Genomic DNA, 72,089 nt, shown 5'->3' on the forward strand with positions numbered 1-72,089 from the left:
GTATTTGAGTATCTTGAGGCGAGACATTCGGGAGTTCGTGGCGAACTCCTCGTACCAGGCATTTTCTGAGCTTCAGGCAAATGCCCGGAAGAGGGAGATCGAGCTAGAGACTCAGGCTAGAGAGGAGGCTGAGTCTCAGGGGAGGGATCGGCGACCGGCACAGTCCCAGCCGGCAGCCAAGCAGGCTAAGCCCCCTGATCCCAAATCTGGGAGCCAGAAGGGTCGCACTTGTGGAAAATGTGGCAAGGGTCATGATGGAGTTTGTAGAGCTGGATCTTGCTACAAGTGTGGCAAGGAGGGGCATATGGCCAAGGACTTCCCCAAGGGGTTTGCAGTGTGTTTTCACTGCAACCAGACCGGACACCGAAAGGCGGAGTGTCCGCAGTTGCGGGGATCAGCTTAGGCGCCGAGGGCACGAGGGAGAGCCTTTCAGTTGACCGCGGAGGAGGTCCGCGCAGCGTCCGATGTCGTGGCTGGTATGTATTCTTTCGTGTATTTATTTTGATGTTAAGATATTATGCTTATATTATGTTATGCGTAGGTACTTTTCTTGTGAATTCTGTACCTGCCTTGGTATTATTTGACTCGGGTGCGAGTCGGTCTTTTGTATGTTTGGCTTTTAGTCAACATATCAGTATTAGTCGTGAGGCGCTGAGTCGGCCTCTGAGAGTTTCCATAGCTGACGAGAGGGTGATATATGCCACGGAGGTGATCCGCGGGTGCGTATTCGAGATTTTCGATGTTGAGTTCCCGATTGATTTGATTCCTATTGCGATGGGTGATGTTTGTGTCATTGTGGCCATGGAGTAGTTGAGCAGATTCGGTGCGGTTATCGACTGCAAGTGACAGCTGGTGACCATACGAGACCCTACTGGGGGAGTTATTACGGTGTACGATGAGGGTACATGATCTGGATCAGCGTTTTGTTCGGCCGCTAGGGTGAGGCAGTGTCTACAGCAGGGCTGTAAGGGTTTTGTGGCGTATGTGTCGGATACGCGGGTTGATTGCGAGAGGCCGAGGTCAATGGAGGAGGTCCCGATAGTGCGTGAATTCCCGAATGTATTTCTGGAGGAGTTTCCGGGTGTGCCTCTGTAACAACCCGAAATTTCGTTTCATTGCTGGTACCCCTATTCACGACTCGTTTCGATCGTCCAATCGCCGTTTCCGATTTCCGTCAATTAATTAAGTCATTAATGTGGATTTTATTTTATGACTTAATGAGTGTCCTAATACCCTTAGAACTCATTCTAACACCTCGTATTAGTGAACGGAATATTTCTAGAATCAACCATATCGGGTAACGGCAACTTAATCGGGTGCGACCAAAAGCCCCGTTTAAGGTCAGTATCGGGTAGAATTCCACCATGTCCTGAACTTAGGACCTATTTAAACATGTTCAAGCTATCATTTGAAGCTTTTTCTTCCTCTCACTACTCTCTCTCTAATCTCTCTCCTAAAATCCAAGTTTAAGGGTCCAAATCATCAACTTTAGGCTCCAAATCTTTGAGGTACCTTCCTAAACTCATTGTATAGCATCTTTGACCTTCAAATTCGAGATTTAATCATGATTTAAGACCTTGTATATGATTTTACGGCCCTGGAAGGAGCTTAGGCCGTAAACTCATAATAAGTGGGTTTTTATGCCTTTAAACCCCTCCTAAACAATTTTGGGACTTAGATATGGCTTAATGACTTTATGGAATGGACCTAGAATGCCTTAATCTATAATTTGGGGACTTGTATATGAGTTTACGGCCAAGGATGGTGTTTAGGCCGTAAACTCATAATTAAAGGGTTTTTAAGCCCTTAAACCCTTCCTAAACCCCAACAAGACATGGATATGACTTCTAGAATAATTGCTTTAGCCTTGGAACACTTTAAACATAATTTTTGAAGGATTTATATGAGTTTACGGCCAAGGCAAGTGCTTGGGCCGTAAACTCCTTAAAAATGGGTGTAAATTCAATTTCAAGGTGTCAGAAAGCCATCCAACACCACCAAAAGCCTTGGAATAAATCATAGGACCAACCAAAAATAATTTAAGGAACTTAAACACATCAAAACCCCACATTTGAGAGTTTACGGCCATAGAACATGCCCCATGGCCGTAAAATCCTAAAAGTGTGTCAAATGGTGCCCAAAATTCATTTCTAGGCTTGTTGGAATTTTTAGAATCACATGTGATTAATTTTAAGACCTTAAAAACACTTATTCAAGGAGATAAGAGAGTTTACGGCCATAGATAACATGCTTAGGCCTTAAACTCCCTTAAGTGTTATATTTGGTGATTTTAATTCAATCCAAGCCTTAGGTAAAATTATTCCAAGCATTTCCAAGTGTCCATACCCATTTGTGACCCATTAAACACCATAAACCACCCCACCATGAGTTTACGGTCGTAAACTCATGGGGAATGGGTGTTTTAGACCAAAAACTCTTGTATAAGTTTATTCATGGGGAGTAAACTCAAGTCCCAAGTCCCTAGTGCTATTACACGTCCTTAAACGCCACCCGGGTCCCTCCAAACACTTGTATCGGAGTGTTTTCGCGACTAGAAGTAATTGTCCCTATCAAATAATCAATCTAAGTCCTAATTAGATACAAATGTGTATCTTTACATTATACTTAGGAACCTCGTGCGTTTGCAAGCCCCAGACCAACACTTAGCATCCAAATCGTCACATTTCTCGTCCGGTGAGTTCATACCCCTACCCTTTTTCCACTGTTTTCACTGTTTTCAGGGGGGAATACAAGCAAAAGTACAAGGAAATCTTGTACTCCAACTTATCATTTTCTGTTCAATTAATTTCATTCTATATGTTCTAATATCAATAACTGTGTTTATTAAATAGTTCGAATTACGAAGTTAGCTTTCAAACTAATCATAGATTTCTTGATAAAATGTTATAATCTAAACTATGTTTCATAATCTACGAATAATTCATACTAATCATCAAACAGAACGAATAACGAAACTATAACTAGGAACAGAACGAATAACGAAACTATAACTAGGAACAGAACGAATAACGAAACTATAACTAGGAATAGAACGAATAACGAATACGACTACGAATACGAATACAAATACGAATAGTAATAGGAGTAGGATTAGGGAAACGAATACGACTACGAATACAAATACGAACACGAATAAATATAAGAATATATTAAGAATAAGAACACGAATATGTAGATATGTATCTAAGTATATCTCAAGATAATACCATTAGGATATCAGAATACCTCGTTAATACAATAGGTACGAATGGAAATCAATCAATATATCGAAATTCAATAACTAAAAATACTTTTAGGAAAGTATGGGACTTTCCTGGGATCATAGTTAAACATAATCAGAACCGTGTAACCTAAAAAGCAACCAACCTTCTCTTTTAAGAAAATATGGGATTTTCTTGGATATCAACTTTTCAGTAGGTCAAAGGAAACTTGTACATTTTCACAAAACAAACATCTTATGAACTCACCAGCTTTATGCTGATTTTTAAACTGCTTGTATTCTCAGGTCAACATTAGACAGGTACCTAGCGATCCTTTTGGAGAAGACGGAGCGTACAGAAGACTCATCTCTATTTTGTTCATATATACTATGTATTACGAATGTACAACTTTACTTTTGAACAAATGTAAACTTTGATATGTAATGTAATGGTTGTTTACTTTACTTACTATGTGCATTGGATTTGATACTCAACTTGGATTCAACCCTGGAAACGTTTCCGCCTTTGGTTTTTGGGGTGTGACAGATTGGTATCAGAGCCCTTGTTTATAGTGAATGGAGTATACCAAACCTTACATGGTATAAAACTATAAACACTAAAGGGCCTAAGTGCTCTAAACTAAAAGTATACCTCCAATATAAGTATTTTCAATAGAATACAAGTATACCCGACCGTCGATATCCGTAACTACAAGTAGAACAAAACATAAGTAAATGGGTGTTGTACGTTGCGATTAAACCTGGGCAGTTATGTAGTCGTGTCTAGGATCAATATAGCCTGGCCAACTATATTTATTCGAGACACGGCCAACATGTGCTTGGGAGTGACTGTGATGTACGGCATGCCTAAAACTTACCCAATACCCAAACAATGAGCCATCACTGCAGCGAATCATGAAATACTATGGGAGTATTTCTCGAGCCAAATCCGTTATAGAATTCCTCATCCCAACGTTGCTCCTCAATCATCCTTTTTAAGCGATAATTTATCTGTTTTGATAACTCCTTCCTACTTTATCGCTTAATAGAATTCTATGTATGTCATAAAGAGATATCCTTTGTATCATATCTCTTGATTCGATTCGGAGGACTTACCATCCTCTCTTTCCTGATCTTATTAGATCAAGATGCCTCCAAGAAAGAGACCCAGCTCAAAAACCAACAACAATCCTCCACCTTCTCTTCAAATCGACCTGGCAACCCTTCAGTCAGTTTTAACTGCAGCATTTTCAGCAGCCATGTCACAAACAAACCTCGGTAGTTCAGGAGGTGGACCCCAGCCTCAAAACCAGGGAGGTAGCCAGGGACACCGAAAGGAGTGTTCCTATAAAGACTTTATGAACGCGAAACCCACATTCTTCGATGGCACTGGAGGTGTCATTGCTCTAACACGGTGGTTAGAAAAGATCGAATCTATCTTCGAGATCTGTGCTTGTTCAGAATCCGACAAGGTGAAGTTTGCCGCCTGCACTCTCACCAATAAAGCTTTGACTTGGTGGAACGGCCGAGTCAAATCTCTAACTCTACCTGTAGCCAATGCTATGGGTTGGGAAGTCATGGAGGAACTTCTGCACGCTGAGTATTGCCCTCGAGGTGAAATTCAGAAGCTGGAACATGAACTCTGGAATCTGAAGATGAAAGGTTCTGATATCGCTGCCTACACATCCAGATTTGATGACTTGGCGCTTCTTTGTCCAAGGATGGTTACCCCGGAAAGTAAGAAGATAGAGAGGTTTATCTGGGGATTAACCCAGCCAACCAAAGGGAACGTCTTAGCTGCGAAGCCGGATACATACGACAGCACCAAATGCCTAGCGCAAATCTTGATCGACCATAGTGAGGACGTAGAGGAAGCAGATACCACTCTTGAGCCGATAGAAAGAAGTCGTGAGAAAAGAAAGTACTGGGAGGCGGGGGAGAAATGTCAGCCTTCACAGGAGTTCTCGAAGAAACAAAAGATGGTGGCGGCCAACACTGCCACTACCCCTGCTACTGTTTATGTCGTAGGTTTCCCAGCCCGAGCACCTATCACCGGATATGTCGGTGTTCTTCCATGGTGCAACCAGTGCAGTTACCAACATTACATCCCCGGTCCCTGTCGTGTAAAATTTTGCAAAAATTATGGCCAAGAGGGTCACCTTGCGCGGAGTTGCAGAACACCAACAAATCAAGCTCCCGGAGCGGGCATCAATAAGGCTTGTTATAGTTGCGGTAAAGTCGGGCATTATAAGAGGAACTGCCCCAATGTAGCAATGACTGGCAACACTGGAAGAGTCCTAGCTATAGGACAAGGGCAGACAGCCGCCGATCCCACAGTTGCCACAGGTATATTCCTTTTCGACAACCCTTCTGTTTGCAACCCTTTTTCAATTCTAATTCTAAAAGATAAACTGTTAACTATCCATTTGAATCTCTTCATAAACATAGTCCTCAATTAGTAATCGAAATATCAATCATCAAGGTAGCCAACAAAGAGAGAGATGGCGTGTTACATTCTGAAACACGTATCCCAAGGAACATAGAACTTTTCGAAATCCTCACTAGGATTGACTCCATAGCCTACAAACCTCGATAACCCTCGAAACTTAGTAACATTCCTCTGGTACTTCACATCTCGGTCTTTAAGAAGTATCTACCCAACGAAACCTAGACGCTTCCCGATAGTGAGGATTTACTGGAACGTCAAGTGGAGACTCGATTCCACATGGAAGCGTGAAGACCCGAAGCAGTAGATTCATCCTCAAATCTCTTTTCACTTAGCAATTTGTGTTCAAATCTTTGAATTTTGGGACGAAATTCCCTCTAACGGGGAGATAATGTCACAACCCGAAATTTCGTTTCATTGCTGGTACCCCTTTTCACGACTCGTTTCGATCGTCCAATCGTCGTTTCCGATTTCCGTCAATTAATTAAGTCATTAATGTGGATTTTATTTTATGACTTAATGAGTGTCCTAATACCCTTAGAACTCATTCTAACACCTCGTATTAGTGAACAAAATATTTCTAGAATCAACCATATCGGGTAACGGCAACTTAATCGGGTGCGACCAAAAGCCCCATTTAAGGTCGGTATCGGGTAGAATTCCACCATGTCCCGAACTTAGGACCTATTTAAACATGTTCAAGCTATCATTTGAAGCTTTTTCTTTCTCTCACTACTCTCTCTCTAACCTCTCTCCTAAAATCCAAGTTTAAGGGTCCAAATCATCAACTTTAGGCTCCAAATCTTTGAGGTACCTTCCTAAAATCATTGTATAGCATCTTTGACCTTCAAATTCGAGATTTAATCATGATTTAAGACCTTGTATATGAGTTTACGGCCCTGGAAGGAGCTTAGGCCGTAAACTCATAATAAGTGGGTTTTTATGCCTTTAAACCCCTCCTAAACAATTTTGGGACTTAGATATGGCTTAATGACTTTATGGAATGGACCTAGAATGCCTTAATCTATAATTTGGGGACTTGTATATGAGTTTACGGCCAAGGATGGTGTTTAGGCCGTAAACTCATAATTAAAGGGTTTTTAAGCCCTTAAACCCTTCCTAAACCCCAACAAGACATGGATATGACTTCTAGAATAATTGCTTTAGCCTTGGAACACTTTAAACATAATTTTTGAAGGATTTATATGAGTTTACGGCCAAGGCAAGTGCTTGGGCCGTAAACTCCTTAAAAATGGGTGTAAATTCAATTTCAAGGTGTTGGAAAGCCATCCAACACCACCAAAAGCCTTGGAATAAATCATAGGACCAACCAAAAATAGTTTAAGGACCTTAAACACATCAAAACCCCACATTTGAGAGTTTACGGCCATAGAACATGCCCCATGGCCGTAAAATCCTAAAAGTGTGTCAAATGGTGCCCAAAATTCATTTCTAGGCTTGTTGGAATTTTTAGAATCACATGTGATTAATTTAAGACCTTAAAAACACTTATTCAAGGAGATAAGAGAGTTTACGGCCATAGACCACATGCTTAGGCCTTAAACTCCATTAAGTGTTATATTTGGTGATTTTAATTCAATCCAAGCCTTAGGTAAAATTATTCCAAGCATTTCCAAGTGTCCATACCCATTTATGACCCATTAAACACCATAAACCACCCCACCATGAGTTTACGGCCGTAAACTCATGGGGAATGGGTGTTTTAGACCAAAAACTCTTGTATAAGTTTATTCATGGGGAGTAAACTCAAGTCCCAAGTCCCTAGTGCTATTACACGTCCTTAAACGCCACCCGGGTCCCTCCAAACACTTGTATCGGAGTGTTTTCACGACTAGAAGTAATTGTCCCTATCAAATAATCAATCTAAGTCCTAATTAGATACAAATGTGTATCTTTACATTATACTTAGGAACCTCGTGCGTTTGCAATCCCCGGACCAACACTTAGCATCCAAATCGTCACATTTCTCATCCGGTGAGTTCATACCCCTACCTTTTTTCAACTGTTTTCACTGTTTTCAGGGGGGAATACAAGCAAAAGTACAAGGAAATCTTGTACTCCAACTTATCATTTTCTGTTCAATTGATTTCATTCTATATGTTCTAATATCAATAACTGTGTTTATTAAATAGTTCGAATTACGAAGTTAGCTTTCAAACTAATCATAGATTTCTTGATAAAATGTTATAATCTAAACTATGTTTCATAATATACGAATAATTCATACTAATCATCAAACAGAACGAATAACGAAACTATAACTAGGAACAGAACGAATAATGAAACTATAACTAGGAACAGAACGAATAACGAAACTATAACTAGGAACAGAACGAATAACAAAACTATAACTAGGAATAGAACAAATAACGAATACGACTACGAATACGAATACGAATACGAATACGAATACGAATAGTAATAGGAGTAGGATTAGGGAAACGAATACGACTACAAATACGAATACGAACACGAATAAGTATAAGAATATATTAAGAATAAGAACACGAATATGTAGATATGTATCTAAGTATATCTCAAGATAATACCATTAGGATATCAGAATACCTAGTTAATACAATAGGTACGAATGGAAATCAATCAGTATATCGAAATTCAATAACTAAAAATACTTTTAGGAAAGTATGGGACTTTCCTGGGATCATAGTTAAACATAATCAGAACCGTGTAACCTAAAAATCAACCAACCTTCTCTTTTAAGAAAATATGGGATTTTCTTGGATATCAAATTTTCGGTAGGTCAAAGGAAACTCGTACATTTTCACAAAACAAACATCTTATGAACTCACCAGCTTTATGCTGATTTTTAAACTGCTTGTATTCTCAGGTCAACATTAGACAGGTACCTAGCGATCCTTTTGGAGAAGACGGAGCGTACAGAAGACTCGTCTCTATTTTGTTCATATATGCTATGTATTATGAATGTACAACTTTACTTTTGAACAAATGTAAACTTTGATATGTAATGTAATGGTTGTTTACTTTACTTACTATGTGCATTGGATTTGATACTCAACTTGGAGTCAACCCCGGAAACGTTTCCGTCTTTGGTTTTCGGGGTGTGATAGCCTCCCGTGAGGCAAGTGGAGTTCAGTATCGATTTGGTTCCGGGGGCCGCGCCTATCGCCAAGGTGCCTTATCGCCTTGCACCTCCAGAGATGCAAGAGTTATCCTTGCAGCTTCAGGAGCTGCTGGGAAAAGGATTTATTCGGCCGAGTAGCTCGCCGTGGGGAGCGCCTATCCTATTTGTCAAGAAGAAATACGGTTCACACCAGATGTGCATTGATTACCAGGAATTGAACAAGCTGACGGTCAAGAACCGTTACCCGTTGCCGAGGATCGACGATTTGTTCGATCAGTTGCAGGGAGCATCTTGGTTCTCCAAGATCGATTTGAGGTCTGGATACCATCAGGTGAGGGTGCGAGATGAGGACATTCAGAAGACAGCGTTTGGAACGCGTTATGGGCATTATGAGTTCGTATTGATGCCTTTCGGGCTCACCAATGCCCCGGTAGTGTTCATGGATCTCATGAACCAGGTGTGCAGGCCGATGTTGGATCGGTCGGTGATTGTATTCATCGACGACATTTTGGTATATTCGAGATCTAGAGAGCAGCATGAGGAGCATTTGAGGGAGATCCTCGGAGTTCTGAGATCGGAGAGGCTTTATGCCAAATTCTCCAAGTGTGATTTCTGGTTGCAAGAGGTCCAGTTCCTAGGGCATCTCGTTAACCAGAATGGGATATTGGTCGACCCGGCCAAAGTTGAGGTAGTGATGAGTTGGGAGGTGCCGAGGTCACCCTCCGAGATCAGAAGTTTCTTAGGGTTGGCAGGTTATTATCAGAGATTTATCAAGGATTTATCTAAGATCGCAATGCCACTCACCAGCTTGACCCGGAAGGGTGTCGCTTTTTCATGGGGCCCCGAGCAGTAGGCCTCCTTTGAGACGCTTTGCCAAAGGTTATGCGAGGCCCCGGTGTTAGCCCTCCCGGAGGGAATGGAGGACTTTGTTGGTATACTGTGATGCATCGATCTTGGGGTTGGGAGCGGTGCTGATGCAGAGAGGGCATGTGATATCATATGCATCGAGGCAACTAAAGCCACATTAGTCGAGGTATCCCACCCATGATCTAGAGTTGGGGGTAGTGGTGTTCGCCCTCAAGATTTGGCGTCACTATCTATATGGGGTTCGGTGTACGATATACACGGACCATAAGAGCCTAAAGTATTTGATGGATCAGCCCAACCTAAATATGCGGAAGAGGAGGTGGTTGGATGTGGTTAAGGATTATGATTGTGAGATCCTGTACCATCCGGGCAAGGCTAATGTGGTAGCCGACGCCCTGAGTCGCAGGGCGGAGAGCGTCCCGTTGCGAGGTGTATGTTTGAGTTTGACCGTGATGGCTCCGGTGTTGGACACCATTCGTGGAGCACAGGCTGAGGCCATGAAGTCGGAGAACTAGAAGAGGGAGCAAGTTGTAGGGTTGATATCGGAGTTCGTTACCGATGGTCGGGGGCTTATGACATTTCAGGGGCGGATTTGGGTACCGTTTATGGGAGGGACGCATACCATTTTGCCGGAAGAGGCTCATCGGTCGAAATTCTCGATCCATCCTGGGGCCACTAAGATGTATTTGGATCTGAGGAGGGAGTATTGGTGGCCCTGTATGAAGAGGGGTGTTGCGTGGTTTGTTGAGAGGTGCTTAACCTGTCGTAGGGTTAAGGCCGAGCACCAGAGGCCGCATGGTATGTTGCAACCGTTAGAGATTCCCAAATGGAAGTGGGAACAGATTACCATGGATTTTATCACCAAATTGCCAAGGACTGCTAGGGGAGTCGATGCAATTTGGGTAATTGTGGACAGGTTGACGAAGAGTGCCCACTTCCTTGCTATTAGTGAGAGCTCCTCTGTAGAGAAGTTAGCAGAGATGTACGTGAGGGAAGTGGTATCTCGGCATGGGGTGCCGATCTCGATTGTCTCAGACCGGGATGTACGTTTCACTTCCAGATTCTGGAAGAAGTTTCATGAGGAGCTGGGTACTAGGCTGCATTTTAGTACCGCATATCACCCTCAGACGGACGGACAGAGTGAGCGGACGATTCAGACGCTCGAGGACATGCTCCGTGCATGTGTGTTGGATTTCGGGGGGAGTTGGGATACGTACTTGCCCTTGGCAGAGTTTTCTTATAACAACAGACATCATTCGAGCATTGGTATGCCACCCTTTGAGCTGTTGTATGGGAGGAGGTGTCGGACCCCCATTTGCTGGGGAGAGGTCAGACAGCGTGTTATGGGCAGTACTAAGATCGTACTTCAGACGACAGAGCAGATCCAACAGGTTAGACAGAGGTTGTTGACCGCTCAGAGTCGTCAGAAGAGTTATGCGGACAGACGACGGTCCGAGCTTGAGTTTCAGGTCGGCGACTTTGTGCTCCAGAAGGTCTCTCCTTGGAAAGGAGTGATTCGATTCAGGAAGAGGGGCAAGTTGGGGCCCCGATATATTGGTCCATTTCGGGTGGTCGCGAGGGTAGGCAGGGTAGCCTATCGTTTGGAGTTGCCAGTAGAATTGGGGCAGATTCACGACACTTTGCATGTGTCGCAATTGCGGAAGTGTATAGCCGATGAGTTGGCAGTGGTTCCATTAGAGGATATTTAGGTGGATGCGAGCCTGAATTATGCTGAGAGACCAGTAGCAATCAGAGATCGGAAAATCAAGGTTCTGAGGAACAAGGAGGTACCCTTGGTTTTGGTTTAGTGGCAGCATCGGAAGGGGTCCGAGATGACTTGGCAGCCGGAACGTGAGATGCGCGATCAGCATCCTGAGCTATTTGCAGAGCGAGACTTCGAAGGCGAAGTCTAGTTCTAGTGGGGGAGAATTGTAACAGCTCGGATTCCCAGGTATTATTCATTTCTATATTTTTGGTATTTGCGAGGAGACTCGGCGAGTTGGAGCTCAAACTCGCCGAGTAGGATTGCGGTTTGGACGCGGGTTCGCATCTGGACTCGGCGAGTCCACACTGTTTAATGAAACCCTAATTCCCCGGGTTTGGAGCCTATTTAAGGGCACTTATAGCCTCCCATTGCGGCTACCAGTCCCTTGAGAGAATCCTAAGAGAGCAAATTCGTTTTGGGAGAGAGGAAGTCACTTTTGAGCCTTTATATTCCTTATTTAGCAAGAAGAAGGTGGCAAGAGCAAGGAGGAGGTGAGATTCCAGCAGATCCAGAGTCAAGAGGCTTCATTTTGAGGTAATGGTTCGAATCTCCTTCAGTTTTAGGGTTTATCTTTAGAGTTAGGGTTTTATAACCCTTTTTGAGAGTGATTCTGTGAAGCAAATGGTCCCTCTTTGAATTTGTGCCTTGGATCTGGACTCAAAGAGGTCCAGAGACCTTAACCCTTGGAGCTTTTGGGGTATTATGGAGTCATTGGACCTAGGTGGTTATTTGTGGGACCAAATCTCCTTTTGATGCCTTGTGGGGGTCATACAAGCATCAAGCCTCGAACTTTACGTGACATTCATGTTTAGGAAGGCCAGATCTATGGTTTGGGAAAGCAGATCTGACCTCAGGAGGTCAATAGGGTTTGTGCATGGCATGAACTCGTCGAGTTGTTCTTAAGACTCGGCGAGTAGGGCTGGTGTTTCACGTAAAGTGTTCAGCGAGTAGAATCATCGGGTTGGGGGATGACCCAGTGAGTCAAGGAGAGTCATTATGGGGCTGAGTCAAACCGGAACTCGCCGAGTTGTTCTTGAGACTCGGCGAGTTGAGTCGTGGTTGCCCCGCGATTCATGCCAGGTGGAACTCGTCGAGCTAGGGAGGTACTCGACGTGCCAAGAGAGGATCTGAGGGAGTCAGTGAACGCGTATAGACTCGTCGAGTCCGGTCAAAGTTGACCGTTGACCAGAGTTGACCAGTGTTGACTTGATAGGGTTAGTCAACCTTAGTTGTAAAAGTGTTAATTAGAGATATATTGTATTATAGGAGGATTATAGCTCGGGGGATCGAGCACGAGTGATTTCAGGGATTAGCGAGTTCTCGAGATTCGCGAGGTGAGTCTTCTCACTATACTTTGCCTTGAGTGGGTAACTAGAGTTATGTGATTCAGTGTTTGTATGCTATATATGTGTTATGTGTTGCACTGCATTATTCTATGTGATTTATGTTGTGCATGTTATAGAGTTAGAACCTGAGGGTTCACAGAGTTTGGGTGCACGGACCCACAGAGTTATAGCCTCGAGTGGCTAATATGTGTTATATGTGGTATTTTGGGGAACTCACTAAGCTTTGTGCTTACAGTGTTTGGTGTTATTTGTTTCACGTACTAGTGACGACCGTGGGAAGGCGCCGGCTTGATCAGTACACACTCACGGGATTTTATGTTTATGAGATCTTGGGATTTTTGTATGACTTGGATTGAATTTCAAACATGGGTGTTTTTACGAATATTAAGTGAATTGTGTTTTTATAAAATTCGAAATTTTTTTTTGAAATTTACGGTGTTACACGACGCTTCACCAACGTCGTCATAAAAAGCAAGATAAAACCAAGAAGTTGTCATCCATTTTGTCTCGTCAAATGATGGTTCTAGCTAGCAACCATAGAAGAGGGTGTCAACCCATATAGATCTATACACATTCTTTTCTCACAAAGGATTAACGGTTATTACAGAGGAATTCACTAAGTTGGTGTTCTTAGTTTTTGATGAACGGGAAAAACTCCCACAACAATCCTATGTTTAGTTACTATTCAATAATTGTTTATGTTTTGAAACTTGTTTACAAATCAATACCGTTTCCTACCAGAAGTTTGATAGTACCCCGACTATAAGTGATTTTAACCAAATCGTTTCTGATTATATAAATAACTAGACTTTATGATCATTTTGTGTATAACCCCTATTATTCATTATTACATCACTTTTATGCCCTAAACATGTAAAATGTATATAATAAGAAATCTTTGTTCACATTGCTTTAAACATGTAAAGGTGCTCATAAGTTTATATGAAATGTTTAAACTCAGAATCAAAAGTTTGTGTGACATATATATATATATATATATATATATATATATATATATATATATGAATATAATTTGGATTAAAAGTCTATATATACAAGAAATATTCATCACTACATATATGTGACATCAAATATATATTGTAACGCCTGCAGATCCGGGCTAGTCAATTTAGAGACAATAAGCATCAAAAATGAGTTTTTGATGGAAGATTATTTAGAAGGATTAATCTTAAACAAGGTTTAGTATATGTTACAAGGGCTTCGTACATATAAAGAATGCCGAAATCCGAGTTATAACGAAACCGAAGTTTTTCGGCAAAACCGGCATGGTGCCGGGAGACGTAAATAGTGAATTTATGATAGATGACTTTTTAGACTTAGTGATCTAAACAAAAGTCATAGAATATGTTAAAATGAGAGCGTCCATATAAAGAACACCCAAATCTGACTTCGCATGAGAAAGTTACGATTTTTCTAAGATTTAGCAAAACAGTGTATAGCCCAGAAATTCGAATTTTAGATCAGTCGATTTTCAACCAAAATAATCTAAACGATAAATGAAGATATCATTAATAGGAGTTAAACGATAAAAAAGAGAGTCGAAAACGGAGCTCGTATGCAAAAGATATGGACAAAGCTTAGTCTCTACTCTTCTAGCGCGGCGAATTCGATACAGTTTTGTAAGTCTGAGATAGAATGAAAATTATCCAATGGTGTCTAAATGAAGGTTGTAGTACTCATAAATACCAACACATGGATATAAATAATGTCAAAATGGAGCTCGTATGCGAAAGATATGGACGAAGCTTAGTCTCTACTTTTCGAGCACGGTGAATTCGAATACAGTTTTGTAAATCTGAGATACAATGAGAATTAGTCGACGGCGTCTAAATGAAAGTTATAGTACTCGTAAATACCAAAACGTGGATATAAATAATGTAGAAAAAGGAGGTCGTACACAGAAGATATGGACGAAGCTTAGGGGCTACTCTACGATAAAATCCCTATAAATAAAGGATGAATCCTTCATATTTTGTTTGCACCATAAGCCTCTCTTTCTCTCTCTAACTTCTCTCTAGCCTCCTTAAACCCCTCCCAAGTCTAGGGAACCTCCCTAGCACGAGAAGGAAGCCCCGGAGCGCCCGACGGCTCATAGAAGAAAAGCTTTCGGGTCGGAAATGCTGCTCCAGCGAAGCCCGTTTTTTTAATAAAAACCCGCTGTTTTGTCGAAGGAAATTGTTTTAAGAGTAAAAAAGCGTTGTCTGAGTTCAGAATCACCACCTTACCAAGTGAGTGCATAGTCCCTTTCATCTTACACATAGATATGATGTATTTTAATATAAATTGTATGCTATGTGTGCATATTGTCTGAGTACTTGATGTCTATGCTGGATGAACGATATTTTTATACATGTTTTAAATAATTTAAACTGTATATGTATTTTATATCTACAAAATATGTTGGGTAAAACATGGGTAGATGAAATAGTTGTTGTGTGATAACACGATGAAAGACATTAATGTTGACAGTGATCCAATCATCTAGTGGAGTATAGATGACGACCATAGACTATACTAGATAGTCCAGTGGAACGCTAACAGAATCGTAACCTGTATGTGTTTTTGAACTAGGTGCTCATTAGATATTTTTGAACTGAGTGTGTTCACTAGGTATTTTTGAACTGAGTATGTTCACTATGTATTTTTGAACTGAGTGTGTTCACTAGATATTTTTGAACTAAGTGTGTTCACTAGGTATTTTTGAACTGAGTGTGTTCACTAGGTATTTTGAACTGAGTGTGTTCACTAGGTATTTTTGAACTAAGTGTGTTCACTAGTTATTTTTGAACTAAGTGTTTACCAGATGTTTTGGACTATGTGTTCACCATTTGTAATCTATAAACCTTGGTAACGATGGACTTCGTGCCAATTCCTTAGGATGATCCTTAGGAATAAATGAACGATGAATAGTTGACTCTTAGGGTAGATCCTTAAGAGTAAAGAAGATAATGGGGATGGGTAATTGGGTTGATTAGTTATTTGAATATTTAAACATAATAATTATATTATTGTGGGTTGAAAACCCTATGTACTCACCAGGTTTCCTAACCTGACCCACTCATTTTATTTATATCACAGGTGTTGATATGAAATCACATTATACTGAGAGATTAAGGAGATATAAATCACTAGTGATAATGAATGTAAGTCATGTTTATGTTTATGTTTCTGTATTGACGATGACATCCCAAATGTTTTAAAATGAATAAAAATACTTTTCTTCGGAAATACCTTGATAACGTATTTATCATGATTTATTGGGAACAAATTCCACAACATTTTTATTAAAATAGTTACTCTGATTTTTATAAAGCATACTATGATTTTTATAAAGCATAAACAAAAAAAATGGTCTTTCTTGGCCGTGAAAATGGGGATGTCACACACAAACACACACACACACACACACACACACACATATATATATATATATATATATATATATATATATATATATATATAAACTTATGTAGTCATATTTTAAGTTTAGACCATTATTTCTGTGTAACCTCCCCCCATAAATGTTTAAAATACTAAGAGGGGCCGTAGAAACTCACTTTTGTCGTGCAAGGGTATTTGGTTCGAGATGGTCAAGATAGTTCCGGTTCCTCCAAGGCTTGTGATGGAATGGTCTTTTGGAACTCTTAACATGTACAATTATGGATTATTAAGTTTCGATATTACATACTTTTGTTCAAAATAACCAATGTTGGCCATTTTAATAATGAAATACATAAGTAAAAGAGATTGATCTTTTCAGGTTTATTGTTACTTGAAAATAGCTTTTTCTGGGGCTGTTGGATTCTCGAAAAATGGCAGCAAGAAATGAGATTTTTAGCTATTGTAGGTTGCTCAAAAATTAGCCACTATTTGGAGTGGTTTTGTTCTCTAAAACTCACAAAAACAAGAGGTTTTTGGGCCTTGTTTGGTAACTTAAAAACATAGGTGTATATGGATGTTGGGTTCTATAAAAAGCCAGAAAAACAAGAAGTTTTTAGGTGTAGAAAGTCACTCGAAAAATCTCTTTATTGAGTTGTTTAGATCTTGAAAATTCAGCAATAACACAAGATAAAGAAAAGTTTAGGGGCTGTTTTGGTGACTTCAAACACAGCAGCACCATGAGACATGTCCAAGGGTATAGGGTTAAAAATATGGACTAAAAGAAGAAGAAGTATGCTGAAATGAGAGATGGAAATCGAGGGGCAGCGACTCCTTCTTACTCTCAGTCCTGATGGGTTTCAAAGGGGGGTAAAAGGGGATGAAAATGGTGGTGTTTGAGAGTAATCCCATAGTATATTTTCTCCAAACTTGAAGTAAGGAAATAAGAGGAGGGTGGTATCGAGTTTGTAGGAAGGAAAGAATGAGGAAGGTGTCGCCATATCTCCTCTAGATATTACATCATTAGGTGGATTTTCTAGATCTTATCTAGTTGATGTTCAAGTGGTTTAGTTATCATCTATTTAGAATAAATAAAGATTTATGACAGAAGGAAGGGCAATGAAATGAAGGATGAGACGGCAAACATTGCATGTGCATGGAATGAGTATGTAGGTAGTAGATATTTGAAGATCTTGTAGCCACTTACCTGGGAATGTTTTTAAAATATATAACTAACTTATATTCTATATGAAATGTGACCTTATATTCCATGTGGCTTTTTCATGTTTGTAATACCCTCCATGCTTGTCATTTCTCATTTTTATACACATTTTAAAGATAAGGTTATTTGTTATAAAATAGCAACATAGATTGTTAATCTATAATACATGTATTTGTCCATTTTTTAAGGTTTATACTAGTATGTATAATTCATGAGTGTTAAAGTATTTCTAATTACTTTATATATATATATATATATATATATATATATATATATACATATCCAATTTTTATATTTTCATAAAATAATTGTTAGATATATAGCCCAATACATAATTATGTATACCTAAGTGTTTTGTAAAACTATTTCTTATATTCTATCATCTTTGTTCATAAACAACTTAATTCGATCACTTACCATTTTGTATAAACATCCGTTGATGATATCGAACATAATTTTTCTAAATAAATTCACGAGGTCAAAGTTTTCCCTTAATCGCAGTCATATAAATAAAGCAATTTGAAAAACCTTTTTTTATTCAATGTTTTCACGGAACCAGTTCTAGTTTAGGATAATTTATTATAAATATAGACTATGTTTTTAGACGAAATCTTAGATCATGACATTTTTCTCAAGTTATTATTTAAATTGAAACAACTTCTTTTAGAATTTTAAGATAATACAACATTCATTATTTATTATTAATATAGATTATCATACAAAACTCTATATTCTTGCCAATTGTTACATCAGCCACCAAAATTGTTATAGGAGATTACGCAAAGCAATAAGCAATGTTGATGTACTACAGTTGCCAAAGATAAATGAAGGTACATCTGTAAAGATTGATGTGATTTCTAAACCTATGTATGCATCCCCGAACAGACAGTTCAAAAGGATATGTGTGTATTTAGGACCTTTAAAGAAAGGGTTTAAGGCATGGTTGAGAGATTCTTTAGGGCTAGATGGATCCTTCATGTAAGGACCTTTCCTAGCTCAAATACTAACTATAGTTGGAGTTGATTCCAACAATGGAATCTACCCATTGGCAAATTATGTTGTGTGAATGAAACCACTTATATGTAAATACAATACTCTAGTTTATAACTAGAGTATAGTGAAAAGTAACCAACAATGACTCAACTTGATGTAGATGTAGTCCATAAACTGCTAAACCCTTGAGCTTTAAGTTCATAACCAATATGAACATAAAGAGCGCATGAAGATGCAAGTATTCTTGAAGAAAAGAAGAACAAAATGGAGAAAGTAACCTCCTCCAATGAGGTTACGGTTTTGAGTAGCTAGGATGAATCAACCAACTCAAGAATGGAACCCTTAAATTTATATTGACTTAAAGTGAAGTCTTTAACCATTAGGTCCTTCCACTTTAGACAAGCATGTCCCTAAAGCAACTTGTCCCCCATGGATACACCATGCTTCATTTCTTTTGATTAAACAAATTGGAAATTCATTCCTCTTTATCTCTAACTCATTTTCGGCCATTATGGAGAAAAACAGAAGAAGAAATTTATATTTTATAAACTCAAAGTTTATATGATACAAACTTTGCCTTTTGCTAAAAGACAAAAAGCTTGCCAAGTCCAAAATGTTATACATGACTTATCAAGTCATACATTATGAAATAATATGTTATATTACTTGTTAATGAAAATTATTAATTCCATGAAATAAATAATTCCCAATTTAATTATAAGAGTTTATTGAATATTTATTAAAATCAATTTGTAATAAATAATCAATTATATCAAGTTGTTGTTAGTGTGACCCATTAGTATCATATGTTAATTAGCAATATCACTTTAATATGACTCTTGAGCATACTAGGCCTTTCAATCTCCCACTTGCGCAAGACTCATATTGGACTGATATAGACAGTGGTGAACATCTAGCAACATTTCACCGCCCCCAAAAACGTACGACTTTGTGGCATTCTACCAATTCCCAATTCCCAAGAAGCTCAAAGCTATAATTGGTGTATAAGGTAAGTTTATCAGTTATCTCTTTGCTACAGACATGATGTTGAACATGAGATATGGATCGCGATCAATGTCATTAGTTTTTCAACTTTTGGTAAGGTGCCTTAGATGTCTAACTCTCAACTCATAAGAGGAAAAAATCTCATCTTGACTACGTAAGCCTCTTGCATAGTTTACACCATACCTGAAAATGGATTTTATAACTGCCCGATTAAGGAACAACATTTGACCATATCAAATCATAGTACTCCTTACACTAAAGTCCCACTATGTATCTCAGGTGTTAAGGATACAAAGATAGTACCTTTTAATCAAGTATCATTCATGATAGCGATCCATGAGATGATCTTGATGCAGTTCACTTCAATACTAGTTCTCTGACAAGTACCTATGAAACTTGGTTACAACCACTTGCCTATATTCATTCAGTGAGACTCAACCAATCCAATTCTTATTAGTCTTACTTCATAATTACTCCCATAATTATAACTGACTATGGACTTTTAGAATAATAACATTATTCATGGATTAAACATGTTAATATAGAACACAACAAGTATAAATGTGATGACTATATCCCAATATATCATAACATTATATAATAGTTGTTGTTATAATGTTCCAGTATCCAAATACTAAATCCAAATCAAAACCCATTTCTAGAATAATAAAGCCTTATAGCTGAAGTGTGACCATTCATACTAAGCTCAATAGAATGGCTTTATCAATGGATCTGACAAAATTTAATTTTTGTGAATTCTGTGAATACTATCATCTCCATACTTAACTTTACTCTAAGTATAGTTAAATATCATGGACAATATGATTGGTGTTCTTTCGTGACATAGAGTCTCTTAGCTTGATTAAGTGAACTCTCGAAGTCACAAAGATTTCTATGTGATCCTTGAAAGGCAAAAATCAACATAGTTTTTCAATGATCCCATTCATCCAAACATATTTGAATTCAACTACTAAAGTAGTGTATTCTCAATTTCGTAGTAGGTTGTGTCATTATGTTTTTCTTCGACCTCATTCCAACAAGACTTACCCTTCATTCCATAATGAAGTCAAACTCCAATTATAATTTATAATTATTTATATCTATTTAGAAATTAACATCTTGTGTAGCTTTTTCCATAAAGACCCTTTCTAAACTGATTGTCTCATATGCATTCTCTTAGTTCTTCTAAAGTACTCTTAGAATGCTCTCTTAGTCATCGAGTGACTTAACCATGTATTAAATTAGTATCCTATGTCATGTTTACTACATGATCAAATATCATGTCCTAATATGGTGTAAATGATGAATTAATTTTCCAAGCAAATAGAATATAAATAATTTCTTCTAGTTCAAGTCTATGAGCTATGTACTTTTAACATTCATTTTAGAAACACTTTCCGAGTCAAGGTGAAAACGACCTTGCTTAGTCAGAATGTGATTTCAAATTATTAAGTATGTCTCATTCATACAAGATTAGGAACTTCACTATGCTCCCACTAGTTCTTAGTAAGCACACATGTTCTATTTATTATGATACAAAAAAACACTTTGTGGTTTTACATAAAACTATGATTATAGCATTTAGATGTTTGATTTATATCCACAAGTGAATCTCAAGCTCTAAATTTTTTGTTTATGATAACATGGATTAAGAAAACCTCCAGGCTAATCTATACAGATATCTTCAAGTAGATGTCTATTAGAAAAAGCAGTCTTTCTTGAAATTTATTTTCTATATATCATATTAATAATATGAATTTATAGTAAATAATATCCTTATTGATCTAATCATAGTTTCTTATGAAAAAGGTTTGATCACAATCAATGTCACGAGTATGATGAGGATCATAGTCAATGACATGAGTATGAGAAAATCCTTTACTACAAGTCTTGACTTTTAATGTGTATGGTTATCCATGTAATTTATTCTTTCTAGAAGAATTATTTACTCCTTCTAGCCTTGCCATAGGGATAAATTTTAATCAAGCCCATACTTGGTTCTCATACACGGATTACATCTCATGTTTATGACTCTAAGTTATTTATCAGATTCGAGATCTAACATAACATCTTGGTATTTGATGGATTTTCTAGAAACCATAAAATAAAAGCTCATCAATGAGAGATTCCACATTTCTCAAGTCATAGATGATTTCTACCATTAATACGAACAATTTGTGTTTGTGAATAGCTATTATTCAAGTTTAACAATCCTTATTAAGACTAGTGTCAACTCTTACTACATAAGGTTATAGCTCTTGTACTGCTTCAAGTTCCATGTACCCCCCACTTGCTTTGTCATTAGAAGTGTGCTTTATACTAACTTAGCTTTCACAAGAATAAAAGAACCTATTCTTGGTGGGTTTGCATATAACAATCTAAGCCATATTTAGAGTATTATATATAGAAATATGTATTTGGTATATTTTGGGTTTAGAAGCTTTAGTCTAACATGGACTTCAAATCCATAAAACATTAAGTAAGATGATGATGGAGCCCTTCCATACTAAATCTTATAAAGTGTTTAATCTACTTATTAGTTGCTATTTGTATTTAAGATACAATTAATAGTGATTGAATTATTATCCCAAAAAGACTAAAGGAGGTTATTTCTACCGATTAGAAAGTAAATCATACCAAGTAAGATTTAATTCATCCTTTATTAACATTAAGGCCTTAGATGGTTCTTACCGGTTTGTATCTCAACTTTTGAAACTTTTAAAAAAGATTTCATAATTATGCTTTACCACATAAAATATAATTAAAACTACTATAGTTGTAAATAAAGTTGATTTTGTATCTTGTGCTTAATCTCAGACATTCATTAGAAAGGAAGTCATACACCAAAGTGTATAGTTCCTTAATTATTTACTCTACAGTTTAGTGAAAATATCATTAGGAATCCTTTACATATAAATAAGGTTCACATATGTCAAATAAACCACATTATTTTCCTTCAAATATACCTTTCTTGAAGTTGGAATATGTGAATGTCATTTATATAATAAAGATAACATTGTCAAAGACGAGTTTGATTTAAAACAAGTTTAAGTCAAAAGTGTTTGCATATAGAACTTAATTTAGTTATAAAATGTTGATATTTACTTTGAAATTATATTAATAGATTTAGTCTCATAAATAAAAGTTAATCATTTCAGGATATGAATATTATCGTTATGAAAAACGATTAAGTAAATTATCAAACATTTGAATAAAATAAATGAGACATAAATTTAGACATGCGAAATTAAAACATACATTGTTCCAAAACAAATATTGTTTTACATTACAAGTATTTTATGCTCTAAGCATAAATAAACTAAACTCTGAGAGTGTAGTTCCAACTTAGCTGTGCTTAGCTGGTTACTCTACAATAAATATATGCAATTCATTTACAAATATTAGATTAACATTTAAATACCAAGTACCTAAGTGTTACATGAAAAGTATGAGGCCTATCTAGAAGATACAAGAAGTACTAGTCTCTTCCAGACTTTCTTTCCAAATAAGAGGAGTAAATCCACTTCTAGTATCCAGTTTCTTCACAAAAGAAACAAGATTCATCTATGTGGGCTTTAGTAGATATCTTGGGCTTAAAGGTGTTCAGTCCATAAAACATGGGCCTCTTAGATCACACTAGGTGACTCTTTTAGACTTACATTATTCTAATGTTTAAACTAGCTTCAAATAAAATATCATTAAATTTATTGGAATATTGCTTAACCTGTTATATCATCTGATATATGTTTAAATTATCCAAGACTTCCTAGAAGTCATGAATAACTATTCCTAGTTTTATGTTAGAAGCATCTTTGGCATCACAGTGATGCCTTTACTAGGTTTCAAGTTTACTGTTTAAAGCAAATAGTTTAGGACTAGGACCTTTAAGAGTATATAATTTCATATCTCTCACAAGATTGTCTCTTAAGACATGAACCCATTCATTGAAGTTGTATCTATTGAATGTTATTGTTTCATTAAGTCATTAAAGAAAATGACAATTCATGATAATGATAGTGGATTATTTAACTACAAAATTTTAGCAAAATTCATTTAGTATTTTCAATATTAAATCTTTAATAATTAATACCCTTTTAGTTTCCAAAAACATTAGTTATGTAATTTGACGCAATTCAATCTTAATAACCGATATTAATTTTGAATGCATTTGAACCTTTTATATCTTTAATAAAACTTCACTTTATTACTTATATATTTGGAGTTTATATAAGTTACAAAAATCATCATTTTAAAACTTATAATGGAGTATTTCAAAATTTGTCGTTATTAACGATTTTATAAAACCGGGTTTTATTTTTAAAATAATAACTTGTTACATCTTATATCCAATTTTGAAAACCCAAACTCCATGTGATGTTTATTTTGTTCAAAATTATTTTAGCATGTGAAAAACTAATTTATCAACCACACATAATAATTGCATAAAATAAACAACACAGACATGCATAAAAAGATATGTGAATAAACATAGCCAACTAATGACATTTTTTGTGAGCCAACACAAAAGATGTCAAATCTATTCCTAAAGGGAGCTTTAAGGGGACCAAAAATCTTCTTGTAATGATGTTGTAGAAGCTCCCACTTGAGTAACACCAATTGTTTGCCAAAGATATGAAGAACTTCTTTAAGGAAAAATCTACTGCATTCATGACAATTTTCAGAAAGTGTCATCTTTCTGTTGAGCACATGTTAGAACATGTGTAGCATTCATGACGCTTTCTAGAAAGTGTCATCTTTCTGCCCAGCACATGACGAACTCGAAAATTGCCTTTTGTCTTCAAAAAATGGCTCCAACTTCATTTCTTGTTACATCTTTGTACAAATAAATTATTTCTAAAAACTAATGTATTACTTTACTAAAATAAACAAGAAAAACTAATTGAATTAACCATCAATTTCAAAGTAAAAATAAAAAATCAACAACAAAATTTTTAAAAAAAGAAAACATCATTCAACAGAATATAAAGAACATATATTGAGATCGAGAGAGCACAAAGAATAGAACAAATAATAGAACAAATCAATAGAACACGGAGGCCATGTGGAATAGTGGGGAGGTGTACGCAACAAAGACGAGAATGTTGGACAGCGAATGGAAGATGGAGAAGATGAGACGGACCATGGAAGAACAGAAAAATAGAAGGTTGAAGTTGAAGGGGGTTGGGGGTGGGGGTGGGGGTGGGGGTGTGGGTGTGGGATTAGACAGAGGCACATCAATTCTTCATGTTTTTTTTAAGAAAAAGTCGAGAATTGCTTTAGTTAAATTTTCATTTCCTATCTTTTCTCTGTATAAAATAGAGAGTGAAAAGGGTGGAATAAGAATCAAAATTTTATCTCATTTCTCTACTCTTCACGGTAAACAAACAAGCGATATCGAAATGATTCCATTTCTCAGTTTCTATTTCTCTCTACCAAACACAGCCTAATTATTATTATGTTAATAAACTACTAGATAGGAAAATTTCAAACATGGTATTGAATAACCATTGTGAGGTGTTCAATAGCAAACTTGTAAATGGGAGAGACAAACCATCATTAGCTATTTGGAGTTTATTAGAGAATACTTTATGAAGAGAGTGTGCAATGTGATGAATGTGTTAAACAAGCCTGGTGTTAAAAGAGTGGGTAGGTCCACTAACTCCTACCGATATTAGGATCTTGGAGTCAAACACAACACTTACTAGCCAATATCAAGCAAGATGGAATAGGGGTCATAAGTATCAGGTTAAAGGACCATGGAATGATCAACATGTGGTGGACTTGGGGCAAAGGGATTGTAGTTGTAGAAAGTGGGAGTTAACTGGAATTCCATGAAAGCATGCAATTGCAACCCTTAATGAAATGGCAGACAATGGTGAAAATGTGGGAGAACTATACATCTATGTGTATAAGGTGTATTGGCTTAATACATGGAAATAAATGTACTCTTTCAAGGTGGAGCCTATCAAAGGTAGAGTCGTGTGGCATAAAAGTGACTGCCCAACAACTCTTGTCCCTCCACATCACCACAAAGTAATAGGCATGCCATAAAAGAAAAGGAGGATTACAGAAGATGAAAGGAGTCAAAGTTAACAATGGAAGAGCCAGTCTCACAATGTAACAACCTGACATCCTAAAATCAATAAGAGTCAAAAACTACATTTCAATTCTTGTGTATGCATATCCTCTATTGCCTTAAGGGCATGCTTATAAACCAATAACTAAATGTAGTTTAAGCTCCAAGTTGAATTATGATATTATAATCTAACATAAGTTGATAGACTAAGGTTTAAACCATAATTATCACCCCCATATATGTGTTTTCGGATTCTAGAGTTCTAGAACACATGGTTTACGGTCCAAGAAATTAAAACAAAAGGGTTTACAGATTTGGAATATAGATCAAGAGGTTTTAGGGTTTGGAAATGACACCAAATGGTGTTTTTGGATTCTTTATGGCCAAAAACCCATCCTTGGAAAAGACTTGGGCAAAAACCCTTTTTCCCCCTTTGACTCAAATCCGAAAACTCTTCTCCCTTGTTGACTTTAGGGGCGAAAACTCATTAAGGATCGAAAACCCAAAGCCATGGCCCATTTATGAACCGTAAGCACTCCCTATAAATAAGTGTTTTGTTGAAAACACAATTCATTTCTCCACATTTCATCCGAAAACACCCCCAAAATTCTTTCAAATATCATCCGTGAACTCTCTCAATCATCAAGAATTTTACCCAGATTCCTTCAAATCTTCAAATTCCTATCAAGAACATCCAAACCCACCTTCAAATCTTCATAATATCCCCCAAGAACATCAAGATCCAACTGAAAACACATTTACCCAACCGAAAACTCCATTTTGTCTACCAAAAACCCATTTCAACATTTCAAACAATTCCAAATAATTATTGTAAGTGTTGTTTAACACTTTAATTATTATTTTCAACATTATTTGATTCATTATTTAAATTAATATCTTATTAATTTAAATACAACGTCGAATATAATTATTTTAGGATAACATTATTCGCACGTACGCTAATCCGAGGATCGTCTCTACAACTCGCTATTCAAAATAACGAACATTTGAGGTGAGTTCATACCCCCTACATTTTCAATGTTTTTAATCTTTTTAGGTGGGATACAAGTAAAACACAAGAACTTTTGAGTTTTATACAAATATTTTTAAACAGTTTTTAAAACCTTTGCAATTAATTCAAACCGAGTATTCTTTGCATTTCATAAAAATATTCTTATATTTTTAACCCTTTTGTAACATGTCGAGCATAAGGTTATTTTTACTTTCATACAATTAGATTGCAAATGTTTTCAGTACATTACAGTTAAACTATAATTGGTATAGTTTGGAAATCACTACACTATTTTACTAAGTACAATACATAGAATCTGAACATTTATTCAAACTATAATAGGTATAGTTTAGGAAACACTACTCTAATACATTGGTACAAGTATACACTACTAAAATAATTATTTAAATATAATTATTTTACACTACAAAGTACCTTAATACAAGGCAATACATATAGTTTCTAGTACAAGTGAACACTACAACACTACACGTAAACTAGTCAATACAGGGTACTTTAATTGTGTCCATCAGGGTACAGAACTAAATCTTATACAGTATAACCAGAGTCTCCTGGAGGGAGAGCGTGAGATTTGTTTATAGATCTATATGGGACTAACAATCCCATACCTGAACTGCTAGCTACAGTTAGGCCGGCAAGCCTGGGGTAACAAATGTCATAACTTTCAGGCGCTTGAAGAACGTCATAGAAGTCACTAGGTCATATCAAGCATGGTTATATGAAACTCACATCAGTATAACTAAAACATTTGTTTACGAGATTAACACTACTTTAAAATTTTTATTTAAATTAATGAAACTACGGTACGCTATTTTACACTACAGCTGGTGATAACCAGACATTCATATAAATGTTTTCATACAATGCTATTACAGTACACTACTGTACACTACATCTGTTGGTATTCTAGGCATTCATAAAAAACTAGTTATAGTACACTATTTTCTAGTACTGAGTATACTAATACAGTATACATTTACAAGGAACATACATGACTACATTACATTCACTATAGAAAATATTGGATTTTCTGGAGAAACATACTAGCATTTTCAAAGTACAAAGACAAGTTTTCCATCACTAAAACATACTTATGAACTCACCAACTTAAATGTTGATACACTTTCAAAACCACTTGCATTCTCAGGGAACCGCTAAGACAGTTACACTCGCAGGTTTTGAGAAGATGGGGCTTCTAGATTCGTGTCTTTTATACATTTGATATACATTTTGATGTCATACAAACTATGTATCGAACAGATGTAAATACTTTACTTTATCACTGTAATGGTTGTGTTTGCTTTGATTCCTATTATATAATTGTTGTAATATATTTGACGTCCTCCATCCCCGAACGTTTCCGTCGTTCCAGTTTGGGGGTGTGACACACAGTCAAAGGGAGAATCAAAGTTGAAGTCAAAAGCTAAGCAAGAAGTTTTTGAGTGTTGACATGTGGGAATTGTGAGCATAAGGGACACAATTCAAGGACCTGTAAGGGCCAAGGTGGGAATTGATGACCTAATATTCTGAAGGGGTAGTGTTGGTAGGTGGTTATTACCAACAAAAAAAGCCTTAACCTTTAATTCGTAATTCCAAAATAACACAAACAACATAAACAAAATCCAGAAGGCAACCAAGTACATTTTCAGCTAACCCACATCGGCCTCATGTCTATTGATTGTTCTCAACAGTTTCAAAACCACTTGTATTCTCAGGGAACCGGTAAGACAGTTACACTCGCGGGTTTTGAGAAGACGGGGCTTCTAGATTCGTGTCTTTTATACATTTGATATACATTTTGATGTCATACAAACTATGTATCAAACAGATGTAAATAATTTACTTTATCACTGTAATGGTTGTGTTTGCTTTGATTCCTATTATACAATTGTTGTAATATATTTGACGTACTCCGTCTCCGAACGTTTCCGTCGTTCCGATTTGGGGGTGTGACACACAGTTAAAGGGAGAATCAAAGTGGAAGTCAAATGCTAAGCAAGAAGTTTTTGAGTGTGACATGTGGGAATTGTAAGCATAAGGGACACAATTCAAGGACCTGTAAGGGCCAAGGTGGGAATTGATGACCTGATATTCTGAACGGGTAGTGTTGGTAGGTGGTTATTACCAACAAAAAAAGGCTTAACCTTTAATTCGTAATTCCAAAATAACACAAACAACATAAACAAAATCCGCAAGGCAACCAAGTACATTTTCAGCTGACCCACATCGGCCTCATGTCTATTGATTGTTCTCAACAGTGATAAAAACATAATTTGACAATAAGTTTTTTTTCCTTCCCCTTGAACTCGAGCACGCCTCTGCCCTTTTCTTCTATCTTCTTCCTTTTTCTTTCCGCTTCCCCCCCCCCCCCCCCCCCCCCCCCACCCAATCTAAAATCAACTATCTTAATAGTGAAATATAAATATACTAAAAAAAACAGCTTAATTTCATAATCTCACAACCAAAAACACACAATTCCAACACAAGTGTGATTAAGATCTTTAAATAATGAAATTAGGGATAAAGACCTAAATAGTCTGGAGATCAACTTCTTGAGCCTGTTCCCTCATTCTCATTAACCGTTGACGACAACGACAATGTATTTTCATTACAATAGCAATTAAAATGGCGATCAAGATCAATTCGTCTTTCGGAGAAAAAATCTTTGTTGTTGGTAATGATCTTACACCCACATCTTGAACTAAAAATGGGTGTTTGAAATTTCTATTGGATAACAAATGACCAAAAGCATATGCGATTAACTGGTGTTCGCCATAACCCCTTGAGAACCACACCATATTTTATCGATTTTCCAAAAAATATGAAACCTAATCGAAGTTTTCCAAATAGTTTATGCAAATTTCCGTGCCAAAGAATGGAGGAGTGACTTTATAGGAAGTTTGTTTTTGTGTTCAGCAGAAATGAAAAGAAAAAAGTGACCATATATGTTGAAGGGGAATACCTTGTACGTTCTGACATCTGTGAGCGTCGCCTAAAAAAGACGTCTTTTTTCTCTCCTTCTTACATCGAGTCTGCTTCTTTCCATAAAACTTCCATCTCTCTTCTCTTTAGCATCGCCGTTCTACCCTTCCATATCCATCGTTGCCCCAACGTTCCATCAGCGCTTCACCTCCACCCTCCTTTAGGCGGTCCATCGGTCGCTGGTTCGCCGTCCTCCCGTGTAACACCACATTTAGGCATCCTCTTCTCGGTCTTCTCGGTTTTCGGAAATTACCTGCACAAGACCTTTGAAATTACTTGATGAATCTGGATTTTGATGTATCGATTCCAACGAATACTGCTTAATTTTGATCTAGTTGAGATTTCAGCATTAGGGAAGTGAATGTCTCTATTCTCGTTCACGAAGGTGAAACCCCCAAAACTGAATTAGACCCTCCTTTTTTCCCGATAGATGTATGTAATTTTGTAATTTGTTGCAAATCAGAAGATATAAATGTAACATCCCTATACAATTGTAGAAGAAAAATTGTATCAGTAAACAAAAGGCATCTCCTATGGTAACCAAAATCGAAATTGCATCGTAGTTTATTCTTATTACATCATTTTACTCCCAATCTTCTACATTTCAGCTTCCTTTTCCATTGATGGATTATTATTTTTTTTAGTTTTTGAGTTTAAAATGTTTTGAATTCTGATCAGGTTTGTTCTCTCATTGAACCCTTGTGGGTGATGAATGTGGTTCCTGTTAATGGTTATCAACCGAGTTATCAGCCCATAAAGTGTTTTGAAGTCTGATCATGTTTGCAACTGTTTTTAGAGTTTATGTTCAAAGTTGAAACCAAAATAGATTATTAGATTACATTACATTTATTCTTTCGTTATGGTATTCTACATTATTCCTTTCAACATTGTACTTTAAAATTTCTATCAAAATATATCATTGTGTTTCTACCTTGTTTATTACAATGCTAAACCTTGAAACATCTACTAATATAAAACAAAACAAAAACAATTTGTGACTTCAAATTAGCAAAGGAATTGTAATTTTTATTGGCCATGTATTTCAGTTTATTTTATTGAGTTTTCCTCAACCTCCAAACAGAACTAATTATTAAGTGGAACTGGAAATCTGTATCAGCATGTCTTGCTAAGGAGGCTGAGATGGAGTACTCTTGGTCTCCAGTTTGATTGGTCAAAGGTGTTCCTTTTATTGCAAACCTCAAAATTATGCAGACTGCTTATAGTTCTCGATACTTTATACATTGATAATTTATGGTAAACTTTTGTGATTCATCTATTTTCCTGCTATGCAAGTTGGAGAAGAATTTCAACAAGAAGCTGCTATTGTTAATTACTTTGGTTCAGGTACTAATACTATTTGGAATTTGCATACTAAATATTCAATATCCATATGTCAACTGTACTATATCTTTATAATGATTAATTTATGTCTACACTCGTTAGTTAGATTAAGGGGAAGTTCGCTTTCAAAAATAAATAAATAAACACAAGTTATTTTTATCGTCCGAATTAATTAAAACCATGAAAAGAAACCTAAGAGGACGAGCCCAACGACATATTAGTCAAAACAAAAACCAAAACACCAAAATTACACTAGAGGAGAAACCAAAAATTAGAAATGATACTACAATCAAGGCACTAGATGGTACAACATGCACTTATTATTACCCAAAATGGAACCAAGGACAAAAAGGTCAATGTTTGACATGAGGTAAAAACACCTACAAATTAATAAGAAAGTGCATCAAATTGAGATAACATGATCAACCCACTCAAATCTCTAGGCAACCAGCGACTAGAAAGATAAACAAAATAAAAGAGTACTTAACAAAAAAAAAAGTAGACAACTAAGTGAGTTTGGAATCAATGATTCCGATATTGTTAGCAAAGAAGAAGCAAGTGTTTATGAAGAGAAAGCATAATAGATGTAACACCGTAAAAATTCAACCAATTTTTCACTTTTCAAAAACATAATAATTCATTATAAAAATCATAATGTATCTCAAATCATAAACATCTATCTCAAAAATATAAGTATCCAAAACATTTCCCCAGAATCTCATCAAAATACTCCCACAATGTGTACAATCAAGCTGGCGCTTTCCCGCGATCCTCGCTGGTACCTGAAACACATTTCACACAACACGGTAAGCATAAATGCTTAGTGAGTTCCCCAAAATACCACATGCAGCACATACGCCACTCAAGGCAACAATATGACCCTCTAGTCGATGTGTCTTAGCAGAACCCTCCAATTCTGTATCGTTGGGCTCTCCAACCCGGTCTGTCTCGTTGGACCCTCCGGCCCGGTCTATATCATTGGACCCTCCGGTCCGGTCTACATCACATAGCATACATATATCACAAACACATAAGCACAAATAGCACATAACATATAAGACCCTCCGGTCTGCTCATGGTTACCACACTAGGTAATGTATAATGAGAAGACTCACCTCGGGAATATCTCAGAAAATCACAGCTCGGTATCTCTGAACCTCGAAACGACCTAGCCCCGCCTAATCACATAAAGTAATTATTTCAATCATTAACGTCTCTCAAGGCTAGACTATACCCCTTTCTACAATCCCACAGAAGGGTAAAAGACCATTTTACCCCTTCCTGATCTAAAAGTACAATTGTTGACCAAAACCCTAAAAGTTAACGAAGTCAACGGTCAACCTTGACCAGACTCGTCGAGTTGTCTCAACGACTCGGCCAGTCCAGTCGTGAACTCTACTCCTATGATTCTCTTTCGACTCACCGAGTCACTCACCTAACTCGGCGGGTCACTCTCTAGATTCACAGCTTCGGGACAACTCGACTCGACTCGTCGAGTCTGTTCATGGACTCGGTGAGTCTAATCTATGCTCAACTTCAAATGGCTTCCTAAGGTCAGATTTGATACTCTACTCCATAGATCTATCCTTTCTAGTCCCAATAATCACGTAAAGTTCGAAGCTTGATGCCCATGCAAAGGCTCCAAGGTTCTATTTGAAGAAATGACATCTAATATGGCATCCTAAGTTCATATTCACCAACAATCCTCATAAAGCTCAAAGGAGTAAGGTCTCTGGACCTCTATGGATCCAGATCCAAGACCAAAATACGAAAAGGAATCATATACTCAACAAAACCATCTATCAAAGGATCTAGAAAACCCTAACTCTATAAACAATCACCAAAACAGAAGATGGATCGAGATTACACCTCAAATAAGCACTCCTGATCTCAGAATTCCTCCAAATAGCACCTCCTTCAGCCTCCTCTTGATCTTGATCACCTTCTTCTTGCTAAACCAATGATAGAAAGATCAAATATGGCATCTCCTTCCTCACAAATGATTTAGCTCACTTAGGGTTTCTCTCAAGGGACTAGTAGCCGCAATGGAAGGCTATGAGTGCCCTTAAATAGGCTCCAAAACCCGGGAATTAGGGTTTCATTTGCTAGCGCAGACTCGGCGAGTGATATGCCCGACTCGTCGAGTCTGGTCGCGAAGATTCGCAGAAACTTCCTCACCTACTCGACGAGTCGTGGCACCAACTCGTCGAGTCCCTCCTCTTTCTTGAATAAATAATTAAAATTAAAACATACCCAAAACTCTGGATGTTACAATAGATAAGGTTGAACTTAAAGATGAGAAAAGGGTATAAAAAAATATTAGCCCTGTAGTAATTTGCCTTGAAAAGTTGAATCAGTGACATTTGCATGTACAAATGTTAGCTGGTGAATAGAAAAAACCCCATACAATAATAAGAAGTTCTTAAATCTTTATTAAATTAAAAATGCATTAATAAACTAAAATAAATTCATTTATTTAATATGTTTCAACTTTCAATTGAAAAAATAGATTTAGAAAGCACACAATGAAAAACATAGGGTTTAGATATAATATAAAGATATACATCGATCCACGGACAGGAATGGATACTCTGGTTAGCATAGTATAGATCGAGAGGGGGGAGAAAAGAGAAACGACAGAGGAGAACAAAGAGAGACAGAAAATTCATAACATATTAGTTGGCGGTGACAAAGGGATGACATGGATCGAAGGCTGCAATAGTGAGGATCGATGTCCACCGGACGGATGACCGAGTGGAGAGATTGTCGGTGGGAGGTTGCAATTATGAAAGTGAACAATGTATTAAGGAATATGAATAAGGTAGGTTAATTAGAAATATCTTTTGCATTTGGAAGCAGCGTTTCTAGGTTTTTCTGGAAAAGAGGTGAAAAAGTCTTTTTGTGCTCTTCTGTCTTCCAGAAAACAAACGCTCTTTTTGACAAGCATCTACTCATTGGCAGACATAAATGCCCAAAAGACACTTATAGCAAAAACAAACACTCTTTTTGCTAAAGTGTTTTTTGGGCACTTATGTGCGTCGGTGGGTAGATGTTTGTCAAAAAGGGCTTTTGTTTTCGAGAAGACAAGAGCACAAAAAGATTTATCACCACTTTTTCAAAAAGACTGTCACACATGGATCTTGAGGTACTTTTTATATTTTTAATTTTGGCATTTTAAGGTTTGCCAGGACATGGTGGGGAGGCACCACCACGCGGCGAGTTAAGATCAGGCCATATATTTCATTTAAGCCGCCACAACGTGACAATATAGGCCATGGTGTGGCAGCTGTCAACTGACAAACCCTATTTTTCGGGTTTTGCTCCATTTTTAAAGGAATGAGGAGGTTAGGGTTTTCTCACCCTTAGCCTCCATCAATCTCCTTGAGATCTAAGAAAACCCTAAATCCCTTACTCTCTTATTTTAAACCCTTTTGGTGTTCTTTGAAGCCTTTGAAGGAAGAAAGAAGAAGAAGTGAGTTAAGGTTTAGCAAGTTGGTCCTCATCCTCGGTTTTAGCATTCCTTTGGGCCCTTTTAAGTGTCCCAGACTCGATTTTTATCATGATAGGTTGCTAGATCTTATGTTTTGTCCTTAAATCTTCATGTTTTTGTGAATTGGAGTGATAGGATCTCATAAAGTTTTTAACCTTATGAATCTTTCGGACATTTGGCATGATTATTGGTTTGGATCTGGATTCTTGTTAGGTTTTGAGCCATGCATGAAATTTCCATAGAAAAACCCTTATTTTGACTCATTATGGCTTCAAGACATGCATTGGACATGCATGTCTATAAAGCACCAACTTTTATGTTGGGTTTGATATTAGAAACAGATCTAGAGTAAATAAGTTATGGACATCTTGGAATAAGTGCTTAATAGGGAAAGTTATGTCTTATTTAGCCCTTTGAAACCTAGGGTTTGATATTTTGACCTTTTGGGTGGTCTTAGCAGATAAAGTTGGAAACTTTATCCTTATAGACCTGGTTTCGGACCAGATATGAGCTTTAGAGCTCTTAGGATCGAATAAAATAGCTTCATCCATTAAGCAGTTGAAAACCTAGTGCCCACGACGTGTCATTAGGTCGCCACGGTGTTACTATCAGGAAAATTGCGATGGACTGTTCATTGGCATGCCACAACGTGGCTATAGGTGACCACGACGTGACGGTTGAGTAAAGCCAATGTTGACCGTTGACTTTGACCATTGACTTATGACTTGAGTTGATTTTTGGTCAAGCACCTAGTTTGAAGGAAGAGCTTAAGGTTTATTTGGTTTGACTAAATAGGTGGTGCATAGCAGCGACTTCTATCAGTGAGAGCAGTAGCAGTCAAGAATTTTCTATGAGGTGAGTTGTATCACCATACTGGTGGGTCGAAGGCACCAATGTTGACCCACTTATTTGTACGTTTAGGATGTATGTGATTATGTGACTATTTCCCGGTGTCGTGTCGGATTTTCCGCGAAACTTCGACAGTCCATAACTTCTTCGTTATAACTCAGATTTCGACATTCCTTATATATCCGGAATCCTTGTGTCACCCACTACAACTTTATGTAAATATATCGGGTTTATCTCACACTTTAATTTTGACACTTATTTTTATTCTTTATTTATTATACCTTTATAATTAAGTATAAAACACATAAATTCACATAATACTCAAATAATTTATCTTTATTAGTTCAAAAAGAATTACAGCAGTTGACCCAGACTATTACATCATCTACAAATGCTTAGCCCTGAAACACGGGCGTTACATTTGACTTTTTGACCAATTTGACTTTTGGTCAACTGTGAGGGGTTTAAGACTTGGAAAGTGCAAAATGGTCTTTTTCCCAAATTAGGGTTAGACTAATTATTTTTGGACCTCTTAAGTTGGAAAATTTTCTTAATTGTTAATCGGGATTATTTTAGTTATGTTTAGAATGAGGAGCTTTTGATAGCAGAAGCTCGAGTGTGTGTTTTACTCGTCTATCAATTGAGGTGAGTCTTCTCACTCTACTTTTGGGTCGAAGACACCAATGTCGGCCCATTGGATTGTGTATGTAGGATGATGGTTGTATTTGTGACTCTTGCATGTTTGTATAACTGGGTTGAAAGAAAATCTAGGGTTGGTCTCATTATTGCATGATCGGTTTGATGTATGGAATTAACCGAGCTCAAGTAAGTATTTCCCAAAATACTCATACATGTGTCATGCTTATTGTTTTGGTGTGAATATATGAAAATTTCATGCTAGCTTAGGGCAAAGGATCGGCTCATGAATACATGATAGAATGCTAGGTGAAATGCCCGTATATGCATGTTGATTGAGCTTTTGGAACAACATGCTAGTATGGATTTTAGATGTTAGATAGAATGACCTTATTTATGATGCTTTGTAACTGACCTTATTTATGATGCTTTGTAACCTAGGAGGAATTGAATGCTATGATAGATTTGGAATCTATGTTGGTGGAAGTAATTGCTAAGTGTATGCTTTCAAAATTATATACAATTAGGATCATATAGCCCTAGAAGGACTGATTTGGCCTTATTTCCTGGTCCTTGTTTGGTTGTGGAATTAGGGTAGAATCATTCATTCGAAAGTCTATATGATCTTGTTTTGTGTATTGTTTTCATGCATAAGGCAATCGGCAGTGTTGGTAGAAGTTCCTAGCATCGTAGAAGCAAGTTAATTGGAGGATGCCTTTTATGTTTTATGTCCTATAGAGTACTACTTCACGAATGCTACTTGCTTTGTGCTTTGTGGGACAAATATTACTGTGAGCTAACTATTAAATGAATATGTTAGGTTACATGCTGTAAAGGTTAAATAATTCCTACAATGATTGATTTGGTCCCATTGCAGTAGATCTTGTTTAAGTCTAACAATTGTAGGGTTGGGTCTTTTATTCAAAAGATTATTTAGGTTTTTTTGCATGTAATTGTATTCATGAAGTAGTTAACTGATATTAGTATGGGTTCTTCAGCAGCTGATGGCAAGGTGAGGTGGGAAATCCTGGGAGAGCCTAGGAAGTTCTTTGGAGGAATTGGTGTGCTATTTAGTAGTGTGTATTTGATGAGAGCGAGTATGTATGATTGGTTTGGATGGTAGTAGACACAAGGAGTTACTTAGAGGACCTGGAACGATTCTTGAGAAAAGTACAGATAGTTGTGGAAGGTATTATTGGTTCCATACTAGTGAAAGCACAAGATATGTACTTGAATCGAGGAGGATTTCGGGGATTCTAATGAGCTGATGGAAGGTAGATTATATGGTTTGGCACCATGATCCATAACAGTGTGTTTCCGTTCTTATCGGTTTATTAGTTATGGTTGTTCAGATTGAGGATGAGTTTGGTGAATTGTTGGGGTTGTTGGGGCCTTAGTTTCCATTTCAGTCTGGGTTTTGAATAGTGCAGACCTAGGTGAGTTAGTTGATGTCACAACCCCAAACCGGATGGCAGAAACGTCTGAGGGTGGAATGAGAACACAGTATCACAATAATTGAATACATTGGAACACAATTACATAAACAAACATCATACAATATGATTAGATAAGTTACATGATCCAAATGTTAATTGATATCAAAATACATTACAAGTTTTGTATGTTATAAAGTAGGGTAGTTCCCGTACAAATGTCACATAGTTCAAGCAATGATATTTGAAGTCTTGTCTTTAAAAGTGGTTCCACTGATCCGAGTTTAACTTCCTGAGATTACATGTCATTTTAATAGTTAACATAAAGTTGGCAAGTTCATAAGAATTTAACAGTAGAAAAATATGATGTTTTTGCTTATGTGTAAATCGTATCACTATCTTGTAACATGTTTTGTATTTCTACGTCATCAGCATATAATTAGAATATATGTGTGTAGTATGTATCCAAAATTAGTTATAAAGTAGAAGTTCCTATAACCTCTAAACTTATAAAGAGTGTGGCTTGTCATATGATTTTATTATCCAAAATCAAGTGTATAAATAAATAATCATACTTATAAATGTGTTTTATACTAGAATTTCACTATTCAATGTTATAGTGAGCCCTTATAATCGAGTTATTGACTGTAATGCTACCCGCCAGGACGCTTCTTCGGACGTTGTGAAAATGTTAAGACAATTGTCACCCTTGACCCGTCGATCGTGGTTGTAGCTAGCAACTATATGTGAGGGTTGTCAATCTCATATAGATCTATACACAACTATTCCGCTCATTTAAGATTTAACGATTATAAGGTCAAGACTTAATGTATTAGTTGAAGAAATGTCTCACATAACCCGTCGGATGTATGTTATTCTAGCTATAAATGTAATCAAAATTTTCTGTTTCTAGGATAATGATCAAGTGTTGTGTTGGGTACCCAATGTGTAATAGTATTATCCAATGGATAATTGTATTTTCCAATGGATAATAGTTTTATCCAATGTGTAATCACAAAATTTTAATCTTTCAAATCTAGATTTTTGTAAAAATGACGGTTTACAGTTATCCACTGTGTAATAGTATTATCTCTCATAAAATAGATATAAACTTAGAAACATATCTAGCATGCATTTATAAAAAATAAAACTTGTGTACTTCATTTGGAATCCATATATATATATATATATATATATATATATATATATATATATATATATATATATATATATATATATATATATATATAAGGCATAATCATGTATGAAGTAGTATTACCCAAAGGTTAAGGGTTTTGGCCAACATATATTAGATCTAAGACTTTTGTATAAAGTCATTGACCACATTATAATTTCTTAGCATGACATGTAATCTGCCCCGAAAGAGTGAAATGAGTAAAACAAGTAGGAAAAAGGAGTATGAACCCACTTGTCATGTTATTTTTCCAAAGGATAAACAAAACTTGAAGATGGTGGTCCTTAGCTCGGATCTTGGTGGTGGTGGCGGTGACGAAACTCTTGGCCAAATGAAGAAGAGATGAAGATGAGAGTGTTTACTTTGGTTCTTGCTAAGTTGTGAAGAAAGTGAATGTATTTATAGTGTAACAAAAGTGTTATAAGTTGCATGGGGAATGGGTGGACAGTTTTAGGGGTATGGGAGGGGGTATGTTTGATTGATTTTTTTAGTATAAATTTGTAAGGGAACATGATCATTTGGTCTTGTATTGCTTTTGCATTATTTTAATGGGTTTGACTTCTTTATATTAGAATAAGGATAGTTATATATATATATATATATATATATATATATATATATATATATATATATAGGTGTATGCATGTATTTATAAATATACTAACTTTTATAAAAAAAAAATACACCAATTCTTATTCTTAGAGAAAGTGTTATAAAAGTTGGTTGTTATACTAGTTATTCATATAATTATTAGTGGTTGGTGATATGGAAGCAAGTATAGTTCATTTATACTTAGTATGACCTTAATCACTAAAGGTCATTTGTATGTTTTGTTTCCATATACCTTTTATATACATTAATTTGTATATACATTAATTTTATGTATAACTTTGTGACCAACATTGTTCGTTTTTATCAAATATATACATTAATGTGTATCATTTTTATTTTCACTTTTTATACAATAGTACATAAAAGTTTATCTAGATTTATTATTTATTTATAACAAGGTCATAAAAATATTAAAATGTCACTTTGAAGTTTAAAGAAAATCAGTTTATTTAGATTTTAGTTTATTTTAATAGACTGTAGATGTTAAAAAAAAAACAAACAGTCTTCTTTTTTTAGACTGCAGACGTTTGGCCCACCTCATCTACTACAGAGGTCTACAGATGTGGTCCGCAGAGTACAGACATTTTTCCTCAGAAAAAACAAACAACACCAAAGAGAGTGTGATGTGGTGGTTTGGTTAAATGTGAGGTTTGAGAGTTGTGCTAATGTGAGGTGAATAATCCGGTGAAGGTGAGTAGTATATTGGGTGGCTGTGTCGATGCACCAGGAATGGAGATACAAACGAACCATGGAATAGAGACATAGAAGAAGAGGGTAGATATTTGACAGTGGCGTTAGGGTTTCTCTTAGTGGTGGCTAGGATTTGAAATTATACAACTGGTAACATTAGAGCTGACACATGTGGTTGGGGAATGGGAGGTTCGTTAGCGTTAGGGCTTTTGGATGGCAGTAGTTTGAGAGAAGGATTTGACAGACAGTGACGGTTGTAACAATGGCGGGAGATGTGTGGTTGTTCAACGATGGTGGTAGTTGTGTCTAGGGAAGGAGGAAAAAGCGACGATGACTATTGTGGGAGCTATGGGAGGCACTCGTAGTCAAGATTTTTCTTAAATAGATATAATGTTGGTAGGATGTGATAGCGGTAGTAGTGGTTGTAAATAGTAGTGAGAAAGGAGATCGAGGCATCAATGATTCTAGATTTGTGGTGGGAGTTGTTCGTTATAGGTGATGACATGGTGGTGGTGGAAAACAACTGGGTTTTTAGAGAGGCTAAGGTAGAATTTCATTAGGCTTGCTATTAGAGAGGGTGATGAATGGTGGTGACAGTTGGTCGAAGAAGCGGAGATGTTATATAAAGCATAGTCGGTGTTAGATCGATTCATTTGACTGAAAGTGAGGGCCGACTTTTTCAATTGTTTGATAGGATAAGATTTGATTTTTCTGGAATGCATAATATTGTTTTATATGATGTTTAAGGTTGTACTTCTTAAAATTCATCATTTGAGGCTAAATTCTTATTAAGGTGTGTGTGTGTGTGTATATATATATACACACACACACACACACCATTTTTCATATCTATAAATACCGCACTACTTTCTCCTTCAAATTCACAGTGTCTTTTATCAATTTCACTCTATTTTCTTGAAAAAATGAATCCCAACAATCCAACCTCAAACTCCTATATAAGAAAAAAAAAAAAAAAGCCAATGTTTTGAGTTCAAATACCTCAACTCGATACATTTTTGTCATAGATTCATCCCAAGGGGTTTATCGTCTCCAACTTGATTCCCCCATCTAATCTCCTCTGCAATTCCAATACCAAAATGTTAGGCAATACTACACTATGCAAGTGTCAATTGTTACTCCAAATATGTTCAACAACTTTGTTGATTTTCCCGATCAACTTTCACCAAATCAACCACAAAGCGAAACCCCACTCTATCAATCTCAACCCCAAAGCCAAACCTTACTCTATCAATCTCAACCCCAAAGCCAAATACTACCCTTTTCACTCTCAACCACAATATGAAAGCCTCGATGAGTTGGAGGACAAAATTTTACGGGAAACTCAACCCACTCCACCCCCACCATGCCACAAAGGAAAACAACATGCGTACGAGATTACAACGCAGAGGCCAACAGTATAGAGTCCCCAAGAAGAGAAAGTGTTGACATTTCAAAGGACTCAGCGCATTGAAATGCACAACCAGGAGATCATTTTTGGATTCACATTTTTGAAAGGTTTCACAAGGAGTTGGATAAAGATTAAGAGTACCGTACCAAACACCAACTTTATTTAAAGTTTCGAGAAATATCGAAAGCCGTTTAAAAAGTGAGCAGGTTGTATAACAACCTAAAAACCTAAAGGAAAAGCGGTCAAGGAAATGAAAAAAATTCTTCAAGAGGCTTTATATTTTTTTCGCGAGGATACAAGAAAGTCATTCAAGTATAACGAGCATTGGAACTTGTTAATTCTTTGTCCAAGGTAAAGAAAATATGAACAAGATGTTATATTAGGACACTCAAAAAGAATAAAAACGGGCTCCAGTGGATACATTAATATACAACTTCTTTCGATGCTCGTTTCGGGCATGATTTAAATGTGGTGGCCGAACTCGAGCTAGAAGAAATTGCCCGACCAATGGGTAAGGACAAAGCAAAACAGAAGGGGAAGGGGAACTTCTTCCAGTGCATTGGACTTCAGCATGGACGCAGACGAAATGCGGAAAATGATGACAAAATTTGATCAATACAATATGAATTTCGTTGAACGTTTGCCATTCGACAAATAAAAAAAAGCCGAAAAAAAGAGCACGCGGAAAGGCAAGAAATGGCGGATATGAAGTTCTTGATGGAAAACACTGACCATCTTTTGGAATCGGCTGTCGATCTAGTTTTGAGAACAAAGAGAAGATCATAAAAAATATTTCTCGTAGATCATATCATTTTTTTAATCTAGGTTGTGTTTTCTTAAATCTTGGTTGTTTTCTAGTTTTTTTTTTATTTGTATTTTAATTAATGAAGTATTTTTATATTAATTAACTTTTGTGTTTATTAATCATTTTTAAAAAATTATAATTATTTTTTGAATTATAAATCTTAAAAGTCAATTATTTTTATTAAAAAAAATGAAAGGTAGTGAAAGGTGATCATTTTCTACCTTTTAATAAGTAGAATGAGGGGAAAAAAGAAAAATGATGTGACACTTAAAAAATAAAAGATGAAAGATAAATATATCTTATGGTATTACAAAAATATAATTACCACGGTACTATCCACTTAGAGAAATGCAATGGTGTTTGATTCAAACATATTTAGAAAGGACAATTTTAGTGAAGATTGTTTTTTTTTTCACCAGTTCAGTCATAGATATTTATGAATTTATGTCAATTAAGTTTCTTGGTTGCAAAAACCCTTTGGCTATCACAATGTTTTGTTTTGTCGTTTTTGCTTAATTGATCGCTAGCCATTAATAAAATAAAGCTGTTTAAAAAAAAACACCTAATAATCGGTTTTGCTGTCATTGTAGAATTTACTTTGAAGTTTTGAATATCTTTTTAAGGACTGTTATGCATACCAACCAAATGTTATAATTGCTTTCGGTGTATTCCATGACCCTTTCATTCAAGATAAAAGTATCATTCATTCAATTACCCGATTTTCTGAATCAAATAACAAAAACCAATTCAGTTACAACTAGAGGTGCTAATTGGGTATAACTTTTGGGTTTTGGATAGTTCGTGATTAAACCAACTGAATAACACCCGATCTATTAATATTTAATCAGTTTAAAAAACCCGACTTACATTGATATGAATAGTCCATTTCGCTAGTGGACTCGATAGGACTCAAGCCCGATGGCAGCATTAAACAGCTAAGATATCCAAGTTGTTGACCAATTTCAATCACCAAAATAGAAGACCATTAATCACCTCATTTTTTAAGTATCATGCAACTTGTTCTCACTACCAAACTCTTCACACAAAATCACACACCTGTCGCGCTACACCAACAATGCACTCAGACTTCCTCCCTTCAACGGATCATTACTGTACATATACAACACCTTCACGCCTTCACACACAATTCATCTTTTCTCTTTCTCTCCATTACCCCAAGAGTTAATTGCCTTTAAACTTAGTTTAAGTTTTCATCAAAAACGCCATTGTTAAACTCATGAAGGAGTAATTAACGATAATTAGATTTTTAGTGAGTGTAGAGTTTTTGTATTTCATCAAAGTTGTTTAAGGGAAGGAATGGGGAGAATGTGTGTTGTTTTCTGGTGTCTTCTTTTCTTTGCGACTGTTTGGTTAGGGCTTGATTTTCATGTAGCTGTTGAAGGAACTGGATTGGGGAGTATGTGGAATAACCGGACTAACACTACGGCTGCTGGGTATGATGGACCTGGAAATGGCGGTGCAGGAGGTGGTGGTGGTGGTGGTGGTGGTGGTGGAGGGGGAGGGTCTGGCGGAGGGGTGGGATATGGGAATGGCGGAGGGAGAGGATACGGATCGAGAGCCAGAGGTGGGGGTGCATATGGCAATGGAGGAAGAGGCGGTCGTAGTGCTGGCGGTGGTATGGGTCGAGGTGGTGGTAATATGGGTGGGGGTGGTGGTGGTCATCATGGTGGTGGTGGAATGGGCCAAGGTGGGGGGAATGGTGGTGGCAGAGGTGGTATAGGTGGTTACGGTGCTGGATATGGCAACGTTGGCGGAGGTGGAGGTGGTGGTTTTGGCTCAGGACCTGGCAACTGGGGTGGATTTGGCACCGGAGGATTCCCTTTTAGAGGTGGTAGTGGCGGTTCCATGGGTGGTGGTGCCTATGGTTCAAGAGGAGGTTTTAGTGGTGGTGTTGGTGGATATGGTTCAAGAACGTCTCCAGGCTCTGGTTATGGAAACTTTGCAGGTTCAGGTGGCGGTGGTGTTGGCAGCGGCGGCAGCTTTGCTGGCGGCGATGGTGGCGACATCGGTTCGGATGATGGAGGAAATGGATTTGGCGGGGGTCCTCACAAAACTCCTGACAAGAACTAAAGATGAAAGTGTCACTTAGAATAAGCATGGTTTTTGACCATTAATCGTGTACTTCAATTTTATGCCTGTGTACTTCAATTTTATGCCTTTGTAAACGTATTTACTTAATGTCATTTAAATTAATCTATACAAATAATTAACTTCATATACATCAATATTCAAACAATTTATTAAATCAAACACACCAATGCTAAAATAATAAATATATACTATAATTACATAGCATAAATTATCCTCCATTTCTCGTAGTAGCAGAAATGTCAACCGCAATAATTAGCCTGACGTATAAAAGACAGAGTCAAAACACAGTAACAATAATAGTAAAAGTATTTCAGTATTTCACAATATCCGAAACTCAAAAACAAGTACCTTATTATATGAAATCTCAAACTCCAATTAGCTCATCGGCATCAATACAGGACTTTATTCCACTTTTCCTGCACCAATTATATTATCACATGGGAGGCTAATAATATTAACAAAGGTACGGGTTGGGTCAGTTTGTATGCAAGTTAGTAAATACATAAAAGAAAGTCATGGCCAACCTTTACTTTTGAGAAGTGACTAGGGTTGAGGTTGTACTTGAGCTACATAAATCGGCTCCCTGCCAAAAGTATAACCCCATAATGGATGAGTTGTATTAAATAAAACAACCAATGTGTCCAATGCTATGCATTGAGCACATTGGGTATGTTAATATTAACATACATGTTAATATGTTAATATTAACATATAGATGCGTATGAGGAGTTACAAGATAACACTTACAAGAGAATGAATCCCTTGTGACCATTCAGGAACTTTCTCTGAAAGAAGAGTGATATACTGCTCCATAGCCACATCCGGATCCATATTCCCGAGCTTTTGCCACGCATTCCTTGCATAGTAATGCCCTCCATCACTCATATCTTAATCACCAATCAAAACTATAAGGTCCTAAGATGCTTTTTCATCTTCTTAACTAATCCATTTTTTTTATTATTTTTTCATAACTAATGTATCTGCAATATGGTTATTATGTCGGTTTTGCTTTCACTAATGTGTCGACAACAACTAATCATAAGTGGTCAACCTACATTATGTCTCTTTCTTTGTCAATTTTAATCTTGCAACCACAAGATATCATCAACCCATATCTAATCCACAAAGATAGTTTTCACAATTCTGTTCGAACAATTAATAGTTGTTTTCTTCTAGATGATAAAAATAACAGAAAATAGATATAATAAAAATGGATGAAAAAAAATGCAGAGGAAAGTTGAGAAATACCATTTGGAACGTGCGGAGAGCTTTAAAGCAATGGGCTGAGCTTCATGACAGGGGCCTTCAGTAGCAACCTTATGAAGTCCGTACAATTGCATCTGGATGTCACTTCCTAAACTCTGTAGATGATCATCTTGTTTACCATAATCTGCAGCCATGGCGAACATCTTCTCCAAATCACTCCTTTCAATTCCCTCCCAATCATCATCGGAATCTGAATCATCTTCCTCGGAAATCAGACCTTCATTCTCCTTCTCGGATTCATCAATACCATCATCACAAAACAATTTCAATTTCATACACATCTGATGCTTGTTATCAATAGCTGCACTTTGTTCAGGAATCATTACCCCTTTTAGCTTCTGATCAATTAATTCAGTGTTTCCCTCTTCGGTTTGATCGTCATCGACAACACTATGGATCACAGATTCCGCCTTTGGCTTATAATCATCATAATCAGCCTTTTCAACACCGCCAAACTCTTCCTCCGGTGACTTCACCACCGATTCGACGGCACTCAAGCTTTCGTCGTCGTTCTTTTCCATACCATCATCACACAGCAGCTTCGCGCCAATAGCTGCATTTTCGTCAGGAATCATTGATGCTTGGCTTGATTTCTGATCAATCGAATCAGTATTTCCCTCTTTTGTTTCATCGTGTTCAATAACACTAGGGCTAACAGATTCCGCCATTGGCTTAAAATCATTGAATTCAGCTTTTTCAACACCGCCAAACTCTTCCTCCGGTGACTTCACCACCGATCCGACGTCATTGAAGCGTATCATCTCTGCATCATGTTGACTCTCAAACACTACTTGTTTAGTTTCCGATGGTCCGGCGACGACTTTATTGACTAAAGTTCCTTCATGATCGACGGCAAATCGGACTTTCTTCAAACTTTTCCTTTTACTAATACTTTTCTCCATCTTTGGATTAAGCTCCTCCGCCAAAACCTTACTGAAATCACGGATCCTACTACGTCGATGATCATATTCATCGCCATTGGTCGCTGAAGATGCGATCTTTGCAATCAGGACAAAGAACACAAAAGCTGCAATAACCGTTATGAAAATCTGATGTAGCGTCTCCATTGGTTGAAAAAGAAAACTAAAAGTAAAGTAATAATACGAGTAATTAATGGGATTTTATACGAGAGACGAAGCTTGAGGATGAAGATGAAAGATTTTGATTTTGGTTGTCAGAGATGAGAGCAAAGCATATTCGCTTTTTTCTTTATGGTGGGGGGTTATGAAAGCAGCCACTTTTGCCCATTTTGTTGTGGGGCCAAAAGGTGTTTGCGGGTCACAAGGTTTTCGTAATGCGTGTGCCGCCAGCCTTTGGATTCTATCTTATTTTTCCATAAGATTGACTTTAACCTAATCAAACAAATTTGGAGTGGATTTAAAAGAAAGTTACAAATTTGGTGTTATTTTTTTTTTTTTACCACATAGTTAAAAGGGTTTTATAAAATTTAATTATTTTAATTTTCTTTTTTATAAAGTTCTAAATATTTTTTTTAAACAAAAAAATATATTATTTTGAAAAAATCACATAATTTGAAAAAATATTAAATAATTGAGACTTTTTATTAAAAAATAAATTTAAGATTTTATCAAAAAATTTCCTAATATAACATGACTTCAAAAAGTTTCATGAACAAAGTATAGAGAGTGTTTGGTTTGTTAATTTTCAACATTGTTTACATAATTTGAAGACAAAATTACAAAAATGGTCCCTGTGGTTGGTAAATTTATGTGTTTTTAATCCAAAACGAAAAGTTGGTGCACCATTGATCCAAAACTGAATCTTTCTATTGTTTTTGGTCTTTATCAATATAAAAAGACTATTATACCCTTATATTTGTTTTTTTTATATTTATTCAAATGTTTTTCATTAATTAAAATTAAGAAAAAAGTCTCTCTCTCTCTCTCTCTCTCTCTATATATATATATATATATATATATATATATATATATATGCCACCACCTGAAACTCTCTAGGTTCTGGAGACAAAGCCCTCTTTCATCCATCTTGATTAATCCTCCAGATTCTGTTGTGGCTAACTAAAACCAATTATGTGTACCTATGTTGTGCAAAATATACTAGATACAAATGCAAAATTTCCACCAAACCAACTTCCATAATCACTTATCTCAGGAACCCCATTTCAAACAATAAGCATAAATTCACACTCTATGCAAATTTGTAGTTAACAATCATTGAAATATGAAGATGAAAAACGAGAGCCATCATCAAGAATCACTATCAATCTGAGATCCATCATCAACAATCACCATTAGATTGGCGAAACAAAAATAGCATCACAAATTGTTTCCCAAACCGTCGGACCACAGTCATCCCCAATTCAAGGACACCTAGATAATTAAGAACCCTAAACTCGTAGCTTTTCAATATAGTGTAGTGAAGAAATAGACAATTTTAGTATTTTTACCTTGTGGAACTAATGGAATCCATGGAAAGAGTAATAATCTCATACTCATTTCCCTGAATCACAGTGAGGGCTACCACAATCAATCTCCTCTGTTGAAAGTCATAACACATATACATCATTCCTCTATCAAAAATCATAACACATATACATCACTCCTCTGTTGAAGCTAACGTCGGGGCTAGAGTTTTTAGAATAGATTCAGCCACCACCATCAATCTCGTATACCATCACTATTCTCCCATATCATCTGTCGCAGTTAGGAAACCCTAACCCTCTGAAATGAAAACCCTAGACCTAAAAAATGTAGATCTTCGGCGGTGGTGTTTTTTAGAGACGAAGAAAGTTGGATGGTGCCGGTGGTGATGGTTTCTGAAAACTTTCGCCCTTTTCGCCGACGCCACCATATTCGCTCTTTATTTCTTCTTCGGTGTTCGACCGTGATGAGAATGGTGGTGTTCCGGGAAGAGGACGGGCGGTAAGGCAGTGGTAATGTTAACCGAGGTGATGGTTGAATTAAAAAGAACTGGGAAGAAATAAATCGGTGGGTCCAAGAGAGAGAAAGAGAGAGGGTGAGTCTGGACAAAAAAACACACAAAAATGTCAACCATAAGGACCAAAACCACACAAGGTATCTAATATTGGACCAGTTGTGCACCAACATTTTGTTTTGGACCAAAACTACATAATTTTGCCAACCACAGACACCATTTTTGCAATTTTGTCTAACTTGAATAGCTTAACATGGTAGATCACATCTTTATAAATCTTGTGGTGGCTATTGCCATTTGGTGTAAAAATGGTTTTTTTAACGACATATATATTAATAACAGAAACTAGCAAGAAGCTAGCACAAATTATAAATTACAAGCAAAAAAAACGAAGAAATAGACCAATCCGACCAACAACTGTTTCTAAACATCGATCTATTATGAAACAAATTAAAAGATAACAACTGAATTTCATATGGCGCCTTAAGGGAGGAACTTCTCCTATTGCTGAAGACCAAAGCATTGCAAGCTTTCCAAATAACACACACCACCGAATATAAAAGCGTCAGCTCCAGTTTTTTCCTCTTTTTACTTCCCACCAGAATCTTCAATATAGAAATCAAGTCCTCGATACAAACTGGAGCAAAAACAAATTCTATGTTTTCATGTATATGTCTCAAACACCAGTTTTTCCCTCTTTGGTAGTTATGCTCAAACTTTTGAATAATGATAATGTATTATCCATTTTAACGTTTCATTTTGATATTAATAGTTGAATTTATTAGTAAAAGAAAAACATATTACTGTTATTTCTGGGTGGTACATTGTACCATCTTGTTTAAAAACAATTATCAAACCATCCTGTTGGAGGATCATGTATTGTATCGTCTCTTAACTCGTTAGAACATAAACAATATTCGTCTGTTTGTCGAGCCCTTCCACTTGCCCATTTCTAGCCAGATTATTATCGTCAATCCAACTCGGTCTTATATGAGGTTTGCATTGTTACCAGTAAATGTTTTTTTTTTAAACTATGAACTTTTATTAAATTATTAAGGTGTTTGAAAAGATATTATTACCAAAAAAAATTATCAAGGACAAAATTTTGTAATAAACCAACCCAATTAATATTACCAACAAATACTTACCATGAATATAGCAAATGTATATAACTTATTAAGGTTACAAAACCCAATAATAAACTATTTGCTTTTTCTCTACTTTCTTTGTTAGTTTAGTGATTTAATATATTTCAACTGTTCAAAAAACCCCACCATGGATGAACAAGTTATACCCATTGATATATATATATATATATATATATATATATATATATATATATATATATATATATATATATATATATATATATATATGAAAAAATTACAAAAATAGTCCATGTAGTTTGCCAAAAGTAACAAACTTAGTCCATATCTATTTTTTTTATTTGGCCCTTATGGTTTGTAAAAGTTGCATTGGAGGTCCTTTTTCATAACTCCGTCTGTTTGTAACCGTTTGGGGTCATTAATGTGGGGGTATATTCGTCTTTTTATGTTTGGCGCTCATTTAAGATGGGATTAGGCAGTGATACGTCTTCAACCTATCCTCTGATTAACTAGAGTTCAAGAAACCCCCCTTCATCTCCACTTCACTTTAGCTTACTGATCATCTTAACGATTTTTATCCTTCATCCCTCACATCCGATTTTAGGGTTTATCAACTAAAAATGGTATTGTGTATGTGGAATTTACGTGGTCGTCATACGATTACACCCGACCTTGATAAAGATTACAGTGAGTTATTTAATCTTTTGTTTGGTGTTTCTTGGTTTATATATTCAAAGCTCATCAATTTTTCTTTTTCAGATGGTCACGACAATTTCTTCACTTTAAAGATACATCATGGTGGATTTTTTACAAAGTTCCATGGAAGAAAGTACGTCGAGAGAAGGTTGGCATTCTTTGACTTTGTTGACACTGATCTTTTTTTAGTTCATGATCTAAATGACATGATTCGTGAGATAGGGTATTCTAAGGATGAGACAATGTAGTATCATTATAGAATTCCTAATCTAGACTTAGATTTTGGATTGAAGGCTCTAGGAAATGATCAAGACGTTATATCTATGGCTCAATATGTCCCTCAAAACAGAGTGATTAATGTGTATGTTGAACATGGTTCTACAAGACTTCACACTTACCTCATGTCCCCAAGTAAAGTTGTTATTGAGCAACTAGATGATGATCTTTCTCCTGAACTTAATAGGATTAGGCCCAAGAAGAAAGGAATTGGTTCTTGTAGCAAGAAATTAGACATGAATGTCCCACTTAAAGAATCAGCTAATCAAGAACAGAGAGAAGATGGTGTGTATGATTTTTACATGTCCCTAGTTCCTTTTGAGCCAAACAAACAAGATGTGGTTAATGAGTTTAAGGATGATTTGTATTTCCATGTACCAAAAGAAACCGATACAATACAATTGATATTAATTGCCAGGATCATAGGGAAATACTAGATGATTTTGAGCCTTTTATTAGTGATGGATATCAGAATATGGATAAGTTTGAAAGAGAGGTTGAAGTTGAAGAAGAACAGGATGAAGAAGATGAAAAAGGGCATGCAGAGGATTCAAAAGATGATTCAGAAGAGCATACAGAAGAAGACGATGATTCTGACTACATTGTTGACCCAAAAGCTATTTTAGATGACTGGGAGGTTGATATGAGAGAGTTTAACAGTTGTGTGGATGAGGTTGAATGGTTTGGACAAGGACTAAACATAGAATTAGATTTAAACCAAGATGATGATTTAGGTGTGATCAACAATGATGAGTTTGAAAGTGCAGGATATGTGGAAGACCTAAGGAAGAGAATGTTAAAAAAACCTGAACAAGAAGGTGCCTTGTTCTTTTGGGGTAGTTCATGTTACACCAATTTTTGTGGGTCAAGGTTTTAAAACCAAAAAGGATATACAGGGCCACCTAAAGATGCTTTCAATAAAAACAAGGAGGGCCCTACACATGGCCAAAAATGAAAAATTAAGAGTAAGAGTAAAATGTAAAGGAGTGGTTCCAGATTCCATTGGTGGTGGGCCCTCCACTGTAAGTAAAGCAACATCAAATGGAAAAACTGTAATTTCATAAAAAGATTCTTGTCCTTTTTCTAGATATCTAGATCTACGAAAGAGGAACAATGGTTGGTGAAGACAGTTATTGATGAGCATTTATGCTTACAAAGTTGAAATGTGAAGGCATGTACATCTAGATACATGGCAAACACTATTCTCCAAAAAGTGGATTCTAACCCTCACATCCCAGTAAAAGCCTTACAGGAGGATCTTCAAATGGATTTGGAATTAAGCATATCAAGAATGAAGGTGTTCAGGGCTAAATCAATTGCAAAGGAACAATTGTATGGTGACTACGAAGGGCAATATAATTTGTTAAGAGATTACTGTTTGGAGTTACAAACCAATAACCCAGGTACAACAATGAAGCTGGAAGTGTGTAATGAACCAAATCCTGATGTTGAAACTTGTATTTTCAAGAGGATATACAGTTGTCTTAGAGCACTTAAGTTGGGGTTCAAATTTGGAAAAAGGGAATTACTGGGATTGGATGGATGTTTCTTGAAAGGACCACACCCTGGACAAATTCTAACAACTATGGGTCTTGATTACAACAATGGAATATATCCACTAGCTTATGCAGTTGTGGAAGCTGAGAGAACAAGCTCATGGACATGGTTCTTGGAATGCCTTGATGGTGATTTGGATTTGGATGCATCATGCAAATTCACTTTTGTATCTAACAGACAAAAGGTATGAATACATATAACATAAGTCTCTTTTTAAGCTTGTAACAATACTAACTATAAATTACATTATATGTAGGGAATAATACCTGCAATAGCAAAAGTGTTTCCAAATGCAAAGCATAGATGGTGTTTGAGACATCTACATGAAAACAGAGAATTAGATTTAAACCAAGATGATGATTTGTGAGAAGTGAGAGCTCGAAATTACTCTTTAGTAATCTTATGGAGACCTTTGAACAGTTGAAGATGATGTATCACACGATGTATGTGTACGCATGGGTGATTGGACTTAGATGTTAGGCGTGCGGCAATTGGCTGACATATCTAGATATGAACAATTACTAGTCATTTTCTATATTTCTTGCTGTGATGATGGAGCCAGGAAAGACAAAACATCATAATGATGTATACTTTCCCATTTTTTGGATTTAATTAGTTTTTTCCATTGTTTATATTTCATTAGTATGCCATATCTAATTGGAATCTTATAAATAATTATACACCATTTTTATGTAAGGGCAACTTCCATAAATATATAAATATAACGGAAATGATTTTTTGATGTAGGATTAGTTATGTAGAATTTAAGAAATAGTTATTAATAATTATACAATAAACGGTAAGTTCCATAAATATAGAAATATATAATAAATGAGTTTTTAATTTAAGATAAATCATGTCGATTTTATAGATAAATATTATCTAGTTTTAAAATTCGTCACACAATGTTCGATTAAATGTTTGAAGAATTTTATAAGTTGTTGACTTATATTAAACTGTGAATGATAGTTTGGAACTGATATTATGATATGTTAAACTGTAAATGAAAGTTTTTTAATATAAGTTTTAAGTTGAGAAATTAAATATGAATATGTAATTTTGTATATTAAATTGTGAATTTTATGTATTAAACTGTGAATTGACTATATTAAAGTGTGAATTGACGGTATTGACTCGAAGGAACATGTCACACCCCAAAACCAAGAACGGAGGAAACGTTCTGGGGCGGAGGACTTCATGTACAGTATCACAACAATGTAAAGTAGTAAACAAGCAACAACATCATCCATTGCATTAATAATATAATTGTTATACAAGTGTGTTCTGTCAAATTTTGATAAACACTAAAGTATAAATCAATATGAAAGTGGAGTCTTCAATGAGCTCCATCTTCCCTAATCCTTGCATCGGTACTTGTCTATGATGACCTGAGGATACAAGTAATTTTGAAAGCGAGTATCAGCTTTGAAGCTGGTGAGATCATAAGTATTTTAGTGTCTTAATTTGTATGTAAGTATTTGTATGTAAGAATTTGTATATGAACTATAGGTATTGAAAATGTTTGTAAAACAACTGTAAACGTTTGAAAAACTCTAGAAATCCCTATGATTCCTACTATTATAATAGGGAGTCTTCTACCAAGACTTAACTGATCTATACGTAGCCTTCTACCAAGGCATCTAGTGTCTGTGTGTGTCTCTTTTAAGAGTGTGTATTTTCCCAAGTCTGACTATCATTAACCAAAAATATAGTTTCTACATTACCGTGCGTCGTGTGAATGTTCACGAAGTGAATGTAATGGGAAAATGAAATAGTACTATGGTGTAGTGTCGAACTACAACCGTACTAATTACCTTAAGTCCAGGGTAATTCTTCTAAGTACTGTAGTATTTGATATAAATAACTACATCGGTACTCAACTGCCTAATTTGAGGGATAAGGTATAATGTGATGTCTAGATCCCAGACTATACGCTCCCATGTCAAAGGGATTTTAGGACCTACCCACGACCCCTGCATGTATGCAAGCCGTGAGCATCTACATTACTATGATCATGTATACTCGATATAACTATCACAATTGCATTGTGATTCATCGGTATAGTTAGATCCTGAACTAGTTCCATGCTATAGCACCTAGTGACGTCTGTCCTATGTATATGTAAGTGTGATCATGTAAGTGATCATGTAGTTGTACTCATGTAAGTGTGATCATGTAAGCATATCTATGTAATAGTATAGTAATGTACTGTAATGTTCCACGTGTGCTAGCTGTAATGTGTGCTCTCTCTCTATCTAGCATGTATAGTAATGTACTGTAATGTTCTAGTTGTAATGTGTGTTCTCTCTCTATCTAGCAAGTATAGTAATATACTGTAATGTTCTAGAAAATGTTGACTCATGAATGAACTGACTCATTGTATGATATCGCGTTCTAGTAATAGCTCTAGTATCTTCCTAAACTACCCATATGGTAGTTTACTAGTAATCTAATTGGTACGTATGGACATGGATGTATACCCTTGCTACCCAAGGGCATGGGATGAACTGGAAGGACCTTTATGACTATATATGTACATATGTTATATAACTAATATTTAAACGACCTTCGGACGAGTACCCGATATCCCACCAGACCACATCTCAAGCGCGAAAAGGAAATAAGGTGGATAGCCTTCCTAAGTCTTTTGAACATTTCTTATATAACTATACATATAGAGGCATGCAATTTATAATATAAAAGCATAAATAAGTTTTGTAAAACCTTTGAACATAATTATTATCTTAAGAGAAGATCGACTTGATGTCAATCGATAAAACAGTTTGAAGTAAAACGATTTGGTAATAGCTTGGAGTAAAACGGATCGGAGTAAAATGGTTTGAAAAGGATCATACAGTGTGTCATGAACAGTTTAATAAGGATTTTTAAACATATAAAACATTTAAGAAAATCATTTGAAGAACCTGTTTGGTAAAACGGTTAATGTGTAGTAAATCATTTAAATGCAACATATTAATCACATGTGATTGATATAATAACTAGCATAATTCTACTTATTAATCACATGTGATTGATATAATAACTAGCATGATTCTACTTGTATCCCCCCATAAAAACCTTTAAAAGCAGTTTAAAACATTAATTAAGGGGTATGAACTCACTTGCGGTGAGTGGATTGGATTGAAGTGTCGGATACTATGCTAGGTGGAAAATGAAGACTTGTTCACATGCACGAGCCTAGTTATCATATAATGAGCATATATATAACTAATTAGCCAAATAATAACTAATGAATTTAGTTGGGACACTCTAGAACATGTAAACACTTTGTATAAGTGTTATAAGTCCTAATGGTTGCATCTAAGTTGTTGTGGGACAAGGCTAAAGGGGTTTAAAGTTCCAAAGGGCCTTATATATTTGTTTACCACTCAATAAACTCCACACAAGGAGTTTACGGTCATAAACCCTTGAGTTTACGGCCGTGAACTCCTAACTTGATGGCATTTGGTGTTTTGAAGTGTTATGTGATTTCTAGAATAAGTCTTACTTGGTGGTTTAATCCTTTGGGTAGTTTAGGGTCTTAATACACTCCTTTTAGGAGTTTTCGGACCAAAGACCATTTCTTTTGGATTTTACTGCCGTAAACTCTCAAGGGATGGGTATTTTTGTGCTTTCAAGTCCCATACTCACATAGGATATGTTCTAGGTAATTGTTTTAAGCTAATGAAGGTCCTAGTCACACTTTTGTGCCCTTGATTTATGTTCACGGCCCAAGCACAATAATAGGGCCGTAAACTCCTTTTTGAAGGTGTCTTTGATGTTTTAAAGTCCACAAATTAGTTTGGATCAAATGGGGGTTAAAGTCCAAGGCCTTAGGAGTAATTAGGGCACCTTTTGGCCCTTGAATTTGGAGTTCACGGTCCAAGAAGTTCTTGGGCCGTGAACACCCAAAGCTTGGTGTTTTTGATTGTTTTCTAGTCTTAAATATACATACATACAAGCCTAAGCTAGTTACTTAACAAGGAAATGGGACTAGGTAGCATTTAAGCCTCATTTTGGAGTTTACTCTCCAAGAACGTTCTTGGGCGGTAAACTCCCGAATCTCACAGATTTGTTATGTAATCTATGTTATTAAGCACATAATAAGCATTATAAGACAACTAGAGAAGTCTACTCACGATTTGGGACGAAAACCCGAAGATCCGTGAGAGAGAATTTTGGCTTTTCTCTAATTGGAAATGTAACTAATGAACTATTTGGTTCAGTTTTCTATATATAGTCCTGGGATTTTTGGCAGAAAATATTTTTATTCCCGGAATGAACACTAATATCCTAGAGTATTGGAATAACAGTGTTGCAAAAAACCCTAGTGCATCCACTCTCCTAATATCTCCTTAAGTGTAAATCCTGAAAACTGCCAAACTTATACTCGAAGTCTGGATTTTCACTGTAACTGTTCTACTTCTATTGGCTTGATATGGTTTGTTCAGAATGGAAATTTTGGGTTGTCACAGAACACAACAATCTCAACAATGTAAATCACCTCAAGTCTGGAAACAATGTGCACAAAAAGTGAGTGATGAAATGCCTTAACAAAATCTTTAGGTTATTAAGTTATGAATAAATGTTTAAAATTTTGTATTAAGATATGATCTGGTGTCTACATTATGTATTGTACTATGAATTCTGATTTTTTTGATGCATTAATTTGTGAATTAGTGTTTAAAATATTGAATTAAGCCTTGAACTAGTGTCTGAAATGTTGTAGAAAACTGTGAATTCTGATTTTTTTTTTTATCTAGATCTGAGTTTTATACCTATAATGAGCTGTGAATTTAATGTATTAAATTGTGAATATGTGTTTTTATGCATTAATTTGTGAATATGTAAGTTATTAATCTGTGAATATGTATTTTTTATGCACTAAGTTGTGAATTAATGCCTGAAATATTGAATTAAGTTGTCAATTAGTGTCTGAAATGTTGAATTAAACTGTGAATTCTGATTTTTTTATTCGAATCTTATATTTTAGGGAAGGATCTTGGCGGTGTTGGCATTGACGTTTGGTGGCGGTAATGGTTGATGGTAGTGTACGGTAGTTGACAGTGTTGATGGTGGTGGTAGATGTTATATTTCTCACTCATGGTCTTTGCTGATTTCAGATACATTATCATCTTTTATGAGTGATGCATATGTTTTTCTTTTGATGTTTACTTCTGAAGTATTACATAGTTTATGTATCTATAAAACTATAAATTAGTTGTTTTTACACTGAAATATGAGATTATATTTGTAAATAAGTTGTGAATATATTGTATTAAACTGTGAATTTGTTGTATTTAAGTGTAAATTTATTCACAACGTAGTATAATAAATCAATTTAATAGATAAAAATGCCTCTGGATATGAGCACATAAATGTTAGTTTTAAGTTAAAGAATATGGTTGTGCATATATAATTTTTTGAATAGTAAACCTTGAATTATTATATTAAGCTGTGAATTTTGTGTATTAAACTGTGAAGTGGTTGTATTAAGGTGTGAATTGACTATATTAAGCTGTGAATTTTTTATGAATTTTGTTTTTGCTTTTGATATATGTGAAGAAAGAATCATATTATATATATATATATATATATATATATATATATATATATATATATATATATATATATATATATATATATGATTTTCCGTAATTTTAAATAAATTATATTAAATTTAAATTGAGAATATTGTGTAAATTAAACTTTGAAAAAACACCAACCATTAGATCTAAAGGTATAAATGTAAGTTTTAAGTTAAGAATATGACATTTTTGTGTATTAAATTGTTAGTTTATTATATTAAGCTTTAAATTTTATATATTAAACGGTAATTGACTATATTAAGTTGTGAATTGGCTGCATATTGCAATTTTTGTGCTAAAATATAAATGATTTATGTAAGAATTTTTGTATTAATTTCTTGTGAATATATTTATTTTTTGTGTTGTATAAGTATGTAAGAATGCATTAATTTTTATATTTATTTTGCATTAATAAGTGACATAATCAGTTTATTAAACTGTGAATATAGTATTTAACATGACATTGCATGACTTTATATACAGATCTCATTTGGAAAAAAGAATTGTTGAAATGTTAGCAAATGTGGTTGGTGGCGTCATGTGGTGTTTTTGGTGGTGATAGAGTTTGAGTTTGACTTTCCACAATTTGAGAATTAGTGTAAAAATAGTTGTATTATGTTGTGAATTTTGTATATTAAACTGTAAATGAATTGTATAAAGTTATGTTTTATATAAATTTTGTATTAAAATATAAATGAACCTATTAATTAAAATATTAGACTAAAAAAATCACGATTTTACACTTTTCTTATCAAAAAGTCAAAAATAACGATTTAAACATAAGTGATAATATTCACAATACATATTTACTTATTAAATGATGATTCTTAAGGTTCTTAATCTTTTGTGGTTTTATTTGAACCACTCCCTATATATATATATATATATATATATATATATATATATATATATATATATATATATATATATATAGGGAAAAGTTCAATAGAGAACCATAATTATGGGTTTTTCAAGGAAGCAAATATTTTTTTTCAATTTCTAGAGCTTATTCTTTATCGAAAAAAAAAAATCTAAAAATATCTAAATTCATATATTAACATTGTGAATGTGAAAAATATTTTCCAGATTCACCATGTGAATCCAGATTCACGTTGTGAATTTGACGTAAAAAAAATTTGAATTTTATATCATTGGACAAAAGATAAAAACTTATGAATTTTTGTATTTTTAGTTTTTTTTTGATAAAAAATAAGCTCTAAAAATTGAAAAAAAAATTGGTTTCTTGGTTAATTATGGTTCTCTATCGAACCTCTATATATATATATATATATATATATATATATATATATATATATATATATATATATATATATATATATATATATATATATATATATATATATATATAACAATCATTAGAATAACACATCCCATTATACTAACTTTGGTAAAAGTATGCAAAAACGTTTTATCCAAACATTATATATGATATTTTATTTTTAATATGGTTCATAGAAAATTAAAGAGAACCGAGGCGTGTTTTCTTGTACAGGTATCTTGTAATAAATTATGTGCGAGTTGGAATAGATATGATTGGATAAACTCGAATACGTTGGTTCAGTGCTATTAAATTCAACCACATTCTTCCTGCCAACCTCATCACATGTTCACAATATATTAACCGGACCGATTTTGCTGGTTGGCTTATATACTAGAACATTTCAAAAACAATTTACTAACTTATCTACTAATATTAATATACATAGTTACTAGTTAATATAATCAAGATCATAATATTTTTCTATGAAAACGACCTTTTATCTTTTTTTCATTTTGTACAATAAAAAGAGATTTTCAACAAAATATGTAATGCGTTTCAAGCTAAAATATACAACTTGATGATCAATAACTTGTTATCATGTGACTATATACTTGTTAAATGTTTATGAGATGTTTTGTTGAAACCTTTTTGTGAAACATACGTGGAATTAAGAATGGAGTATACCAACTCCCTCAAAACTTTTCAAATCAAGATCATAATATTTTTCTATGAACACAACGTTTTATCTTTTTTTTTTTTTTTTTTTTTTTTTTTTTTTTTTTTTTTTTTTTTTGTACAATAAAGAGATTTTCAACAAAATATGTAATGTGTTTCAAGCTAAAATATGCAACTTGATGATCGATAACTTGTTATCATGTGACTATATACGTTTAAATGTTTATGAGATGTTTTGTTATTTTTACTTTATCATTTATATTTCATCTTTTACAACCTACAATACAAAAAACTAATTTTTCTCATCCCACCCCACAAACTTAATTTTTAATTTTAAAATAAATACAAATAATTAAAAGTTATAAAACTAATTCACAAAATATTAAAAACACATAAAATTTATTCACAAACTAATTAAAAACAATAAAACTTTTGTTTTTGTAGGGCATCCTAGAGATTGTTTAGGGTATTACTTCTACAATCTCATCGAAAACAATATCTTTATTTATCGGAAAGTTGAGTTTTTAGAAAGTTTCTAATGGATGAGGCCGGTCACTTAAAGAAGATCAAGAACCAAAACCTAATGCACCAAAACTTTGCACTAGTTCTCAACAAGAGGTTGTTAAACTTGAATAAATAGTTAGGAACTTGATGAAACACAAAGTGTTCACATATATGGTAGCGTTCGTCAAGAGCTAGAGAGATATGGATTTCTTGTTGCTAATGAAGAATGTTTTAGGATGAATTTTGGCGAACGCATCAACTACCAAAGTGTTATGTTAGATTCTGAATCTAACAAATGGCTCGAAGACATGAACGTAAGATGTAATCCATGTATGATAATAAAAATATGGGAATTGATTGATATTACTCCTAAGAGTACTGTAGGAAGTAAATGAGTTTTTAAGAAGAAAACTGACATGGATGGAAATTTATATATTTTTAAAGCAAGACTTGTCGCAAAAGGTTTCACTCAAACTCTTGGTATTGACTATGATGAAACTTTTTATGTTGTAGCAATGATTAAATCCATTAGAGTATTGTTTACAATAGTCATATATAATGACTATGAGATATGGAAAATGGATGTTAAAACGACTTTTCTTAATGGAAACTTAGTTGAGGATATTTATATGGCTCAACCTGAAGGTTTTGTTGATCCAAAGTATCTTAATAAATTGTTTAGCCATAAAAGATCCATTTATGGATTAAAGTGTAACACCCGATCATTTCTGGTAAATTTCATTTCCTTATTCTTTCAAGTTTGATGTTGAGGGTGTGACTACGTAGGGCGTAGATAGCCATCTACGCGCTGCATAGAAGGAATCTTGGAGACGAGGTTTAAATTGATATACGCATGGTGTAAATCTTGGTACACAACACACACTCTCCCAGAGCACAAACCCGAATTTTGGGGTTTTGAGCCTTATTTAAGGTCTCTAACCCCTTAAGAACCTTCTTACGATCACCCTCCATCCCTTCATACCCACCTCTCGATACCCTAATCTACATTTGTGAGTTTTTGAGCAATTTGAGTGTTTTGTGTTCATCTTTGAAGGAAGGATTCAATTAGAGAGCACTTGGGAAGCTTCAAGCCTTATGGATATGGAAATTACATCTCTTAGCATTGTCCAAAAGGTATAAAGTTTGAAACTTTATACTTCTTTGATTAGATCTAGCTAGGATGTCAAGTTTATGCCTTTTTGGTCCCATTATCTTGGTCTATTTGAGTATGAGCTATTCTAGACCTTGTATAGAGCATTTCTAGATATATTTGAGTGTATTAAGTCATAAAAATAGTATCTTGGCCATATCCAGCCATCCATGCATGATTTGAGATCCTTAGAAGATGTGATAAGGTTAGGGTTTGTTCTTGAGCCTTGATAAACCATGTAAGTACATAAACTTTGGAACTTTATCACTTAGGACAATTATTCATACTAGATATGAGAGTTGGACGCGGTGTCCTTCTATATTAAGCTCTTAATGGAATGTTTAGCTTCAGTGTGAGTACGCAGGGTGTACTTACTTGTTTTGTCCCGTAAAAGCCATCTGATGCTCTACATAAGGTGTAAAGTAGTTACGCATGACGTAACCTGGCTGATGTTGATTTTGAATTGTGACCTTTGACCGTTGACTTTGACCAAGGTTGGATTTAGGTTAAATGGGGTAATTTGAGTAGTAGATTGAGGCTTGTTTCCTGTTTATGGTATACGTGATTTGTAGAGACCAAGGTTGTAAAAATCGCTCGACGGTAGCTCGATGGTCGACTGGTGCTAAGGGATTAAGCGGTCGTCTCACGGATTAATCGTTAATTAATCGGGGGCCATAGATTATTAATACGATATTAAAATTAATCAAATATTAATATATCTTAAGAAAAACAAGTACTTCAAAGTTAGAAAATAAGAAAATTTGTAACTTGAAAATTTGAAAATACAAAAATACGAACATTTTGGTATAATATTTGAAGATTTCAAAATTTTAAAATTTTGGAGTAAAAAAAAATGATTTTTTGATTTTTTTAAAACATTTTTAATTTTTAATTTTTTTACTTTTTTTTGAACTCTTTGACTTTTGTTGACCGATTAATCCCACCAAGACTAATTAATCTCGCCAAGCCCGATTAATCCTAAATTTTCGATTAATTCCCTAATCCTCGACGATTGGAGAACGCCAAAAAATTAATCCATGATTAATCAATGACTAATCCCGATTTCTGCAAGCATGGTAGAGACTGTGTTTGGAGCACTGATTAGTTCAACTATCTTTCAATTTGTGATGTGAGTATTCCTCATTGTACTCTTGGGTTGAACGCACCAATGCCGACCCACTAGGTTGTATGATGTATCCTAATATATAGAATGTTGTTATGTTGTAGTGTTATGTTAGACCGGTAGATCTTCATGATTATCTGTTTGTTGGTTATATGTTTATTTGTTGCATATGTTGACATAATGCAATTGGGTTGAGGCAATACTGCTTTGTGCGGAAGCCAAAAAAACTTGGGAGAAATCCAGACATAAGATGAGGGCCATGAGGTCAAACTAGACTCATGTTGTAGGCTTGGGAGCAATCCAGACATAACATATGGGCCGGGAGGGCAATCCAGACTTATGTTGTGGGCTCAGGGGTAATCCAGTCCGATGGTTGTGGATCCAGTATACATGTTGTTATATGTTTGTGTGGTGGTATTTTGGGGGAACTCACTAAGCTTTGGCTTATATTTGATTTTATGCTTTCATGTACATCTGAGGATAGGGCCAAGGTGAAGGCATGATTGTGCACATGATTCTCGATATTTATTTCACCTATGATTTTGGGATACTCTGATTATGATTATGACTTTTGGAAACTATGTTTTGAATGATTTATGGATTTTGATATGGTTTTTAAAATGAAAATTTTGTCATGATTTTTGGGATGTTACATTTTGGTATCAAAGCCTTGGTTTGAGAGAATTAGATGAACACTCGTGTGATTCCAGACTCAAACAAAGGATCTGCAAAATAATTTTCAAATTAAATCTAAAAAAATCAACAAAAAGGATGTGATGTGTACAGTCAGTCGGAGCCAAGGAAAGTATTCCCCAAGATACCTACACTTGTTTTGTGTATAAATGATATGATAGAATTTCATGCGAGTTGGTAGGCTAGGGATCCTCGGGAATTGCATGATAGAATTGTCTGATTTATGATGCCTGATAGCCTAGGAGAATTTCTTGTTATGCTAGATGGAATTGACATTATTACTACAGTTGCTTAGTGTGTGCACCATGGTTGTACATAACTAAGATTTTATAGCCCGAGAAAGTTTGGTTTAACCTTACTCCTTGTTCTTTTTTGGTTGTGGGATTAGGCTAGAATCAAGTATTCATCTGTCTATTGAATCTAACGTTATGTATGATTAACATGTACGAGCGACTGCAGAGTCGGTGGAAGTTCCATGAGTAGGTATGGTTTTTAGTAGGCTAATATGAGGAAGGATTAGCCACTTTTAGGAGACTATCTGTAGGATATATGCATATCCTAGCTGTTGGGCCTTGTGGCCGGGTGGTCCGTGACGACCCCTTGAGACAAATACGGGTATGTGTGGAGGGTAGTATGGGCCTGTTGTATTGGAAATAGAATCCTTATATGTGTATCAAGGAAGTCATGAACCTTGGGGTTTTAGTAATTTCGTAATGATGTAATAGATTGAATTATGGCTTTTTGATGTATTTTGGTTTGTTTTTCAGTATGCCGATCACTAGAGTTTTTAGACTAGGAGTTGGCAGCCCGGAGAGGCCATGTTTGTTTGATGATGAGATTCGTGAGATTATCACCACCCAGGTGACCATGGCTGTTAAGGAGGTGATCCTAGAGGTATTCAGGTCTAATAAGACCACCATGATCAAGATGTTTAACAAGCGTTATGATGTCGTCACTAAGGTTGCTACTGTCGCAGCCACTATAATTGTTAATGTTGTGGGACTCTAGGGGAAAGGGATGGTTTAGTATCGGGACTTCAGAAACATGAAGCTCCTGGAGTTCGACGGGGTCTAGGACCGTGTTGTTGCTATGAGGTGGTTATCTGACGTGGAGGGTTGTTTCTTCACTTGTTCATGCCTAGACGACCAGAAGGTCAAGTTTGCCTTGAACCTTCTTCTTTTGGTGGCGAAGGACTAGTGGAAGCTGGTAACCGATGCTTATTATCTTATGGAGAAGGACACAGTGACATGGGATCAATTTAAAAAGATGTTATGTACTGAGTATGTTCATCTGATGGAGAATGAGAGGCTAGCCCAGGAGCATCTGTCGTTGAAGCAGACAACATATTTCGTAACGGAGATTACTAACATGTTTACAAAGAGAGCCATGTTCTTCCCCGAGTATGCCTCTTCGGAGCAGGTTCAAATGTCCCGTTACTTGATCATTCTTAAGACAAAGATTCACGAGTTTGTGTCAACCTAGGGGTATAGTTCTCTCTTTGAGTTGCAATCTTTTGCTCGTAGAGAGAGATTGAGATTAAAACCCAGATGAGAGAGAGAGAGAGGAGGTAGGCTCTAGGTCAGACTCATCCGAAAACAAAGTGGTTCAATTCTGCTGATTCACGATCTGGATGTCAGAGGGGCCACACTTATGGCGAGTGCAGGAAGACACATAAGGGGAGATGTCGATCAGCGACTGGATGCCACACATGTAGCAGGGAGGGCTATATTGGTAGTGATTGTCTCCAACAAGCCCCATTGTCGAGCACCAGGATTTGCTACCACTGTGATCAGGTTGTCCATGTGAAGGCCAACTATCCCTTACTCGTTGCGAGACCAGTGCGAGCTCTAAAACCAACTACTTTAGTGATTACGAATGGACACCATGGGAGAGCCGAAGCTTCGAAGGCTAAGGGTCTTTCTTTTTAGCTCACATCATAGGAGGCCATGGTGGATCCTGACATCGTTACCGGTATGAGTCGGCCTTTTGTATCCCAGTCCTTTAGTAGAGATTTTTCATGCCTATTGGGGAGCTGGAGTGTCTATTGCGAGTCTCGATCGCCAACAAAGACGAGGTTGCAACTTCGAGCGTTTTTTTCGGGATTGTACTTTGGAGATATTCAGTTGTCTTACCTGATTGATTTGATTCCCATCCCTATGGGAAATGTATGCATGATTGTGGGGATATACTGATTGAGCAGATTTGGCGCCATGATTGATTGCGAGAGACAGCTGGTGATAGTTCAAACCCCAAGTAGGGGAGAAATTACTATTTATGGTGAGGGTACCAGGGTTGGTTCGACCTTTTTTCGCTACCAGGGATCGACAGTATCTCCAACATGGGTGTTTGGGTTATCTCACTTATGTGGTTGATGCTCAAAAGGAGGGGAGAGCTTTAATTTCAAATGTGCCAGTGGTCAGGGAGTTTCCAAAGAATTTTCCTGGTGTGCCTCCCGTGAGGTGGGTGGAGTTTAGTTTCGATCTGAACCCTGGTGCGGCACTGATTTCCAAGGCACCGTATTTCCTCACATCACTAGAGATGCATGAGTTGTCCTCTCAACTTCAGGAGATGTTGGGCAAGAAGTTTATCCGACCGAGCAGTTCACCTTGGGGAGCACGAATTCTATTTGTAAAGAAGATGGATGGGTCACATAGTATATGCATTGATTATTGGAAGTTGAAAACATTAATAGTGAAGAATCATTACCCACTCCCGAGGATTGATAAGCTTTTCAATCAGCTTTAGGGTGCATCTTGATTCTCCAATGTTGATATGAGGTCGGGTTACCATCAGATGAGAGTCTGAGAGGAGGACATGGATTTCTGGACTCGTTATGGTTATGAAAAGTTCGTGGTGATGTCTTTTAGGCTCATTAACACGCCTGTAACATTCATGGATCTAATGAACCAGGTATGGAGGACGATACTCGATCGGTCAGTTATTGTTTTCATTGATGATATTCTGGTCTACTCCAAGACCAGGGAACAACATGAGGAGCACCTTAGAGAGCTACTTGGAGTATTGAGACATGAGAGGCTTTATGCCATGTTCTCCAAGTGTGGGTTCTAGTTACGATAGGTCAAGTTCTAGGACACCTAATCAATCAGGACAGGATTCTAGTCGATCCGGCCAAGATTGAGTGGTGATGTAGTGGGATGTCCTTAAGTCCCCATATGATATTAGGAGTCTTCTAGGATTGGCTGGTGATTATCGGAGGTTCATCCATGATTTCTCCAAGATTGTAGTCTCTCTAACTCGTCTGACAAAGAAGGGTGTGGATTTTTGTTGGGAGCCTGAGCAGCAGGCTGTATTTGAGACTTAGAGAAGGAAGTTATGTGAGGCCCCAATGTTGACCCTTCCTGAGGGAGTTGAGGGATTTATGGTATTTTGTGATGCATCGATCACAGGTTTAGGGGAGATACTCATGCAATGGAGCATAGTCATAGCCTATGCATCTAGGCAGTTGATGCCTCATGATGCCAGGCATCCGACGCATGATTTGGAGTTGGGGGCTATGGTTTTCGCCCTTAATATTTGGTGAAGTTATCTCTATGGGGTCCAATGTACCATCTACACAGATCACAAGAGTTTGAGATAACTTATGGATCAACCAAATCTAAACATGAGGCATAACAGAGGACTTGACGTGGTCAATGATTATGATTGTGAAATTCTCCATCATCCTGGGAAGGCCGGGGTGGTCCCTGACGCATTGAGTTATAAGGCGACGAGTACTCCTGCCCGAGATCAATGTTTGAGGATGACCATCGAGTCCCCACTTCTAGATTTGATCAGGGTGGCTCAAGCCGAGGTAGTCAAGAAGGATAATTGGAAGCACGAGAGGATCAGAGGTGAGATTGATAAATTTTCTACCGACAATCACGGACTTTTGACCCGGTGTATGGGTGTCATTTTCTGGCAGGGTCTAACAGATAGTATTGGAGGAGGCTCATAACTTCAAGTTCTCGATTCACCCTTGAGCCACAGAGATGTATCGGGACTTGATGCTTCCTTATTTGTGGCTATGCATGAAGAGGTAGATAACATGGTATATGGAGAGATGCTTGACATGTCTGATGGTCAAGGATGAGCACTAGAGGCCTCATGGCTAGCTTCAGCCACTAGAGGTCCACATGTGGAAATGGGAACCGATCACTATGTATTTCATCACCAAGGTGTCGAGGAAAACCACGAGATTTGATGCCATTTGGTTCATCGTTGAGTTTTTGACCAAGAGTGCCCACTTTTTTTTTCCCATTTGGGAGAGTTTTTTGGCTGAGAAATTGGCCGGCGTGTATGTGTGCAAGATTTTCGCTTGTCACGGTGTGCCATTATCTATCGCATATGACTGTGATGTGCTACTCACTTCTCTGTTTTGGCAGAAATTTCATGAGGATTTAGTTACAAGACTACATTTCAGCACTGCTTATCACCCTCAGACTGATGGACATAGTGAGTAGACCAATTAGATGCTCAAGGATATGTTGAGAGCTTGTGTCATCGATTTTGGTGGGAGTTGCTGTTGGGTTTTCTATGCATAAAATGCACTCTAAACTAGGTAGCAGAAAAATCTAAACTATGATATACCTAAGTGTATGTGAAACCAATAGATCTATGGTTTCATGCTAATTACATCTACCCTAGAAAAGAACGTAAGGAAGAAAAACATACCTCTTATGTTGCCCTTGATCTCCATGCTTGAGATCTTGATCCTCCATGAAGTTTCTTGGATGAGAGGACCCAAACCAGAATACCTCTAATGGTATCACACCCAATAACACCAAAGAGGGTTAGAAATCGTCCCTATGAGAGGAGGAAGAAGAGGCGGAACTTCAAGACAAAGAATGAGAAAGGAAGAATGAATCCCTAAGGTCCTATTTATAGCATTGGATGCCTTCCAGGATTCTATCCTCAAGCCCATGTGGGATGGATAACCCTAAGAACCAAATTCCCTTTATCCTAAGGGAATTTTTGTCCACCAACCTTCTTCTTTGGGTTTCTAAATATTCCTGATCAACCAACTATTGATTAATTGAATATTCAACCCTTTGATTAATTAAACTGTTAATTAATTCCCAAAATATATTTCTAATTAGTTTCTAATTAATTATTAACCATAATAATTAATAAAAAAAATTCTCCTTTATTTATTCTACTCAATTTGGGTCTTGAGGGAAATTCAAAAGGGCCATGTTATTATTAGAAATATTACCAATAGTTAATGACCTTGGATACTATTTCTAGCAGTCTCCCACTTGGATAAGTCATCAACTATACGAAGACCAATACTTCTCTAATAATCAACAGAGAGTTAGTCATCTAATGCAACTACCAAACTCTTGATCTAATCAAGATTCAGACCTTAGATAAGTGATCAATTATCCCTTCGCTCTATGATATCTGTATGAACTCGAGACATGGATAATGTAAAATCTCAAAATTCAAGATTATGTTTCCCGATATAGATTTTTGAAGACTGCATCTGACTACTAAATTGAACACATCAATTTCATTCAAGTCTTGGATAAGCACTTTAGACGTGAACACCAAATCATCGAAGGGGCCATAGATATCGCTTCTCCTGTTAAGGCAGAAGGAATAAATAGACTTCGACTACATAGTTTCTATCTACTTCATCATGTCACACATGGACGTACCCTTTATAACTACCGGTTATGAATAGCGTTGGAGTAAACCAATGCATAATAGAATCATAGAGGAAAACCCCACATGTATCTAGGTTTGAAAAATAGAAGATATTATCATCTTAGAATAACTTGTGACTGAATCCATGAAGTAATCTCTAAGCGTGGGTTGGTCTAATATATAAATCTCTATTAAGTAATCATTAGTTCTAGCACAATCTCTATGCAATGTCTAATCACTATGGACAATCCACCAATGCTCATGATAGTCTTGGATCACTACTTACTTCCACGAGTATCACCGATTTTGGACGTTTGAGTAAATTAATACTTGGGAAGTGTTTTCCAAACATGAAAAAGGAGAACACAATGATAAGCTAATTGAAATGACTGAAGTCCACCATATATTAATATCTCCACCTAATAATCTCCAAATCAAATTAACACTTATACTGATTTAAGTTATTAGGTTTCAAAAAAAAAAGCTAAGAGTTTTTAAGCCATTTCATTTGCAAATCTAACGCCTCTTGACTTTGTCTGACTGTTAGACTTGGTTAACGACATTGCCTTATGGAATGGATCGAAAAGATTATCTTTCAATATGACTCATTAACTATGATGTCTTTACATTTGACTCACTATCAAATGTGTTGGTACTTACTGAATATGTGTCTTGTGACGTGGGATCCATACTCTAGGTAAGTTCACCCTTAATGTCATAAAGAGCTTCCAAAAGGACTGTCAATGATTGAATTTCAATAGATATGTCACTAATGAATCTCTTTTAGTCACACTGTTTTCTTTACAATTTAACCAACTGCAACATACTCTAAGTTTGTTAAATCCACTATGGTGTATTGATTGGTACTCTTCCAAGCTAATACATTACCATTTAGTAAAAGCATGAATTTCAACTACGACCGAAATTGTTTTTATCAGTTTAGAACTTAGCACCAAAGTAAATATTACAATGATCTTTTCCATATTGTCAAGATCATTTTCTCAGTCCTCCTAGGAAACTTAAGAATGTTCTTGATATTGATTCATTGATTCTTGCCAAATTGAATTAATCCAACTTTTCATGCTCAAGGCATACGAGTCATCAGATCTGGCACATCTCATGGCATATATGATCAATCTCATAGAAGAAGCATGCGGGGCATGTCTCATAACCTCTAGATCAATAGTATAACTAGGACATTAGCATCGCTCAATGTCATACCATATTAAGCACGAACCTCTCAAAGTTCTTCATGTCAACTTTCGTCAACAGTCCATGTACTTTGGCTTAATCCAATGAATCAATTTGATCCATCTTAATAAATCCTTATATTATGTATGTGTGTTGTATCTCTCAGGTTTATCATAGTCAAGAAATTGCCATACCAAGTCAAGATTTTACATTTGCTATGTTAGAATATAGTTTCCCATGATCGTACATTGTCAATTTACAAAAAAGGGTGATAACAATGCTCCCACTAGCATTGACATATATATTGCTTATCTATGTTTTTTGAAATTCGAACTCTTTAAACTTTCTCATTGAAATAAATATTCCAATTACTCCCACTAGCTTTGACATATTTATGGCTCATATTTATTTCTCCAAATTCAATCTCCTTGAACTTTCTCATTGAAACAAAGATTCCAATTGTGAGATGCTTATTTTGCTCCATAAGGAACTTCTCAAGCTTACACATCCTTCACAACCTATCTTGGTTTGATTATGTGTTTGTTCCTATCCATGCTTGTCTCTTCTTGAAAATCCACTTATACCTAATGGTTAAGGCCAAATGCTTGATCTACCAAGTTTTCGCACACATGGACTGAATCTTTCTCTCGATGTCCTCCTTTTAGGTTGTAGCCTTTAGGGCCTACCATATCTTCCAATAGTCAGTATACTTTGATTGCTCCATACCAGTGAATCATTTACCTTAGTAATATAAACTCTTATATAACTAGTTGTATAACGTCCTCTATCAGATCTATAAGGAAAAGGTGGAGGTATGTCAATTTCCTCAATAGCTCTTTCAACCTCAAATTGAATGCTAGGCTGAACTGTAGGCTCTTCATTGGCTGACTCTCGAGTCTTATCAAGATTAATGTGGCTCCCACTAGCCCTTTTGGAAATCAGCTCCCTTTCTTGGAAGACTGCCCTTTGAGCAACATACACTTTATTCTCAAAAGGATTGTTGAAAAATTATCCAAAATGCTTGATGGGTTTTCCAATGAGATAAAACATCTCTATTCGAAGTTCTAGATTGTCGAGTGCTTCACGATGAGCGTAAGCCTCATAACCTTAGACTTATGGTAACACTATACATGATATAATCCATGAATTGTTAGTATGCATAATACGACTTATCTAGTACAAAATCAACAAATGATTTGTTTCTATATCCAACTAACCCTTCCTAGTGGTAGTGTTCTGGGTGGAGATAGATCGTGAAACTCTTTCACATTTACTTAGATAATCAATAAGTTTTTGGAATGTGATGCTCACTATCAGTGTCTCATCCTATTGCCCAGTTGATTCTTAACTTCACTTTATGAGAGCTCTAAACACCAGAAAGGTTCCAAACTCATGTTCATATGATGTTGGTCTTACCATGTATCATGGTTAATCTGAATGGTCCATTAGTTCAAACTAATTCCAACATACATTCTTATTATTTATCTTGATAAACAACATTTGAATTTATTGTAATATCCCGAATCCTAGGTATAATATTTATGTATTTATTTATAAGTTAATTGAGCAACTCGACGAGTGGGTGCCCCAACTCGTCGAGTAGAGATGAATTGACCACGTGGGTTTTCCAACCAACTCGGCGAGTCGGAGAGGCCAACTCGGCGAGTCGGAGAGGCCAACTCGGTGAGTTGGCGTTGTGAGAAGAAACCCTAGATCTCTGGGGTTGGGTCCAATTTAAAGGACCTTAAGCCCTCATTTCCGTCTCACCAACCACCTTACTCCCTCGAGTGAAACCCTAATCGACTATAGTGAGCTATGAGAGAAAGAGAGCTAATATTTGAGTGTTTTTATGATCTGTTGGAAGAGAAGAGGAGAGAATCAAGCAAGGAACAAGGAAGGACTGTGGGATCCAGTGTTCATCCACCTTGAGCTTCTGTTGGAAGGTAAAAGTCATCACCTTGCTCATCATATTGTTTAGATCTTGTTGATAGAAAGGTTTTAAGGCTCTTTCCATATTTCCTTGAGATTTTGAGTGACATGAGTTTGCTAAGTGTTTGAGACATCAGATATGGACCTTATGAGGTCCCTAGAGTTCAAAGGTCCCAACTTTATTCAACTATAGAAGAACCGCTATTCTTAAAACCCTAAATGGGGTTTGTTTTGGTATTTCAAAGCCCTAAGTGCCATGCATGGACATAAATATTGTGGCTTTATGTGGTATCTTAGCCTTGGGAGGCTAGATCTAGAGTTTGGGGTTATAGATATGCCTTAAAACAGCTGAATGAGAACATAGAATGAATGGACTCGTCGAGTCAATGAGCAGCCTCAACGAGTAGGCTAGGGTTTTCCCCGACGAATCTGGACATGGGTA

General features: G+C 36.1%; 2 protein-coding genes across 6 annotated transcripts; one reads left to right on the plus strand and one right to left on the minus strand.

Moving 5' to 3' along the window:
• Positions 1-28,998: 28,998 nt before the first annotated feature.
• Positions 28,999-52,419, plus strand: LOC145096962 (uncharacterized). Of its 3 annotated transcripts, XM_079034350.1 has the most exons (5): positions 28,999-29,863; positions 30,596-30,655; positions 30,772-30,822; positions 50,097-52,050; positions 52,123-52,419. In XM_079034350.1, exons 4-5 carry the CDS (start codon positions 51,499-51,501, stop codon positions 52,231-52,233), a joined length of 663 nt encoding a protein of 220 aa, XP_078890476.1. In that variant the 5' UTR covers positions 28,999-29,863; positions 30,596-30,655; positions 30,772-30,822; positions 50,097-51,498; the 3' UTR covers positions 52,234-52,419. The 3 variants fall into 3 exon arrangements, 2 of the variants coding, with proteins under 2 accessions (XP_078890476.1, XP_078890477.1); XM_079034351.1 differs by lacking the exon at positions 30,596-30,655; XR_013704185.1 differs by lacking the exons at positions 50,097-52,050; positions 52,123-52,419 and adding an exon at positions 38,679-38,925 and having other exon boundaries at positions 29,067-29,863.
• On the minus strand, positions 44,128-46,537 carry LOC145096961 (uncharacterized). Of its 3 annotated transcripts, XM_079034347.1 has the most exons (5): positions 45,298-46,535; positions 44,797-44,905; positions 44,574-44,632; positions 44,398-44,465; positions 44,128-44,306 (listed from the first exon to the last, which is right to left on the minus strand). In XM_079034347.1, the coding sequence occupies exons 1-3, from the start codon at positions 46,380-46,382 to the stop codon at positions 44,576-44,578; spliced, it is 1,251 nt and encodes a 416-aa protein (XP_078890473.1). In that variant the 5' UTR covers positions 46,383-46,535; the 3' UTR covers positions 44,128-44,306; positions 44,398-44,465; positions 44,574-44,575. The 3 variants fall into 3 exon arrangements, with proteins under 3 accessions (XP_078890473.1, XP_078890475.1, XP_078890474.1); XM_079034349.1 differs by lacking the exons at positions 44,128-44,306; positions 44,398-44,465 and having other exon boundaries at positions 44,593-44,632; positions 44,797-44,936; positions 45,298-46,537; XM_079034348.1 differs by lacking the exons at positions 44,128-44,306; positions 44,398-44,465 and having other exon boundaries at positions 44,593-44,632; positions 44,797-44,954; positions 45,298-46,537.
• Positions 52,420-72,089: the final 19,670 nt, after the last annotated feature.

This window comes from Lactuca serriola, chromosome 4, assembly GCF_051521515.1.
Source record: "Lactuca serriola cultivar US96UC23 chromosome 4, Lser_US96UC23_V15, whole genome shotgun sequence".
In the NCBI taxonomy this organism is placed as follows: domain Eukaryota; kingdom Viridiplantae; phylum Streptophyta; class Magnoliopsida; order Asterales; family Asteraceae; genus Lactuca; species Lactuca serriola.

What these genes read in the sequence shown, in the direction of transcription:
- LOC145096961 (XM_079034347.1), bottom strand. Translation starts at nt 46,382, where the DNA reads ATGGAGACGCTACATCAGATTTTCATAACGGTTATTGCAGCTTTTGTG. An exon ending in CTCTCCGCACGTTCCAAATG is followed by an intron (nt 44,906 to 45,297) that starts GTATTTCTCAAC and finishes TTACTATGCAAG; the next exon opens with GAATGCGTGGCAAAAGCTCG. An exon ending in CACAAGGGATTCATTCTCTT is followed by an intron (nt 44,633 to 44,796) that starts GTAAGTGTTATC and finishes TACTTTTGGCAG; the next exon opens with GGAGCCGATTTATGTAGCTC.
- LOC145096962 (XM_079034350.1), top strand. Translation starts at nt 51,499, where the DNA reads ATGGCAAACACTATTCTCCAAAAAGTGGATTCTAACCCTCACATCCCA. An exon ending in TTGTATCTAACAGACAAAAG is followed by an intron (nt 52,051 to 52,122) that starts GTATGAATACAT and finishes CATTATATGTAG; the next exon opens with GGAATAATACCTGCAATAGC.